This window comes from Benincasa hispida, chromosome 1 (assembly GCF_027475165.1).
Source record: "Benincasa hispida cultivar pf3 chromosome 1, pf3_genome.v1.1, whole genome shotgun sequence".
NCBI classification, from domain to species: domain Eukaryota; kingdom Viridiplantae; phylum Streptophyta; class Magnoliopsida; order Cucurbitales; family Cucurbitaceae; genus Benincasa; species Benincasa hispida.
The window spans coordinates 4003456-4063354 of record NC_143478.1 but is presented as its reverse complement, the minus strand read 5'-3'; the positions used below and the strand labels follow the sequence as shown (position 1 = coordinate 4063354).

The 59899-nt window shown below is 33.9% G+C and overlaps 2 protein-coding genes across 3 annotated transcripts; one reads left to right on the top strand and one right to left on the bottom strand.

Moving 5' to 3' along the window:
- The first annotated feature begins 2431 nt into the window (after positions 1–2431).
- Positions 2432–9835, top strand: DET1 (light-mediated development protein 1 / deetiolated1 (DET1)). The gene is made up of 11 exons (XM_039046000.2): positions 2432–2816; positions 2921–3351; positions 3462–3690; positions 4577–4738; positions 4865–4933; positions 5115–5171; positions 5852–5932; positions 6016–6180; positions 6283–6378; positions 7431–7530; positions 9428–9835. Exons 1-11 carry the CDS (start codon positions 2745–2747, stop codon positions 9565–9567), a joined length of 1602 nt encoding a protein of 533 aa, XP_038901928.1. The 5' UTR covers positions 2432–2744; the 3' UTR covers positions 9568–9835.
- An 18038-nt stretch (positions 9836–27873) lies between these two features.
- Positions 27874–31529, bottom strand: LOC120072005 (TatD related DNase). Of its 2 annotated transcripts, none has more exons than XM_039024436.2 (9): positions 31323–31529; positions 30484–30629; positions 30320–30393; positions 30138–30219; positions 29630–29680; positions 29375–29475; positions 29104–29257; positions 28585–28812; positions 27874–28139 (listed from the first exon to the last, which is right to left on the bottom strand). In XM_039024436.2, the coding sequence occupies exons 2-9, from the start codon at positions 30625–30627 to the stop codon at positions 28029–28031; spliced, it is 945 nt and encodes a 314-aa protein (XP_038880364.1). In that variant the 5' UTR covers positions 30628–30629; positions 31323–31529; the 3' UTR covers positions 27874–28028. The 2 variants fall into 2 exon arrangements, with proteins under 2 accessions (XP_038880364.1, XP_038880361.1); XM_039024433.2 differs by having other exon boundaries at positions 30895–31398.
- Positions 31530–59899: the final 28370 nt, after the last annotated feature.

Sequence of the window (59899 nt, the reverse complement as noted above, 5' to 3'; positions counted from 1 at the left end):
TATGTTTGTGTCTATTAGGACAATGAACTGAAGTATTAAATAAAGATCTAAGTTTTTAATTTTACGTTTGGTAACTTCTTGAGCTTTAAAAGAATTCGGAAGTTTTAATTTGTTATTAAGTCTTCAAACTTTAAAAATGGTCTCCCTTAAAAGTGTTTAATATATTTTTGAACTTTGATGTCTTATCTAATAGTGGATGTCCTTCAATAGATTTGTGAGTTTTGGAAAATGTCAAATAGATTAAGAACTTATTGGATAGAAAACTGAAAGTTCAAGAAAAAGAAAATTGAAAGTTCGAGGCTTATTGAATACTATAGACTACAAGATTGAACAATCATATTCAACACTTTTTAAAATTTAAAATCTTGATGGTTGACACAAATAGGATTGCCAAAAACTATAAAAATGTTTTTCAAAAAACTCATTTTTATTTAAATATTTTTGATAAAAATTTATTAAAATGTACTTGAAAATTTATTTTGAGTGATTATCAAACTTTCTAATTTTTTTTAAATAATTTATTTTTTAAATTAAATACTTGAAAAATGTATTTCAAATATGCTCTAAAAGATACTTTCTAACATTTAGAAATTATATGTGTTCAAGTACGTATTTATGTCAAATTTGTAATTTAACATGTGAATATTTAATCGGTTGGTATTGTAATTCTAATATAAAAAAGAGTAAGGGAAAAAAAAAACACCAATGATACCTCCTACTAGACATTCATCATTGGATATGATATGAGCAAGGCGTTCGGCTGGAATCAACTGCAAATAATCTAAATTGTCCATACTTTTTTATTATTATTTGAAATGATCTAAATTGTCCATGCGTATAAACTTGATTACTTTTAAATTAAATTACAAACGATTGTTTAAGTCTTATTTGGTAATTATTTTATTTTTTATCTTTTAAAATTAAGTTTGCTTCCCTTTCATTTCTTACAATATTTTGTATCTTTCTTAAATTCTTAGTCAAATTCTAAAAACAAAAACAAACTTTTAAAAACTATTTTTTTTTAGTTTTTATAATTTGACTTGATTTTTAAATTATTAGTAAAAACTAGATAACAAATGAAGAAAATTGAAGGTTTGTAGGTTTAATTTTGAGAGCAAAAAACTAAGGCCTCGTTTGACAACTATTTTGTTTTTTAAAATTAAGTCTATAAACACTACTTACACCTTCAAATTTTTTCTTTTGTAATTTATTTTTTTCAAATGGTTAAAAAACCAAAGCTAAATTTTAAGAATTAAAAAAATAGTTTTTTAAAAATTTATTTTTGTTTTTAAAATTTGACTAAAAATTCAAATATTATACTTAATAAATATGTAAAAAGAAAATATATTTGATTTATAAAAAGCAAAATGATTATTAAATGAAAGATAGCCCATTGATCCTTTCATTCTTGAAGTCTTTTCACTTTTACAAATTCCCCTATGAGGTCCCTTCCTAGGAGAGGGAGACATGAAAAGATTGACACATTTTAGAACGTCAATGATTAAAGTAATGTTGCGACTTGTTTTTCTATTTTCTCATTATCTATTTATCTTTATAAATTTGAAAATTAACTATCATTATTATTATATATAGTTTCCCAGTACTTAATTGTTGGTATCATTTGCCCTATTCTGATTTTCCTTTTATATAATTTTTGTTCCAATCCTAAAAAGTAACATAAAAATGACAAAAATAGCGTTTTTTCTTAAGGAAGTTCATAGGCCTAAGTAGACCAATTTTAAAAGTTTAGACACGATATTAACAAACTTATATTTAACATACATCTTTTTTTTAACGACGTTTATCATTTAAACCACAAAAATTTAAGATTAAAGCATAACAAACTTAAAGTTTAGAGACTAAAATGAAATTTAAACGTAGATTCATACATCTTTTTAAAGGACATTTATCATTTGAACGACGATCTTGTTTAAATATGATCATAGTATTAAATTTTTATTGACATATCAATATTTTCACGTTGTCATGAGTTTAATACAACATGAGACATAAATTGATATTTTCATTATATAATAGAAAAATCCACAAAACATTAAAAAAAATATTTATGTTGCTAATGTAGATATAATATAAATAATGGACACGTTAACATGTTTAAAATCATAAAATGTTAATTTACTAATTTAAATATATATATATTTTTTATTTTTTTAATCTTTTCATAAATATTCATTCACGTAAATTTAAGAACTCAAGTACAAATTTAGCTTAATGGTAATAACATAACTTTTTTCTTTAAAAATCGAAGGTAAACAATTCGATATAAAAAGTGAACTCAGGTCAATAATAACTAACCTTAACTTTTCTATTTTAAGATAGAGGATGTGGTAAAAAGAAGAAAAAGTAAATAGCGTGCAAGTAATTTGTTATGTATATGCACATATATATAGAATTGAATGAGCTTAACATCAACGCGTCATCGCTTCTCTCCTTGCCAGTAGTAAAAAGAAGCCCACGTGGATAGTGGATAAGCTGAAAGAGAGAGAGACGGAAGAAAAAGCGAAGAACTGAAGAAGCAAAGAACGAAGAACAAGAAGAAGAGAGAGAGAAAAGAAAAAGGCTGGTTGTGAATATAAAGCCCTTAAACCTTGGCTTTCCCTTAACTGATTCCATTCCTCTCTTTTGCGACTCTAAACCCTCGCCCCCGCATTTCTCCTCCGTCGGATTCCGCATGAAAATCCACAAGAGTTTCTCTTCAATCTGACCTTTATTCCAACAAAGGAATGTATAGAAGCAACAATGTGGCTGCTAGGATCTTCGATCGCCAAATCGCCACTCCTCCTCCTGGAACCACTGTAAGAATTAAGATTGTTCATATGTTTTTTCGTTTTCTTTTTCGATTCTGTTTGTGTTTTGGCTGATTCGCATTCTGCTTAATGTTTGCGGCTTTGTTCTATAGTTTCATTTTGTTAGGCGATTCTATGAGAACATAGTTCCGAATCATACTGTTTACGACGTTGAATGTCCGGACCATTCCTTTCGCAAGTTCACCGTTGACGGTCAATACCTAATTACATTCAGCAGGAATCATCGGGATTTGATTGTTTACCGTCCGAAATGGCTTTCGTTTTCTTACAAAGGAGATGAAATCGATACGTTTCAGGAACTTCCTTCCACTGCTCAGAAGTTTGAGAGCTTCTTCAACTTGATTTATTCCGTCTCCCTTGCTTCCTGCAATGAGCTTATCTGTAAGGACTTCTTTCTTTACATGGAGAGTAACCGATTTGGGCTTTTTGCTACTTCTACTGCTCAAATCCAAGACGCTCCGGCCGTTGGTGGTGCTGTTCCGGGAGTTCCTTCTATAGAGAAAATTACGTTTCACCTACTGAGGTCAACTCTATGATTTTGCTGTTTGTTTTTCTTTTTCTTTGTGTAATTCGTTTATATGCTTTTTATGGAGCTTCGCGCTGTGTGTGTTCTAACATCCAAACCTGTGATAGATTGGAGGATGGAGAAATTCTTGACGTGAAGGTGTTTGTCAATGATTTTGTGAATTTGGCTCACAATACGGGCGTCTTCCTCTACGATGATCTATTGTCTATTGTGTCCCTACGCTACCAGATTGTACACATTCTTCAAATTAGAGATTCCGGCCACCTTGTTGATGTACGAGCCATTGGCGCTTTTTGTCGTGATGATGATGAACTTTTTCTCAATTCTAGCTCTCAGGCGAGTAACATTATGGTTTATGCTTCTTTAGTAGTACAGATTACTTCTTAAAAACCTATCACTATATGAGCATATCTTTTGACTAGATAAAAAACAACATTTAATCTGTAATCCTTCCTTCATGCTTCATGATTTTGGTACCTTTCTTCAAGTAGTACTCGTTTCCGTAGATTAATTCTGTTGGTCAAATTTTCTTCTCATTGATCTGTTCCTTTGACACTTTGCAACTTTGTGGAGGCGCTGAAAATCTGTCTTCCTCTATGCACTCCATATATCTATTCTGAATTGTGCATGTTTGGCTGCTTTTTAGTCTCTTTGCCCTATTTTTATTCCGAAGATGATGAACTACTCTATTTCTAGTGCTCAGGCGAGTTAAATTACGTAGTTGCATTCTGGTTCATGCTTCCTCCGGTTGTGTAGGGGTTGAAATTTCAGTAGAACACAACGCTTGATAAGAACTGCTATGTTTATTTGAGCCTATTCTTTGACTAGATAAAAAATAATGATGATCTGTTTAACTGTCATCCTTCATGCGTCTGTTATTAGCATCTTTTTTTTCGTTCCTTCTTCATTTTTTTTTTTTTTTTTTTTTTTTTTTGGTGTATGAATACTGTTTTTTCTGTCAAATTTTCATCTCAACTGTTTCTTCACTTCTGTAATTTTCCTGCACATCTATGTTCTGAATTGTGCATGTTCGACTGCTTTTTAATATCTTTGCTTTTTTATTTTTCCTTCTTCTTTTGACCTGATATTCATGGTAATTTATGCCTACGACTCAATGGCTCCATTAACTGGGTGCACACTGCCCTTGATGTGTGTATGTTTTTTGACCCTACATTCCATCCATGGAACAATTACCTATGAATTTTCAACTTATTAATGACAGTGTGTGGGGGTACCTGAAAGAAGATTGCTTGCGGGTAATGTTGAGAATGGTTTCCATCATAACCCGCCCAACACTGACAATTCTTTTCTGAGTGGTCTCAAACAACGCTTGCTATCGTTTATATTCCGCAGAATATGGAATGAAGAATCAGATCATCGCTTGGTTGGTTATATGTGACTTCTAATCCCAGTTCAGCCGTCTCTGTCTTGAATTTCTTCGTATTTTATGTATGATTGGAATCGTTTGTTCAGGCATTCATTTGTTTAGTTACTTTGTTTCTTTTTACAGAGGGTTCAGTGTTTGACGAAGAGTTTCTACTTTCATTTTCAAGACTATGTCGACTTGATTATTTGGAAGGTAGATTCTTTACTTTTTGTTGACATACAATCTGTTGTTTGTTTGTTTTTGTTTGTGTTTTGTTGTGTATACTGAGCAAAGATTGAATTGAATTGCATATCATTATCCTTTCCTTCAATCATTATTTCATGTTCTATGCACACATGATGTGTTACTAGTTGTTTACAGAACTCCTGACCAGGTACAATTCTTGGACCGGCAACACTTGCTGCTCAAGCTTGGGAGTGTGGATGGAGGGGTGAGCGCTTTCCTTCTCTGTCAGTCTCCATTTCAAACTACTATCCTACTATCTTTCTCTTTCCAAGACTGGCTCTGGGCAAACCAAAATATTAAAAAGCTGTTATTATCCAAATTGAACCATTGCAACAAAGACAACTTTAAAGAATCCCATATAAGTAGACTTACTTCATAAGTCACACCAGCAAGTGATTATCAATTTTATGAGAATGACAACGTGCCTATGAACCAAATATTTTGAAAGGCGTTTGGCTCCCATGTTAGGTTTGTTTAGCTTGGAATTCAAAGTCATATTTGAGTTTATTTGTCATAGGCTTTACACTACTAGTTTGTTAATTTCCATATGAATTTAAATTGTTGAATCTTATCTCTCAAGTCGCACATTAAATTCTCAAATCTCAAATCCACGAATGAAAATAGAGGATATACAAACTCAAGTTTTTTGAATTCGTTCTTTTACTTTGAGCTTGGACTTCCCAAACTCGTGAGACAAAGGTTATTGCTTCAGTCTACAATGTTCTAAGATGTTCCAGCTATAGAAGCCCTTAAAGCATACTGGCGTTCTGAATTCTTTTATATAGCTTTTATCGGTGAAATAACCCTCGTGTTTCCCTCAGTTGTGATTAGCATAGCGACCTTTCTTGGAAATTCACAGCGATTACATTTTACCTTTACATTTAGGTTTCACGAATGGCTGATCACCACCGGGCATTTTTTGCTGTATATGACATGGAGACCACTGAAATTGTTGCTTTTTATCAGGTGCGTGTTTGTTTCCCAGCTATTTTCATACTTTTTCAATTAACTTTCCCCGTCATTTCTAATTCTTATCATACTTCCTCTAGAATTCAGCAGACGACCTTTACCTTCTATTCGAGCGTTTTTGTAATCACTTCCATGCAGCATCAAGAAATTCACTGTGCATGAATTTCATATCCTCGCACTCCAATAACATTCATGCTCAAGAACAACTAAGAAGCTTGAAAAATAAAGCAGCCAGCTACTCACAGGTGGTGAACCTTATTGACACCATTTTTTTTTTTTTGTGGGTATCCGTTGCCTTCCATATGTTATTTTCACTAAATCTCATTAAATTGACTCAACTTTCCCAGTTTGTGAAGAAGATGCTGGTATCTTTGCCGTTCAATTGCCAATCACAGAGCCCATCTCCCTACTTTGACTTATCTCTTTTTCGTTATGATGAAAAGGTATGCATTTAAACGTGTTCTTTTTTCAGTTTTTTTTTCTACCTAATGTTTAAGTACCTCTGTTTCTATCTGAATTGGTATGTATAAAGACTATTTGCTAGCCTTTTAAGGGGGGTTTAGAGCTTTGAGTTGGTTATTATAGTAAGGATTGGTAGGTTATAATAGTCTGTTTGGGGTGCAGACTATTTAGTCTGGGTAGGAAATAGTAAACATTGTAACAAAGTAACAAAAAGGGATTTGAAATAGTAATACTTTAGTTAATTATATGTTATGATAGTTGAAAACACCAACTATTTTAATTAGATTTAGAACCTCGAACATGGAGTGGCCCGCTCCACCGACTTGAAGTTAGGAGGTCAAAAACCCCTAAAATTGTAGATATGATAGAATTCGTCGGATTACAATCTTCATTCTCAATGGTTGTCGACTTATTGATAGACATAGTTCCCACATTGTTCAAACTCTCGACACCCTCTAATGGCTTTGAGAACATCTTACCAGGGTGAACTATCATAGGTTGGCCTAATGGTAAATAAGGGAACATTCACATTGATAAAGGGCTAAAAGGCCATGAGTTCAATTTATGGTGGCCATCCCGTGAGATTAGTTGAAGTGCACATAAAGCTAGTTCGGATACTCACCGATATTAAAAAAAAAAAAAAAAAAAAAAAAAAATCTTAATGGGGGTGGTCATTAACAATGATTTTTTATTTATTTATTTATGAAAGTACTGTATGTGTATGGCTCATTTATAATCAATATTTACAAATTTGTTTACATGTAATCCTTTGAACCACATATTTATTTATAATTAAAAAGGTGTCTTTCTATCTTTCTATCAAAGTAAGATTGAGCTGGATTCGCAAGTCAGTGCCATGGTTGGGTTGATGTGGAAAGTGTTTTTCGGTTATTTATTCATGTACTTATTTACTTTGTTTTATGGGAGCAAACGTTGATGTGGAAAGTTATGCGTGGTGGATTTTGTTTAGGAGGAAGTAAGGGGATTTTGAAAATGTTGTCAGCATTTAACACGAAATTTTATGAGTTTACAGCTGATATCCGCAACCGACCGGCACAGACAGTCAACGGATCATCCTATAAAATTTATTTTAAGACGGCCACCTTATTCCCTCAGATTCAAAATTAAATCAGGTAACATTTTTACTCCTATTGCATGTCTTCGCCCTTTGCTTCCATTCAATTTTTTGTTGCCTCCAACGTATGGTTTTAACTGAAACGTTTTTTTAAAAGAAAAATCAATTTGGACTTTGAACTTTTAATTTCGTCAAGTTTAAATTTACATAGACGTTGCAATTTTAATTTTAAACTTTAAAATGTGGTACAATTTTAACCATTTAATAGGTTTTCACCTCAAGTATCGCTGTAAAAGTTCTTTTTATTCATTTAATGAAAATATAGAACATATAGATTTTGAAATTGTTATGCAATAGTTAATTTGTGGGAAAATTATTTTAAATGATAAAATTATTTAAAATACTTACAAATATAGCAAAATTTTATTGTTTTTTAGCGATAGACTACTATCACAATTTATCTGCGATAGATTGTGATAGCATGACATAGATAGTTGTTATTGTAGATATAGATAGTAGTTATCGTAGATAGATAATGAAATTTTGCTATATTTGTAAATATTTTGGTTCATTTTTCTATACTTAAAAACAGTCCATTATTATTTTATTTTGTTAAATTAAGTAGTTGAATTAGTTATAATTGAAACTGAGATTTAAAATGCAAACACTTATATAAATTTCATTTAAGATCAAAATGGATGAAATTGAAAGTTCAGCATGTATGCTCAAAATTGATGTTTTCCCAACCTTTTTTTCCTTCAACATATTTGAGAAAGGCATGCCACTAAATTAGCTGCCGCGTAATTGTTTCAGATGATAACTTTGTATTTTTTATCTTTTAGTTTTCATGTTTGGATAATAAGCAAACAATTTCTTTTTAAAAATACAATGAAAATTTTGGTTTCCATTTCAGAAAATAATAATAATAATAATAATTCCTTTAAAATATAATTTAATTCTGAAAAGCCTTTTATAGAGTCGGTTTCAGAGAAAAAGGTGTTCTATATTGCCCCCTTTTATACTCTCTTTCATAGAAAAAGGTACTCTCTTTCAGAGTAAAAGGTTTTCCTTTTATTTATTTATTTTCCAAATTGTTTCATAAATTTATATTTATTGTTTTTCTTCTTCCTGTTGCAATTTTCTATTTTCTCCCGTTTTCCCCGACTTATCTTGCTCTCATTTTTTTTCTCTATGAAACTATTCATTTTCATAAACTTTTTGATCTCCGCTTCTCTCTAAAATTATATATAATTATATATATATATATATATATATATATATATATATACTTTGAGAAGAAATTGTGTTACTATACTTATTAATTGATCTCTCGCTCTAAATTTCTCTCTCTGACATTGATTCTATTTCCAAATCGTTTTCTTTTTCTTGAAACTACCTTCACCTTCTATTCTGCTCTCTGATTAGCATCTCAATATTTTGTCTTAGGTTCGCTTACTTATCTTTTTCCTCTAAAACTTGTTTTTATATTATTCTTCCTTCTCTCATTCTTTAAATTTTTATAAACAAAAACAAAATATTCTTTCAAAAAAAAAAAAAAAAAAAAAAACAAAGATAGTTTTATATAACAATAAAAAGCAAAAGTACCAAAATAAACCAAAAGAAAAAAGTTTATTTATTTATTTATTTTTATCTATATAAAAAAATTATAGCACTGGTGTAAATGCTGACAATGAAGACATTTTACAATGTGAATTCTGAAAGTGCGCTAATGAGTTTTAGAATATGTTCCTTTAAAAAACAAAAGAAATGGTCAAGAAAATTAAATTGTACTATTACAATCTAGAGAACTAGTTGAAATCAATTCTCTTTATAATTTTTTTTTTTTAAAAGAGAGAGAGAGAGAGAAGATATAAAGGTCAAATTAGATTTTAAAATGTTCATTTGAAGGAAAGAAATAAAATTGTAGCTAACGAAGGTTGGGTTTGTTGGAATAGGTCCGGAAGGTGGGATAACAGATGGACGAACAAAAGGGATATCGTCTTTTCTTTTTCATCCATTTTTGCCATTAGCTCTCTCCATCCAACAGACAACATACTTGCATCCTTCTGTTGTCAATATTCACTTCCGGAGATAATAATTAAAAAAAAAATATATCATTTTTCAACACCAAAAATGTACATAAAAACAATATATATTTTCCTAGTTACTATTGTGTTGCGGCTTTTTCAGGTTTTAATTTTTGAAACTGAGTGTTGATTATTCAGGCCTCTCTGGCATGCCAATTGTCCCCAAACTGTACACTTTTGGTCCTTCCCCATTATCTTTTTGCTCCCAAATGAAGGCTATTGTTCTGTATTTTATTATTATTATTATTTTGAATAAAACTCGGTTTAGAGGAAAAACAATAATGGGTAATTGGTTTGGTATAATTTTGTTAATATATTACGAAGAAGCAATTTTATTGACATGGGAGTTGATAGTTCTAATTGAACTTAATATTTGAATTGATTATAATCACACTCAAGTAACATGGTTTTATTACTGTTATTGAAGCTAAAAGTAATGGCACTTATAATTATATTAAACAATCAGTTTGGTCTCTAAATTATCTTCCATCGAATTGTTAATTACTATTATTAAAAGGTTGATAGCTTGTCCGAAAGTTCAAATATTGAACTTATAATTCGATATTATATTTGAGAATTATTTATATCATGAAAATGAAGCCATTCTTTCAAATTTACTTGGAAAGAATCAACATTCTAAATTAAATCTTGGATTGTTATTCTCATCTCACGTCGTAGCCATCAAATCTGTCGGGACTTTCAATTACTGGATGGTCACGAATTTTCTGTCCGAAGTCAAATCCATCAAAAGTATAAATATAAAAAGGATGTAGGGAAAATAAAACTAATCACTGTATTAGAGAGCACATCAATCACTATTGTGTCAAAAAAGAGTACGCATCATTCAATGAAAGACAAACGCCGTCCGCCTGGCTGAATAATTTAAAGGATCAAAACCTTATCTTAAAATTGAGGCCCAGTATCACTACTGTTTTTTTTTTTTTTTTCTTCTTTCTTCTTCTCTCTTTTAAGGGCTAAATGATAAAGAGAAAATGACTCTGAATTTAATACTTTATATCGTTGAAAAGTTTTAAAAATATTCTTAAATTTTTTAAAAAATAATTCAAAATATTTTTGTCGTTAGTTTTGAATGAAAACTATTAAAGTTATATTTCAAAGATATCCCTAAACTTTCAAATGTTTCAAAAATTTCTTTAACTCTAAAAAAAAAAGTTAAAAAGTACCTACATTGTTAATATATGAACAAAAATCGCTAATATGTTATTGTAAAATAATTTTAAAATTAAAAAGAAATAAAAAAAAATGTTCATACCGTTGATATGGTAAAAGATTTGTTTGAAGTTTTTTAAGTTCAAAAAATCAAATTTTAAAATAAATTATAGAGATATCTTCATTTTTTTTCATATAGATATATTTTTTTTAATTTTTTAATTCTTAGTTTACACCAATTTTCTTAGTAACCAAAATATTAAAAGTCATAAGACTCTAGAAAATTCCAAAGTCAAAATCTCTCCTTAAGATAAACAAAAACTATAAATAATAATAATAATAATAATAATAAAGTATTTGGCTATTAACAGACATTCAACTACTAAGCACAACTTTGTTAAAACATTTAAGTCCTAAAATCTTTTGATACTTTCTTTATTCTTTTTTTCCTTATTGTAGTTCATACACATGAATAGAAGTATGCAATTTTATTTATTTACTTATTTGTTTTTTTATTGATAAATGTTTACAAAAGAGGGAGTAAGAGGGTATTGAAAAAGGGATTGGAGAAAAAAGATAAATAGAGAAGTAAGACAATATTGAGGATTTTTGTTCATATGACAGTCTGAGTATTTTTTAACTTTTTTAAAGTTTAAGGATATTTTTTAAACTTTTGAAAGTAGGAGTATTTTTTTTTTTTTTTGCACAAAACACTAACGATTTCCATCCAAAACCAATTGTAAGGGTGTTTTTGAACTCATTTTGGAAGTTTAAAGAGAAACTTTTGAAAGTTAAATGATTTTTTTTACCCAAAATACAGAGTTTAGTGGTATTTTGTATAATTGAGAAAAAAAATACCCCTAGCTTTCAAAATTTGACTAATATTTTGAAAAAGTTCTCAAAACATTGACAATTAAACAAAGAAAGAGGTAAACCTAAAATTATAAGCCATTTGGCAAATAGGGGATATTAGTGTTGGAGTAGATGCCCTAAATCTCGTGAGTCCTATAGTTTGTAATTATAATGTATAAACATATTATTTATTTAATAAAATATGAGATGTTTTATTTGACATTTAGTAGCATTAACCCACAAACCAACAAACTAACATCCAAGGTTATCTTCTGTAGCTTAAACATGTATGTAGAGACATATAGGTGGATCATGTTTAAGTGATAACCTAAATGGTCTGTAGTAGATGAATAAGGTTGGGTACCTTATCCTTGTGACACTACGAATACGACTCGTTTGTAGATGTTACAATTGTTGTAAAGTGTTACAAATGATATAATCCTAATCATTCATGTGAAAACATGTGAGCATGGTATTCTATACAAAGGGGTTTGTATAAGACCAGATCACGAAATGACTAGTCTCATTATATAACACTGTTTATAATAGAGACTTACATTTCACCAGGATAACCATAGGTGACATGACCTGAATCCTGAGTGAGTCGTGAACTTCTACCTATGAAAACAATCCTTTGATTTGTATGGGTGAGAGTGGTCAGATCGCCGACTCAATAAGTCTACCACTTTGAGGATTCGTCTAATCGAGGAGCTGGGAACATAGTCCCACAAGACGAAATTCACTCATTCCTTAATGTTTGGGTAAGTAGATAAATTGTTCCCTTAAGTGTTGGTTTCGGGGCTTGAACAAAGTGGTGCCACACACTCTCTTGGTTCGATAGAGGTTTGGTCATAGTTGGAGTATGTCTTATTATTCATTAGAGAGATCAGTGGTACTTAAAGAATTAGATGTAAATACAAGGGAAAAACAGTAATTTTGGCCGAGCTGTACTTACGAGCAATTTGTGAAGGGTTATGCATTGTTGACTGGTTATATTCAATAGGCACATAAATATATTTGTAGCTCGAAGAGTGCAGCTGTCGGTCTTTAGTGGAGTGACCGTTAGTTATAATTAATTTAAATTAATTATATATGATATAATTAATATAATGTATTCATGACATTATAATATAAACTTTATTTAAAGATGAATTAAATATTTGGATATGATTCAAATACTGAATGAGATTCATATAATTGAATTTAGTATAAATATGATTTATATTAAATACCATGCATTATTGAGAGAATTAAAACTATAAGTTATTTTTGATACAATATAAAAGGTTACGTGTTATATATGATATAACATATAGTTATATACACATATAATAAGTTAGTTATTATATATATATATATATATATATATATATTATTTAAATTAAATTAATTTTAATTAAATTTTCAAATTTCAAAATTAAAGGGACCCTCCCCTTAATTCTCTCAATAACTAACGTGGTGGTTTTGCAGAAAGTTTCTTTTTTCTCTTCTTCTTCTCTTTTGGGTTGATATAGAGAAAAAATAAAACTCTCTGTAATTTTTCAAAAAAAAAAAAAAAAGAAAAGAAAAGAAAAAAGATTACACTAATTTCTTTCTCTCCCTCCATTCCAGAATCTCAGAGTCCACACCTAAGAAATTCTCATCCCAAGAGAATACAAAGGTAATTATTGTGGTGGTGCCCCTTGGATTTACTGTTCCTTGGATCGTAATCGTTCGTGATCGAAGAGGAGCAAATTCGTGAAGATGGTTTCGATATCTTCAAGGTTAAGATTTTTTCCTCCTTCTTTCTTGCATGTTATAAATTAAATATTAATTGCATAAATTGTATTTAGTAATTTTATTGTCTTGTAAAAATTTAAATTGGGACGATCTCCACTTCCGCTGCTGAACTTCACAATTCCTTCAAATGTATTAGAGCATTGATTTTACAGATCTATTGATGGGTTATATTCTATATGTTTTCATAAGATAAATGATTATGAATATTTTCAAATTTTGGATGTTTATGGGATTGGACCTTAGATTTATCGCTTTAATTTTACAAATTTTGGTTTGTAAGAGCCCTTCGTTTTTGGGCATTAATTGTGATAGAGTATGTAATTCTTTAATCTTGAGTTGTTCATGAATTTTTCGGTGGATTTCTGGAGAAAACGAGGCCAAAATCGGAGGACAATCAATGAACGGAAGAATTTTTCGTAGCGTTGTAACGCTTCGAGACAGAAAAGTTTTTTCGGTATGCACGCAGTTCGGTTCGAGTTGAAGCTGGTTCGCATCCGGTTCACTTGGTTCAAGTGGTTCGGGACTGGTTTGAGTGTTGGGCAATCCGGTTCGGGCGGTTCAAGACCCAATTCACCTATTTTGAACCAGTTGGCTATTAATTTGTAATAGTTGGCAATTTTTTTATTAACTAAATCAATATAATTGTTATATTAATTTAGGAGTCCAATCCAAATCAATAATTGTTTTAAATTATGCATATGATGTATGGTTTAATTTATATATTTATATGTCATAATGTATGCCATATAGTAAAATCACATCATAGGTTATGCATTATTCATGCATCATTTATATTATAAATGTTATAATATATAGTTACATGATTTAATTTTATAGCATGCTCATGCATCATATAATATAAATGTTATAATATACATTTGCATGCATTAATAACATAGTCATGCATCATTTATATTATAAGTGTTATAATATATAATTGAATGTATGGATGTATGTATGTTATTAATTATTTCATTATTTTAGCATATAAGTGTCATGTATGTTAAGTAATGAAATGAAATTGCATGAAGCATGTCACTACTTTAGGTTTTTTTATAATTGTTATAATTTACCTAAGTATACTTTAACATGCAATAATTGGTTTTAATTTCTTTCATTTCTTTTATAAAAATTATAATTAAATGAAATTAGAAATTATAATTCAAAATTCAAAACTGCATGCAAGCCTTAAGTTAAAGGAATTTAATTATATGTGACATAATTAATCTAAACTAATTATATATGAATAATCAATATAATGTATTCAATATATTATAATATAACGTTTATTTAAAGAGAGATTAAATATTTGAATATGATTTAAATACTAATTATATAAATGAGATTCATGTAATTGAATTTAGTATAAATGTGATTTATATTAAACATCATGCATTATTGAGAGAATTAAAACTATATGTTATATTGTATTTGATACAATATAAACATTATATAAATGAGAGAATTAAAATTATAGTTATATATGGTCTGTCTTGATTTTTGAGTAAAAAATTGTTGATTCTTTTGTAGGTTTGGCTTCATGTTGTGGGGATAGATGGAAAACCACATTTTTTTGAAGCAACAATGTTGAATTTGTCCCATCACTTGACTCGATATGATCGAGATAGGTGGGAGATGCCATTTGATTCTGTAACTGAATAATTCCAGCAAAAGATCCATGCTAGATGAAAGTAATTTGAAAAACGTAGAGTTAAGTCAAAAGAATTTGAGAAAATATTATTTGAAACGTATTTAAAACTTTCAGGAATTGGGTATGATAGTATAGCCTCATTATGGCTAAATATATCACACCAATCATTAAACCATAATGGAAAATTTTGAATACATGTTTTGTCAAACATTATGAATCAAGAATGATTAAAATTGTTTAACCAAAATATATTGTACCCAACATTTTGATAATCAATGTATGAATAAGTTTGTCGAGAAAATTGATGAGAAAATCTTTTTTCGGTATTAATACTTTGATTTCATTTTGTTAGAGTTAGAATACGAAGAATTCTAATTTTTGAAAAGGCACTTCTATTGGGGTCGTCTTTATTCTTATTATGGATGATTTCAATTGAGTCGGTATCAACAAGAATAAATTCATAGAATAAACAAGTTTTTTGTGGATGGTTTGAAGTAAAATGAAAATTTGACAAAAATATTTTTTGAATTGTTTTAAGCATAGATTTACTTACGAATTCTGGCTCAAGAGTTGTAATAGAGGTCTGGGTTTTATTATGGTAAGAAATAGATGAAGATGATCGATAATTAAAAGTTTTGTTTGAGGGTATAATTTCTGAATTTGGAGAGTTTGAGTTTGTAATAGCTTAGATGTAAGTGGTTGAAGAAATGCATGACTCCTCAATTTTGATAGGGGAAGAGTTGATTGTTAAGGCAGAAGGCCTTGAAGGGATGGAAGATCCCAAAATTTGAAATTTATTTGATAACGACATTGCTTGAGGAGTTTTCCCTTTTCGATCCTCCATTAATGGTGATGATTCTCCTTTGAGAAATTGAAACACCAGAGAGTACGAGGCTTTGGTTTGTGGAGGCGTTGATCGTTGTTGTTGTTCTTGATCATGATCATGCTTTTCTTCTTTCTTGCAAGTAGAATTCATTTGTTCTTTTCTTTCTCTCTTTCTCTCCTTTAGTCTTGCCTTGAAGAAATTCTCGAATGAGGTATTAGGTTCGAAACGAGAAATTATCTTTAAGATTGTAATGTAGGAAACTTTATTGTTGAGGTTCTTCTATAATAAGATCTTTAAGTTTTTCAAAATATTCTCTTTTAATTTTGGGGTTTTCAATTTGGCGAATGACTTCAAAAAGAATCTCTTGGTCTCTTGAAATAACATTTATAGTTTTCTTGCATGTACATGTCTCAATTTGATTATCACTAGAGGATATTGATATTTCAGAATCAAAATTATCAGTATTTTTTTGGATTTAAAAAATTTGATCATATGAGGATTCTTCATTGTCATCCGATGAGGAGGAGTCTGAATGTGTTAACAAATTTAATAATTGAATTTTTAAATCTTTATCTATTTCTAAACTATTAATTTTTCCTTTCATAGGACAATTAGGAACTATGTGTCCCTTTTGTCTACATTTATAACAAGTAATTTCTTTTCTTTTAGTAGTTTTATAATTTTTAAATCTTTTTTTTTTGTTTTGATTTATAAGTTTGTTTGTTTTGGTTATTTTGAAAATATCCTTGGGTTCTATATGGCTTTCTGTAAATTTTTTTTTAAAAATTGCTTGGGTTGTTTTCGTGGCGAGGGAGCTTGTATTTTCTCATAATATGCATAACCATATTGAAGACAAAAAGACCTAAGTTCCTGTTTTTGCTTAAGAAATTTATTTTTCATTTTTGCTCTCAATTTAAGGTCTGTGCATAAAGCTAAACCTTCATTGTTTATAAAGTTAATTAATTCACTGTAGGTTAGATTATTAAAAGAAATTGTACCGTGATAAGTTTGTCTTATTGTTTGGCGCACTTTTTCAAAAAATAATTTTGGCAATCCTGAGAGGAATCTTTCTTTCCAAAATTGATTATTGCAATCTGTGCGGGTGTAGACTTTGCTCAAGAAAACATCTTTATACTATCTAAAATTGAAGTTTTGGACAGGTAAGGTTGGAAAGAATTTCAGAACTTCGTTCTTGGAATTGAACGGGTTCTCCTATAAAGTTTTTGGTAATAATATAAATCAAAGTTGCAACGACATCTTGTGTTTGACTTATTCCTGAACCACTTGGTTCAACTTTAATGGCCGTTAGTATTCTTGTTTTCTCACTTGAAGATACACAATTATCCCACCATCCTTTTAAATTTCCAGTGAAATCGGAAATTAGCATTTGAGCAATTTGGTGGTCTGTATTTTGGTGTATTTTATAAGTAGTGGCTAAGGTCATTTCATGCATTAAATTTAGAATTTGATGTTCAGTCATGCCATCTATATTCCATTCATAGATGTCATTTCTTGTATATTGAGTCTTGGATTAATTGATGTCTCTCTTCGTATTGCATGTCAGGGAGAGATGGTCTGGAATAATAGTTTCTAAATTTTGGATACCTAGAATTTGTTATCTCCTGAAGAGTGAGGTTATGAAATTGTTCTTCCAAGTTATTTTCAAAACTGTCTTCTAATTTATGTAAGTCATCAAGATTGTCTTTTATTTCATGTATGTCAGAATGATTTTTACCAGAAGTTTCATTTATAGTATTAATTTTTTATGTTGAGGTTGATGTGTTAAATTCTTTTGTAGAATTTAAATTCAGGTTTTGTAATTGAAGATTAATTTTGTCTAAAATATTATTAGATTCTTTACTTGAAATATTAATTAATTTTAAATCTTTATCTGATATTTCAAAAGGTTTAAATAATAGTTTTTTCTTATCGATTAGCTGAGATTGTGATTTTATGGGGTAATGTTGAGATTCAAGTTTGGATTCTATTCTTTTGGTTGGATATTTTATGTAAAATTTATTATAATAATGATTCTGTAATTGTATATTTTTAATATCTTTTAATATTGGTACTTTTGTTCCAATTTCAGGTACATTTATTATCTTGAAAGCTGAAGCTATTACTTTTTGATCATTATTATTTTGAAATTTAATTTCTTCTAAGGGAGGATGTGGAGAAGTTATGTGTTCATTATTTCCTTTATTGTGAAATGTTATATTGTACTTATTGTATTATATTTGCTATATTTTATTCTTTCCTTATTTGTAATTATTTTATTCTTTCCCTATTTATAATTGGGTATTTCTTCTATTTAAGAAACTCTTTCCTTCTAAGATTAATAAGAGAAAAGAATAATGGTTTTTAGCATGGTATCAGAGCAACAAAACTTTTGAAACCCTAAAAACAAAAAAAAAACCTATTTTTTTTTCTTTTTGAAACCTAGAAAAAATACCTAGTCTTCTGCTGACCGGTTGCCGCTGTCTGGCAGCTATAATTTTCTTAGTTACTGGTTCATTTAAACCTTTGTGTTGTTTTTTTCCCCAGATATACTGATTTTGTATTCTAGGTTTCCTTTTTTCAACAATATGTCGGACACTAAGGTACCCATCATTCGAGTTTGCAACCATTGTAATAAACCTCGACATACATGTGAAACTTGTTGGAAACTTCATGGAAAACCTACGAATTGGAAAAGTTCTAAGCAACATGCCTTTAATGCTAATGTTATTAATTCCAGCCCGTTTAACAAAGAGCAAATTGATCAAATTCTGAAGCTGCTACAGACCAATTCATCATCTGGTAATCCTAGTATTTTATTGGCACAAGCAGGTACTTGTCCTCAAGCTCTCTCTTGCCTTAATTCATCTCCATGGATTATAGACTCTGGAGCTTTTGATCAAATGACCAGTTCTTCTTGTTTATTTGAATCATATTCTCCTGTGTATTGCAATGAAAAATTCGCATTGCCGATGGTAGCTTCACCTCTATTGCAGGAAAAGGAACTATTCCTTTGACTACAAAACTTATATTACGTTATGTTCTTCATGTTCCAAAATTAGCCGGTAACTTGTTGTCTGTTAGTAAACTCCCTAAGGATGCTAACTACCGTGTTCTCTTTTATGAAACTCATTGTATCTTTTAGGATTAGGAATCAGGGGGGACGATTAGACGTGCTAGGATGATTGATGGTCTCTATTACTTTGATGAAGTTTCTGCTAGTCATAAAAAAGTTCAAGGCTTGAGTAGTGTTTGTTCTCCTTCTATTAAAAAAACTATCATGCTTTGGCATCGTAGATTAGGGCATCCAAATTTCTTTTATTTAAAGTATCTATTTTTTTATTTATTTAAAGGATTTGATTTGTTCAGTTTTTCAATGTGAAAGTTGTATTTTTGCCAAACATCATCGATCCACCTATTTTCCTAAATCGTACAAGGCTTCATCACCTTTTTCCTTAATTCATACTGATGTTTGAGGTTCGTCTAAAGTCTTAACTCATAGTGGTAAGCGTTGGTTTGTTACCTTTATAGATGACCACACTCGTTTAACTTGGCTTTATTTGTTAACAAAAAGGTCAGAGGTAAAAGAGGTTTTTGTTCGGTTTTACAATATGATAGAGACTCAATTTCAAACTAAAATTAAAATTCTTCACTCTGATAACGACACTTAATATTTCAATGAACAATTAACCAATTTTTTGCAAGAAAAGGGCATTTTTCATCAAGCTACGTGTCGTGACACGCCTTAGCAGAATGACATTGTTGAGCGAAAAAATAGACACTTACTTGAAGTTGCTCGTGTCCTTATGTTCTCTATGAATGTTCCAAAATATTTGTGGGGTGATGCCATTCTTACAGCTGCATATCTGATCAATTGCATGTCGTCTAAGGTTTTGAATTTTAAAACTCCTCTTAATCACTTCAATGAGTTTTTTCCTAATAATCGGCTGTCTTCTGATTTACCAATTAAATTGTTTGAGTGTATTGCTTATGTCCATACTTCTCCTCTTTCTCGAACTAAGCTTGATCCTCGAGCCACTAAATACATTTTTGTAGGTTATGTTTCTCATAAGAAAGCTTACAAATGTTTTGATCCTTTGACCCATAAGTATTTTGAGAGTATGGATGTGTCTTTTTTGGAAAATCAACCTTTTTTTGGCCCAAATTTTCTTCAGGGGAGATATCTAACCTTGAAGATAATTTTTGGGATACTTTTTCTCTTCCAAACATCAGTAGTCCTGCCATTATGAGCTCTAGTCCTTCGATACCAAGTATGGAGAGTTCTTTTTCAGGGGGAGAAACACTACAAAATGACTCTACAAGTCAAAATTCTGAACTTCAAGTTTATACTAGAAGAAACTTGACTCAAAGAGTCCGAGATCAGACAATTGACTTATCACAAGACCACTCCGATGAATGATCCTGATGATCCAGGTATTAGACACTCTACTCCTATTTCTCATAGTTCTTCATCTCCTTCTAATCCTTTACCTGATGTCTTTGATCTTGATCTTCCAATTGCCTATAGGAAAGGTACTCATAAATGCACCAAATATCCCAATGAAAACTATCTTTCTTATCCTAGATTGTCCGACTGTCATAAAGCCTTCACATCCAAAATAACCAACCTATTTGTTCCAAGGAATATACAGGAAGCCCCAAATGATTTGAATTGGAAATTAGCAGTGATGGAAGAGTTCAATGCACTGAAACAAAATTGCACATGGGACATAGTTGAACTACCAAAAGATAAGAAGACAGTGGGATGCAAATGAGTGTTCACTATAAAATGTAAAGTTGATGGTAGTATTGAAAGGTACAAGACCAGATTGGTTGCCAAGGGGTTCATTCAGACCTATGGCATTGATTATCAAGAAACATTTGCTCTAGTAGCTAAAATTAATTCTATTAGAATCTTGTTGTTTGTGGCAGTTAATTTTAATTGGCCTCTTTATCAACTTGATGTGAAGAATGTCTTTCTCAATGGGGATCTTGAAGAAGAGGTTTTTATGTACTTGCCACCTGGTTTTGAGGTGGATCTCGGGATTAACAAAGTGTGCAAGTTAAAGAAATCATTATATGGGCTTAAACAATCTCTCAGAGCATGGTTTGAACGGTTTGGAAAGGTAGTCACAAGCTATGGATTCAGTGAAAGTCAAGCTAATCATACTATGTTCTATAAATATACTGGAAGTGGTAAGTTGGTCATTTTGATAGTGTATATTGATGATATCATTCTTACAGGTAATGATGAGACAGGACTGAATATCTTGAAGAAAAACCTTGCTAATAATTTTCAAATCAAGGACCTTGGAACCTTAAAGTATTTCCTAGGAATGGAGTTTTCCAGATCTAAAAATGACATTCTTATCAACCAGAGGAAGTATATTCTTGACATATTGAATGAGACAGGTTTACTTGGTTGCAAGATAGCATAAACTCCTATTGAGAAAAATTTAAAATTGGTTGCTGCAACTGAAAAAGAAATAAAAGAAAAGGAAAAGTACCAGAGGCTTATAGGGAGACTCATATACCTCTCTCACACACGTCCTGACATTACTTTCGCAGTTAGTGTAGTAAGCCAGTTCATGCATGCTCCCGGGTCAGTTCACTTTGAAGCAGTTTATAGAATTTTGAGATATTTGAAAGGTACTCCAGGAAAAGGTATATTATTCACGAAGTATGACCACCTAAACATTGAGGTTTACACGGATGCTGATTGGGCAGGAAGCACGACTAATAGAAGATCTACTTCGAGGTATTGCTCTTTTGTTGGAGGAAATCTGGTTACTTGGCGAAGTAAAAAATAAAGTGTGATTGCAAGAAGTAGTGCTAAAAAGAATAATAGTTTTTAGCATAACAACCCTCAAACTATCTCCACAATGGTATGATATTGTCCACTTTGGGCATAAACTCTCATGGCTTTGTTTTTTGTTCCACCCCAAAAGGCCTCATACCAATGGAGATAGTCATCATTACTTATATACCCATGATCCTCCTCTTATCTAACCAATGTGGACTTTGGTCGCATTCCTAACAATATTATGCATCTTTTAGGATTTGTAGTTTCCCATGTGCGGGAAGAAGTATTAGTATTAATGGTTTGATATGAAGGAGATGTAAGGGTTTGATAATAGGTTCTATATTTCATCCAATGGAAAAAATATATATTTATTTTAAGTTTTTCCATTGTTTTGTAATATTCATCACGAATCTCACTTTGTTTAGTTTCGGTAAATGATTCAAAAAATTTATTCCTTTAAGAGTTTATTTTTGTCAGACCAAAACTCTTTATCTAATTCTATTTTGTTAATTATAAAGGGTTTGGAAATAACATTTAACTGGTTAATATTTTGTTAATTATAAGGTTGATTCCTTATCTTTTGTATAAAAAGGTTGTGGTATTATATTATCAAACCGTACTCCTGGAAGATTTATAGAAGTATTTGGTTGAGGAGGTTTATACATAGTAGAAAATCTAGGAGGTTCATACGTAGTAACAAATCTAAGAGGTTCCAATCTTGAAGATTGAAACTGCATTTCTACACTTCCGTCTTCATTTTCAATCATACAGGTTAATTTTGGATCTTCAATTGAAGGTTTAAAAGCGTCTTCTAAATTCCATCTGGGATTATGAGTAATTTGATCCCAAGATAACATTTTTGGAGTAAAAGTATTTAAGTATTCCGTATTGGCTTCCATTAGGAGGGTTTGGTCTTTGGGAGAAGTCTTAAGAGCTTCGGGGGATAAATTTGTATGCATTAGTTTATAATGTATTCGAAATATTCCTACAATAGATTCAGTTTGTGGTTCCCAATCCATGTTTTGAATTTTAATATCAAGCATTAATGATCTAAGTATATTTCAATTACTTAAAGAAACTGAAAAGTTTGGATAACAATTGAAATAGCTGGTCCTCGTTCTAAATTTGATTCGACTATAGAAAGTATTGAGTTTGAAAATTTTTTGTCTTTTATCACGTAACAGTAATAGAATTGGAGTATCTAATCCTATTCTATAAAGTGGTTTTATGGCAATTTGAACTAATCCTATATGAAGAAATTTATATTTTTCTTGGTATTGAAGAATTGATTGTCTTGAAAATAAACAAAGAATTTCTTAGAGTTTATTGATTGAGACTAATTGTTCTGTGGTTTTGATTCTATAATCTTGAAGAAAATCAAATTTTCCTATTTGATAAATTGTTTTAATATCTACTTTTGGTATATTCCAATTATGGAGGTTTTTCTCTATTTTTGCTATTTGATTTCTTGACTATTCACTATGGAGGGTTGAGAATCATTTGAATAATCTTCCATTAAATTTGAGTTTTTTGTATTATGAGTATTTTTCCATTAAAGTCCTATTATAATTCTAATTATCTATTATGACAAATAATCAGGATGCTGAAAATTCTACGGAACACTGAGCTTACCAACGGTCTTACGATTCTACTGATGAGAACACAAGGCTTACCAAAGAGTTATCCAATAGAATTAACCAGCAAATTTGGTTATTACCACAAAGGATAATTAGAATGTTATTAAGACAAAGACTTAATGACAATTTAATGCTAATGTAATTGGACTAACACACTCTACCAGTAAATGATCATGAAGCATGGAATAAAGCATGGAAGAAATGGAAAAAATGGAAAAAATGGACACGTGATGTGTGTGTAGCATGAAGAATATGGGATAGATGGAGTTGATGGAAGCATGCATGGCTGTCACGTGGCAAAGAGAAAAGTGAAATGATAATTCTTATAATATGGAAAATTATGATGATAGAATGAAATGAGCATGTTGGTATTGATGAGGCAAAGGTTTAATACAATATGTGTGTTTGAAATGATGATGAAAACTTTGTGTAAATTGAAAGTTAATAAAAGAAGACTAAATTATTGTTCAAATTATAAAAATTGGTGAAGAAAATTTGACCTAAATAAAGTAGGTATTGAAAATATTAAAATACTTGGAACTTACTTGAATTGTTTTGGAGAAATGAAGAACTTCTTTATTTTATAACACAAGGTACAAGTTCTCTTGATTTTCTCTCAAGGAAAAAACTCAAAAGATGCGGAAGGAAAAAGTCCCTAGATTCATAATAAGTCTCTTTTATAGAGATAGGAAGCTTAACCATTTACCTTGGGTGGACACGTTATAGGACACATGACACTAAAGTCTAAAAACCAAACATTTGTATAATACATTGAAGCTTAAATTTGACACGCGTACAACATTTTGTCTTCAATTGGATTTTGTCGTCTACTTATTTGGATCTCATTTTCTTCTTGACTGGTAATGGATGGAGATGAAATTTGTTGAAAAAATAATATTGAGCTCTTCTTCATTAATTTAATTTTAATTTAATTTTCAAATTTCAAAATTAAAAGAGGGAATTAACTTTTCTCCACTTAATTCTCTCAATCATTAATGTGCGGTGATTTTGCAGGAAATTTCTTTTTTCTCTTCTTCTCTTTTGGGTTGATACAGGAAAAAAATAAAACTCTCTGTAATTTTTCAAAAAAAAAAAAAACCATGCTAATTCCTCTAAAAAATCTCTCTGTTCTAAAATCTCAGAGCCCACACCTCCTGAGAAATTCTGATCCCAAGAGAATACAGAGGTCATTCTTATGGTGGTGTCCCTTGGATTTACCATTCGTTGGATCGTGATTGTTCGTGATCGAAAAGGAGCAAATTCGTGAAGAAGGTTTCGGCATCTTCAAGGGTAAGATCTTCTTCTCCTTCTTTTTTGCATGTTGTAAATTAAATATTAATTGCATAAAATGTGTTATGTAGTTTTATTGTTATGTAAAAATTAAAATTGGGTCAATCCTCGCTTCCGCCATAGAACTTCACAATTCCTTCAATTAGATTTTTAAAATTAACTCTACTATATAACTTTTGGTAGAAGTTATTTTCTCTTTACAATATGTGAGGTGGAGATCATATCTCAAAATTGGTGATAGTACAAATTCATGTAAAGTTGAGCTATACTCTGTTGATAATGCAAAGTTGAGTTATGTTCATATTGACTAAAATTTATCATCTTGTAGTCATCATGTCACAACAAAAATTTTAAAAAAAAAAAAAATTAAAATATCATTTTAATTTAAACTTTAATTCTGTATCTATAAATGTCCAAATTTAGACTATACTTTCAAGTTTCACTTCAATGAAACTTCAAAACCCATAATGGTATTGAACACAATAATAAATAGTAGTAATAGTCTTTCATCGAAAAAGGGAACAAAAAGGAGTATACAAGAATATAAAATCAACCACATACCTGAAAGTCCAATCGAAACGTGGAACCGATGGTTGAAAATTCCCAGCAAGTGCAAATTCCAACAGAAGAAACAAACCCAATTAAAAGATGAGACGAAGTACTGTGATGGGATGGGGATTATGACTAAAGATGAGAAATGGTGAAGCATTTGCACAAGTAACATTTCTTCCGTTTCCCGTACTGAAGATTCAATATCCGATGAATTTTCTTGATATCAAAATGTTACAAAATTATGCAATAGGTCCTTTGTGATTAGTCAAAGTGCACAAGCAAAGTGCTCAATTGAATGCCACCAAAAACAAAAAACCTACAAGCTATGGCTACTTTAATATTGCATACAATTCATTAAATAAAAAGTACGGAATCAAGAAGATGAAAAGATGGAGAGTATGGTCCGGATTTTAATTATTGGTCATATTCTCTAATTGACGGGATTTCGTTAAAAATTTCCTTCGTTTTGGGAAAATCTGATATGAAATTTCCTTCGTTTTGGGAAAATTTGGTATGAATTATGATGGGATAGTAAAAAAAATGACCTATAGGAAACCACAAGGATCCTAATTGTGGCCGATGAGACAATATTTATGAGAAAAAATTATTTGTCGATCTAGATAAATTATATTAATTTTAACCCTACACATTCAATTTCATCCATCTAATGATTGAACCTAAATTAGGATTCATTTTAGGGGCTGTTTGAGGTGCTGAGATGATATAGGATGTGGAGAGTTCTGATGTCTAGAGAGCTGATGTTTGGAGAGTTCTGATCGAGTATGTTCAAACATTGAGATGATATACAATATACAGAAGGAAGATGACAGTGAGATACAAAACACGTTTCGAAAATAGGCCCACAAACAATTAAAATTGGTGAGATAAAATAATGGACCTCCAAACACTGAGATGATATAGGATGTGGAGATATACCATCTCATGTTGGACCCCCAAACAGTCCCTTAATGTTGTCTTATCTCTTCGTTGTTAGGACTACAGTTGCGGCCACTTTGAGTCAAGATAAGGCTATAAATAACCTAGTTTAATTCATACGTGTTTTAAGGTTTTCCATAAGCCTTATTCCTTGTGCAAAATTTGTGTAAAGGGTTGTAATTACTTTGATTCTTAGCGTTTTAGGTTTGTATTAATGGTTCTTGAAGGCTGAAGTTTTTATCTTTGGTTACTTAGTGAGTTAACATCACAAGTTTATCTCCAAGAGGATGAAGACAATTCAGCCATAAAATAGGATAGTGTGCACTTTCAGGCAGGTGGCTAGTTTTTTATATTTTCTGAATGCTGGACCCTAATGTGTTTTATTTAAAATAAATAAATCCTCTAAAATGTTTTATATTTAACAATGTCACTAAAAATTAGAAGGCGAAATCTTATTTCAAAAAAAAAAAAAAAAAAGAGAAAAAAAACTAAAAACTAAAAGGAAAAACCTACTGAAGAAGTAACTAAATATAAACAGCAATAGTACCAATCAAAAGTTAACAAACAATTATCAAAATGCTTTTTTTGCTCTGCACGGCAATGGAATTACCACGTTGACAGAACAAAGACAGTGAATACACAAACCTCTTTCCTCCATTTTAATTCTAGAGAAAGAATTAGAATTTTTGCACATATATAAGCATATATAAACAGGAGATGAATTTTTGCTCGTTCATACAACAAGCGCTTAGTTCATCTAAATGCATTGTTTTGCTCGTCCATATAACAAGCAAGCATATTCTAAATGCATTTATTTCTTTACCCAAGGATAGCAAATTATGCTTCTAAGGGAGGGAGAGGGAAAAAGAGAGGTAGACTCGCAGCAAATAAATTACCTGGTGTCTGCTCATCTCTTAGTCCATCTTATGACCTTACAGCTCCAGATTGAACTCTGTTTGTGGCAGCATTAATGCTATCACACTCTGACGGCCACTTTCGCACGGCCAATTCCGACGAACAACTCCTGGCTTCCACAATCACCTCCGACGACCAACTCTACCTTCGCACAAACAACTCTGACGACATACTCTGACGACCACCTTTGCATGGCCAACTCCAAGCTCCGGCAACCACATCAGGTAAGTAACTCTAAGACCCAACTCTAGGCTCCAACAACTACCTTCGACGAAGACCACCTTCACACGGTCAACTCCAGGCTCTGGCAACCACATCTAACAAGTAACTCTAATACCCAATTCTAGGCTCCGACAACTACCTTTGACGTCAACTCCGACAAAGACCACCTTCGACAATCAACTCCGGAGACGACCACCTTTGACAACCAATACTAACATTCACCTCAGGTGACCAACTCCGACAAAAACCACCTCTTACTTGTAGGGTCCAAACTAATTGCACAATTCTCTTAATAATTAATTCGAGGTTAATTAGTTTTAAGTTCAGAGTCTACTTTGAATGCAAGAACACTAGGTACCATGGTCTAAGTTTATTGTTGGGGGAAACAGAAGCTTTTGGTTTGGATGCTTTGGTGGGTTCGGATGAAACAGAAAAATCTTACTCCAGGTTAGCACATCTACCTCTGAAATGCCATGCATCTCGGCATTGCCCATCGTATCAATTGTCAACTTGCCTACTATTAGTCATCTATGTCATCCATACATTTGAAATAATTATGAACGAATATTAGGTCAGTGGTCTAACGACCATGTTAATACATAAATCTACCTCTTGAACGCCATTTGTCCTGCACTGCCTGTGTTGTTAGAAAGTTCCCTTTTGTTGTTGATACACAATACCAAATACACGCACCATAAAGGCATCGCCTACGACTTTTATTCCACAAAAGAAGAGTTTATTGCTAGATGGTAAGATACATGTTAGTAAGATGAGAACACGAACAAGAGGGGGCATTATATCAAGTTGTTAAAACATCACCTAAATATTAGGACTCTTCCCTAAGAGGTTTGTAGACCTTTGAAAGAGAATAAATGCTCCGCATTTCTATAACTCAATTCAGCAAGTTCTTCTTTACTGATATCCAATAAAGATGCAACATAATCAAGGACCTGCAAAAGAGAATAAAGCATATGTTAAAAAAAGATGATGGAAAATGAACCAAGTCAAGACTGGAGCCGTAGACTTTTTTAATTTAAGATACAAAACAAGGCCAGCATGTGATTTAATTAAACGAAATGGCGGCTGAAGCCAACTCTACCTCTCTACTCCCGTTCTTGCTGAAGAGTAAGAGAGATTATACTTTTACTAATATTAAAAGTTGATAATCCAGATTATAAAATGCTATCAATGATCAGCAGACAGCTGTTATGCTGGTTTCCTTTAAGCCTTTTTTTTCCATTTCGTTTTTCTAATGTTTCTTAAGCCTGTTAATATAATGTACCATGGGTTGCCAAGTTGTTAAACCAACTATACATGCCTCTTTCACTTTTTAATGATATTAGACGAACATAAATATCCATCAACCAGCTATGAATAAAATATTCAGTGAAGTACATTTTGGATGTTTGCTGGGTGATTGAGAGTCTCTCTCGGCAGTGTTGATGCATCTGTAGAGGAACAAAGCAAAGTACTTTGTTGTGAGCCTGTTGGGGCAGATTGTTCTTGGGTCTTAAGAAATTCAGAAAGGGAAGGATCGCCTTCAACCAAATATAGGGAGTCTGACTTTGACTTGGGAAGTGCATCAGGCGCATCAGTCTCCAACAAAATCCTATCTGAGGGCACCTGGAAAAATTCATAAATCATGATGTTACAGATATAAAGGATTTGGTGGGTTCCATTCTTTCAAATGGTGCACCCTAGAGATAGAAGTTTTTACGACATTTCAGTTACATAATCCAACAGGATGAAATTTCTTTTGACCAACGGACTTTAGGCTGAATATTCCAATCCACCCTCTTTTGTACTCACATATTCTTGTTTTGTATACTTGTATCTTATCTTTTATGTGTATACTACACACACGCACACAAGGATTTTCCAAAAGATGAGAAACATTACAGAAAGGGAACCAACCATTTTCAACATTTTCTTTGCCTTCTTTGCCTCCATGGACATGAGAAAACCAGAAAATGAAAAGTAAGCACCTAGCTTGGAGAACTCCGGAACCATCTGAGCAGATCCTAGATAAGAATGCAGAATGAAACCAGCAGGAAAAGGCCCCATAGATCTGAAGCAATTGCAATGACAGAACACGGCATGCAAACAAATCAACAAATAGGGGACATGACCAAGAATGGCAATTTGAAACTAACAATAAACATATAATTATTAGGAAAAGTCATACTTCATTATCTGAAGCAGGTCACCAAAAGCACGGACACAATGGATGGATGCTGGTCTTTCTAAGGACTTAGCAAGCTCTAGTTGTTGCTGAAAGACCTCAATCTGCAGCACTGTTATATGTCAAGAACAGGCTGAGGATAGTTTTATAAAAAAATCACTGAAGTATTTAAGAAAATCTGTTTCTTACAATCTGAAAATGTATAATAGGCATACATTTTCTTTCATAACCTCATAAGGAAATGTACAATAGCCATACCTGATCTGTAAAATTGATCTCCTTTCCTCGTGAACCTTTGTCCAGACCAATCTGAAAAGGTAAACATTAGTCCTAAATTTAGCAACCTACTAAAAGGATATCTCATGTTGTGGCAACAAATTAATCATAAGAGATCTTTGTGCTATTCTGGATCCTAGCACGTAGTTAAAGGACAAAGATAATAAAATTAAGGGCGCACAATCTAGGAAGCTTTTTTCATAAAAGTTATTGTATGTACAAGAATATCCAAAATCAAGAACAACAGGGCACTAGCAGCATGCATAAGCAAGAAGACCTCAGTATAAGTATCGGTTACTTTGTTTCTCCAAAAGAGAAAAAGAAAAAGAATTATTGAGCAGAAAGAATTCATCTGATTCCAAATTTCTTCCCTCTTTTTTCATATTTTACCTAAAAATGAAATTTAGAACTTTAATTCCTAACAAAGTATCCGAAGCAAAATTTGATTTTCAAGGATGCAGCTTTGCTACAAATGGCTACAAATACCAACCTCTCCAACTGCTGCGCTTGGTACTGCTTCAAAAAATTCCTTAAGTTTTTCAAGCCAGCCACGAGTTCTTTCAGGAACAGACCTAAATACAGCAAAATGGATGAATGTCATACAATATACTTCATAATGGCAATAAAAGAATAAAAGGCGTGTATACGGGGGTGAAAGTGGATAGTGCTTACCAGGGATGAAGACCAAAGGATGGAACTATGCAAGGATACGATTCACTCAATTGCTTGACCAAATGCCAATCTTTCTATGAAATCAACAAGAAGAAAAAAAAATGAGCAGGAGACAGCACATATCAAAAGAACAATACACAACACAAGATGAATAACTATTGTACCTCGGAGATTCCATTAACAGAAAAACGAACAACACCAGAATCCACTGCTGCACTAATTAATTGAGGTGCTTTATCAAATATTCTTGGATCTTGGAGGTGACAATGTGCATCAAATAGTCTCAATGAAGCAGACAATTTAGCCATCCCTGTGTATAAAAGCAGAGGAAGAGTTTCATCTTATGTCAGGAAAACATATCCAAGCCGAAGAGTTCTTCTTATGTCGGCAAAAGAATTGCAACTTAAAAGTTCTTCAAAACGTAGTTAATCTTTCCAAGAAAATGCATAAGAATATTTCCTGTTCAGAGAAATCCTCCAACTTCAATTACAGTTCAATGACAGTAGAAGCTTTTAAAAAAATTTGAGATTCAGCGATAGAGAAAACATAAGTAAATCGCACAGCTAGAGCGGTACCTTCAGTTTCCATTTGTGGATGATTAACTTTAAAGTGTAGAAGCCTATATCCATTCAAATTTAATACTTCATAATGTAATTTACCACGTCGAAACAGTGCGTTAGAACATTTTCTTCTCGCGAAAACCTAATACAATAGCTAATGCAGAAGATTTAAGAAATTGGAGAATTTAGCGAGCGAGAGAGATATACAAAAAATCACATAGCGAGCACAGGACCTTCGTTATCCAACTGCGAAGGATTTCAACTCAAAAGCCTATTATATCCATTTCAGTTCAATTCTTCATGGTGTAATTTATCGTATCGAGAATATACGTAAGAAGATTTCCTACTCAGAGAAAACCTACGACTTCATTTACTGCAGAATTTAAGAAATAGGAGAACGAGTGAGCGGGAGAGAGAGAGAAATCACAAAGCTAACACAGCACCTTCGTCTTCCAATCACGAGAGTCCGCAGAACGAAGCGAATTAGAAACGAAACGGAAACGCGATCAATTTCGAAACGAGAAGAATATTACATACATCAAAGTAGAGATACAATTCAAGCGTCTGAGTTGGTCCCTAAGATTTTAAATTCGCCATATTCATCTTCAAGTTTTGTAATATAAGTTTTGGAAAATTTCACAAAATGATCCAAAAATCAAAATTTTTTCTAACCTCCTCATGTAAACTTTTCTACCACGAACCCATGCAAAATTCCAAAATTACCTCTAGTTTTAAAATAAAATTCTTCCGACCATTTGCGCGCCTTTACGAATACTTTACAACGATAGGTCCCTTCACTTCATTTCTTTCATTTCCTTCTCAAAGCATTTATCTTCGAAGAATTTTCTCTCAAATTTGCTTCTGTTTTCTCTCCGAACTTCAGTCGAGAACTCCTTGCAGGTTTCTCTTCGAACTTCATTACCACCGTCGTCGTGATCTGAAAGATATGAGACTCTTCTCCTTGAAGAATGTAGGTTGATATTTGAGGATTGACTATCTTTTAGGGTTTAATCGCGTATTTGTTCGTAATTGATAGTTGAGAGAATACTAAGCGATCAGATAGAGAATACTAAGTGAACGTTTAGATATTTATTGTGTGATCGTTTAGCTAACTGTTACGTCCGATTGTTTAGATATTTAGGGTTTATATCGTGTGATAGTTTAGCTAACTGTTACGCGATCGTTTAGATATTTATTGCGTGATCGTTTAGGTTTATATCGTGTGATCGTTTAGATATCTGTTGTGTGATTGTTTAGTTTTCATTATGCGATCGTTTAGATTTTTTTATATGATCGTTTAGATTTGCTTGTAATGTGCACGATTGTCAGATTGGTAAGATGGCGATTGTTTACTAATTCTTGTAATGTACACGATTGTTAGATTGTTAAGATAGTCGTCCCTACTGAGAAATATTTCCCTACTCCAGTCGCTTGCCAAGTCCATAAAATTATCCCTATGACTAAGAATAAGTTGACAAAAGAATAGATGAGACTGTATAGGAAAACGCCTTTTAGTCCACTATTGGATATAGATCTTGTTTTTAATGGACACCTTTTGCACCACTTTTTGTTAAGGGAGGTAGCCGATGTGAACCCAGACGTTATATCATTCAACATTCTAGGGAAGAAGGTAACATTCTCCCAATAGAATTTTAACTTGATAACTGGGTTGTGGCTGACCAGGGAAACAGTAGAAAGAGAAACAAGCGGTGAAAGGCAGCGATAACTCATTCTTGGACCGAAGGACCCAAATGGAAAGGATAATTCTTGCAAGGATGTGGAGACCACATTTGAGAACTTATATTTTACAAATGACGAAGATGCTATCAAGGTTGCATTGGCATTATTTATTGAAACGATGATGATTAGGAAAGACAAAAAAACCCAATTCGATGTGAATATATTTGGGATTGTTGATGACCATGACGTCTTTGTACATTACGACCGATTTTCTCTCTTTTACCAACATACATTGAATAGCATGAAGACTATCATGCGCGGGAAGAAGGAGGCATATGATTCAAAGAAAGCAAAAGGTGATCATCGTGCCTCACATTACTGTATAAAGGGATTCGTACTTTCTTTTCAGGTATGTACTTTTGTTTCTAATTCATTTTAATATACATCGAACCTGTGTGTTATGCACATGTAACAAAGTTTCCATATCGTAGGTTTGGGCTTACGAAATTTTATCCACATTAAGTAAGTTCATAGCCACCAAAGTCAATAAGGATGAAATTCCTAGAATTCTTAGATGGACTTGTTTTTGTGCTCCATCTTATAAATCATTTAGCAATAAAGTTTTCCACCCAAAAAAGTAACTGATCATTTCTGACTTGCTCATTTGTTTGTAGTTTCATGCATTCTGACTTGCTCATTTGTTTATGTACAAACTATTGTTGTGTCGAGACTTGTACCTAGCGCAGAGGAGATAAAGTACAAGGTGGACCGACTGAAAGGACTTAATGTGGTTCCTGTTGTTGGAGCAAGAAGGATTGAAGGGGTTGAACACTCAATCGATACTCACGAGTCCTTTGGGGGGCACAAAAGAGCATGAACCCTGTGTAGAAAACTTTGAAAATGTGCAAGGTATAGAGCTAGAACCACATATGCCGGTTCAGGCTAACCCAATAGAGTTGGAACCACGTAGGTAACAAAAGTTATCAAGGCATCGTCATTCTAAATCATACAAAATTCTTAGGGAGGAAATTAAAGAAGCAAAGATTTGGAGAACTTGACTACCATGATCCGTCGGATGGTAGATACATTTACTGTTTAACATCATCTGATGGGCCAACAACTGAACGAAATAAAGATAATGGTCCATCGTCTGAATGAGGTATGCATTTCTAGACGATAAGTTAAATAGTCTTAAACGATCGTTTAGGTTTTGTAGACGATCGTTTAGATTATCATTTACATATTCTTAAATGATCGATTACTTCCCTTAACAGAATAGTTCGTTTGATTTGTTCAGGATAGTAATAGTAATGAGGGTCCTCGTGATGATAATAATGGTGATGGTGACAATAATGAGGAACCTCGTAATAATGATGATCCCCTTCAGACTGATGCATAAGATCCCCCTCATAACTACCAAGAAACCTACAATGTAAATGATCCCCTTCAAACTGATGTAGAAGAACATGTCAATGAACAGCCAGTTGGGACGATCAGTGAAGTCCCCACTCAAGTGTTCAGTCTTAGAGTCCATTTCATTGTGGATTTAGCCAAGGTTGTGGGGACGTCAACTAAAAAGGATGCTACTGAAGTCGAGGTATGACTACTGCATGAATTAGTCTTCTTAATATTATATATCACTAATTTATAATTTAAATATAGGAAAAAAAATGACCGAGAGCGTCAGAAAAGAAAAAAATCAACCAAGCTCTCATCTGAGTTGGTGAAAAGGGGGAAGAAGGGAGATTCTCAGCCCCAATCTTCTTAGTCTCAATCGGTCACAGTCAATCCCAACTCCTTGGTCCCTGTACCTGACTTCCCCATAAGAACCGTTAGTTCCTATGACCCATGCTTCCCAGTACCAGATGTTCTGTGGAATGCATACAAAAGATGGAAAAAGAACCCTAAACCCAAAAACGAGGAGTGAACGGTCTAAGGACCAAGGGTTTCTTCAAAATGCTTGAGCAGAACACATGGGTGCTTGGAGACATGAGTATTTCTGTTTATTCATTAACCAAGATCGATCATTCAGAAGTTTCTTAAGCTATCACACAGATAACTTATATTTTTCTTTGTTGGACCAGACTATGGATCTTCTTTTGATGCACGTGAATTAGAAGTTGTACTCAATATCTGACCTGTGCACATGTCGTTTCATGGTGATTGACTCGAGCTTCACGGTATGAAAATTTCACATGTTTGTTGAAACTACTCTTCACTCAACCATGTATTTACATCTTACCTGTCCCAGGATGCTTTGATGGAGCCAGAGTGTATTACTTGTAAGATCCAGTTAGGAGGTATTGAAATGGAGAGTGGCAAAGTGGCAGGTTGGTTGGATCATTATGAAGGAAAACAATCACGAGGATTTTCATGAGCAGCGGAAGGATCGTTCCAAATTCCATTCGAATTTAACATAAAACAATTACAGTCTAATTGGAGACTAACAGATCATGCACAAAACGAAATTATAGCATTCTTTAAGATGATACAAGGGATAAAGGATGCATACCTTTGAATAACCATTCTTCACGAATCCCTCGATCAATCTACAAGCGTCCACAACAACACAAACGCAATGAACAGATTGCTACCAACAGCACGAACACAACGAACAGCCAATAGCTCCTCGAACCCAATCGAGTCACACTCGATTCACAAACTAAGTGAGGACACCACCACAATGGTTACCTTGGTATTCTCGGTGTGAGAATCTAGGAGTTGTGGGCTCTGTATGATCTTGGCTTGAGGAAGAGACTGGAGGACAACAATCGTGTAAACAATCAAACAAGTGGGAGATAGGATGTTGTTTATCTTATAGACGAAGTGCTCGATCGTGTAGTAAATGACAGCCTATCGCATAGACTTGCCACTATGATCTTTAGCTACGATCAGCTGAATGACTACCGTATAGTCAAAGCTCCACGATTGTTTAGTCTCTACACAGCTATTTCTTAGTGAAACACTTTCACTTGATAGCTTATTGATGCATTATTTTATGCAATGAAATAATAGAGTGGAATGCGTTGGTGGAAAATGCGTTGTGCAAACAAGTTTTCTCAACAGGACCCAAGTATAAATCCTACTGAGTTTCCTGGTAAGCCTAGGGTCGAACTCAGGGACTAAGGAAAATAATATGTGGTAGTAATTTTTAGATCGCGGTAACAATAAATCAAAGAGTTGGTTGGTTTGTTGCTTACTGTATAAAATGTATGTGGCGGAGTTAAGAAAAGAGTTAATACTACGAAAGATGCGATGAATATGTGGAGGAACGGGTTGAGAAGGGGTTCAGCTAACACTTCCTAGGATTGCGTTCATGTTATGCAGTCATATTACATGCATACAATAGCAAATCATCTCTCAATGCAAATGCTACGGCTTCTAGTTTAGAACGCATGCGATATATGCGATGATGTCTATAGGACTTACACATAAGCCTCTATTCTTGTCTATGCAATGACAATGGACACACACACATACAAGACGACTGCATAATACCATACCTAGCTCTAAGGTGTATGCGATGCATGTTGACAAACAAAGCTTATCTCTAAGTCTCTATCTCTTGGTTATGCGGATCTAATCTTGCTCTCTCGAGTCTAGATTCTAATCTAGCTCTCTCAAGTCTTAGGTTCTTTCTTTAGACTCTCTCTTGAGTAGCTCTAAAAGGTGTTGGGCGCAACATAAGACAAGATGATCACATGCAATGAAGATCCTAGGTCATGTTAGCTGAGTTCTTCTCAACCCATTCCATAGATTTAGCTACTCATGTGTGCTTTAAAGAGAGTGAACAGATGTAGATAAGCAAGTTCCATTTTATAGATATATAATCGAAATACAGAATGACAATGAGGAATAAGAATAAAGAGTCTGGTAGCAATTTCTTGCTTCCCAAGGCTTTTACACTATTCTTCTCTATTCGGCTCAAAAGATAATTTTGCTCGCGCAAGAGTCAGCCTTCTCTTTGTTTTTCCACACCTCCTGGTTTCTCTCTTGAGCTGACCAGGGCAATCTTCCGGTGTCTCTTCCCTTCTCTCACTCCACCTTCTAAGTATAAGAAAATATGAACAAGGCTACTTCTATCTATGGAGAAAATTATCGAACTGAACAAACTCCTTTACTGAAGGTGGCCTTCGGTATTTATAGAGCTTCGGGGTGGAAGACTTCTTCTCTCTTATGATTGCACTGATGGGATGGCATTAATTCTCTATCTGATGCGCCGAATATTTGTCACCAAAAAGTTGAGTGTACTTGCTACAGTAGTTCGTTAACAGCTTGTCAATTTAATTCGAAATCGATCATCATTAGCTTTCTGTTCCATTGTGATTTCTTACGCTTTTCACCCAGATGCGCCCACCATGATGCGCCGGCTCTATGTGGTAACCTTCTTGAGCAGATATTCGTGAGTGCAAATGATCGCATAGTCTTGCGTCAACACAATCTCTCAATGCACTCGGACGTTAATTTCTTTGGATCGCATTTCTGCCTTGCGTCAACACATTTTCCTGCACAAAAATACATAAGTCAACTGTTTTAATGCGATGGACGCATGCGATTGCAATATTGTGAACTTAATGCTTTTGGACACAATATTGTATATTTTTATCATCGCAATCCTGCATTGTTTTATGACTTTGCACTGTGATAAAGTGCATTTCTGCCTGTTATCACTTATCCTTGAGTTCTTTCTGAATGAGGCAACTTTATTATTTTAGGAAAACATTTTTCCTTTTTATCTTACGGTTACTGTAAAACCACCGATAACCTCCCACTCAATTGGTTACTAGAGAAAAAGATTTACTTATCACATAATTAATATATTATAAATAAATATGATAACCAACTTACCATATTATATTTTTAACCACCAACTTACCATATTATATTTTTAACCTATAGTTTTAATATTTCATCTCATGAAACATACAAACCATAGTTCTTTTTCTATTTTATCGCACTTAATGTAAATCATATTTACATTAAATCCTCCACTTAATGTATTTCATACATCACACCAATTATATCATATATAATTGAATTTCCTCTTGTTAATTTGAACACTTCAAACTAACCTCAAGAACTGATTCTTAACTTGAATCCATTAAGCTACCAATGGGACTGTATGAACCTGTAGCTTGAAACTTCAACAGTATGTAAATAACTGACTAAACTCTTTAATCATGGGATCCACCATCCGTTAACTACCAAGCACTCCACTAAAGACCAATAGTTGCACTCTTCTCACACATATATATTTTTGTGTCCATATCAACCAACCAACAGTGCGATAACCCTTCAAAGATCACTCTTAAGTATAGCTAAGCCAATTTACCATTTTGCCCCTATAGTTACATCTTACTCCTTAAGTACCACTGATTTCTCTAATGAACAATAAGTCATAGTCCTACTATGACTGGGTCCTCTCTTCCAAAGAAAGGATGTGGCCACTATGTTCAAGACCCGGAATCAGCCCTTAAGGGAGCAATCTATCTACTTACCCCTACTTCGGGGAAGGATTCCATCTTGTGTAACTGAGTTCCCAGCTTCTTAATCAGACAAATCCCCAAAAAGGTAGGCTTGTTGAGTTGGCAATCTGGCCACTCTCACCCATACTAATCAAAGGACCGCCCTCAAAGACAGGAGTTCCCAAAACACTCAGGATTAAGGTCATGTCACCTATGGTCATTTAGGTGAGATGTAAGTCTCAAGTATCAATGGTGTTATATAAAGAGACAAATCATCTCATGGTTCGGTCTTATACAAACTCTTTGTATGGGACACCCCCGCTCGCATATCTCCCCATGAATGGTCAAGATTAGGCTATCGGTAGCAGTTTACAACACTTGCAAATCTCTACAAAGCGGGTCGTATCCGTAGTGTCACCAGGATAAGGTATCCCTCATTTATTCTTGTACTACAGACCTTTTAGGTTATTATTTAAGGCATGATCCACTTGTATATCTCATATACATGCTTAAGTTTACATACAATAACCATGAAGCTTTGTTTATTAAATATGAGTAAATGCAAATAAATAACTCTTATTTTATTAATAACAATGTGTCCAAAATTTACAAACTACGAGACTCTGGGAGAATTAAGACACCAATCCCAACACATGAAGCACACTTGAGGTTTCAGATGGACTTTCACTTCTTTATTGACTTCGTGCTTGGACCGTATGAAGAATACAAGCCAACATGGATGGATGTTGACTTCGTATTTGGGCCAAACAACACCGGCTTATGTTGGCCATCAATTTAGAGAGGTGCACAATTTTTGTATTTGACTCAATGATGAACTACATCAATGGCGACATACTTAATGGTCATCTCAAGCTTGTGGCCAGAGCGATACCTTCAATGTTGATTTCTGTCGGATTTGACAAAGAACATGAGACATTCAAGTACGGGCAATGGGAAGTGAAGAGATTGAAGGGGACCCTCCAAAAGGGCAAATCTCTTGACTGTGGTATTTTTTTGTGCTAAATTTGTAGAATACTGTGTAACCGGTGCTAATAGGGCTAACTTAACACAAGCTAATATGGAATTGTATAGGAAATAGTATGTTGCCTAGTTGTGGGCAAATAAATTTTTGTGGTAATAGAATTGATGTTTGACTATAATATCATTTAAGAATATGTACAAGATCGTTTAAGAATATGTATAGAAAATGTAAACGATCGTTTAATGAAAATTTAAACGATTGTTTGATACTATCTAAACGAAATAATGATTGTTTAACTAAGTGATCGCACGTACTTAGGTGGATCGTTTAGAAAATCGTGCCAAGTGTTATCAATATTTGTCTATACGTTTTCTTGTTATGTCATCTCTGACCACATCGTGTACACCTATGTATTTGTCGTGGCACCTCTCTAATAGAAGGTATCTTGACGGTTTGATGTCAACTTACACTTGTTATCTTTTGTGGTGGTAGAATCGGTTCAAAATCTTCAAAATCTTGTCTTCAGCTGCATTCTTGTCTATGTCCAACTGGGAAGATTGGTTCGGCATAAGCAGCAAGCACACACTCAACTGTAAACCATTTTGCACATAATGTTTGAACCTTAATGTTTCTCAGGGTTGCTGCAGATATTGCATGGGAGCACGGGATCTCGATGCAATTAAACTCCATACAAGTACATGTTCGTGAACGAAGATCAACCAACCCCTCTAAATATCCACCGTCCACATGAATTATATGCATATCCACCGGGGAAACACGATATGTTCTAGACATCAATTTTAATTCCTTAAGAATACTCATTGCATAATCAGTTACGATGTTTATGCATGCATCTTTCAACACTCCATTGAGGCATTCTACTATATTTGTCATCATCTTGTCATACGTACAATGGACTTGATAAACCCTTGCCCACCATTGTAATCCAACCTTCTCAAGATAGATCGTCACACCAGGATACTGATAGAGCTTAGCCCAATACATCTAAAACTCAGACATTCTATAAGCTTTCGCCCCTAGGTAGAAGTGTGGGATTATGTCCTTATTATTGAATTTGTCAACCAAATTGTTCTGAATATGGTATATACATAAAGCATGAAATGCATCAGGGAATATACTTGCAACAACCTTTGCAATTGAGATGTGACGATCTGATATAATCATTAAATTCAGAACGTCTCCTGTCGAAGCCTTCAAATGAGTCATGAACTAAGTCCATGATATATCGTTCTCACCGTCTACAATATTGAAGGCAATAGGATATATGTTATTATTGCCATCGATACACATTGCTATTAACAACACACCTTTGTATTTCTCATGAAAATGAGTCCCATCAACAATGATTACTGAGCTGATATAGTTCAAAAAACCCTTGATACACAGACCAAGTGCCATGAAAACATACTTAAAATATTGTCCATCCTCCACTTCAACCTCAAATATCGTACTTGGATTTGCAAGCTTAAGTGCCTCGCTATATGCCCTAACAATAGCATATGATTCTTCCGGCGACCTTCGTGTGAACACCAATCCGTACTCTCTAGCGCGATAAGCCAGCCCGTAACTTATGTTCGCTTCATAATCTCGTCAGACGTCCTTAACTATATCCCTCGGGCGACATGTTCGACCAACTTGTTCGTATTTGGACTTGATTAAGTGTCCAATAACTCAACTTTTTGCTTGTTGATGATTACCCATTCTCATTTTAAGAGAACTTATATATTCGCTCAGATATTTAATCACTTTGAAAAAATCACTTTCTTTCATTTTTTTCACATGGACCCTCTAATTGCATTCCTCCACCGAACATCAGACAGTTAGCAAGCTCTTTGTTGACTTTTTTACACGGTAGTCAAAGTTCTTTTTTATTGAAAGAATTTAACTGACAAATCAAATTTCGGAAAGAAAATTTGACAAAACTTTATATCCTTGTCATTCAGACAGTCATGAGGTATTGTGATGAGGTTGTCATACAATGGGCCCTCTGATGGTCTGGGTATATCTACATGGTTGGGTTGGAATGGTGGAATTCATTTGAACCGAAGGCATCACAATTGGTGGGACGAGAGCAGGTGGGGTTGGAACATGGATGTAAGGTGTTGGAGAAGTTTATGGTCATGAAGATTGTCCATATCCATGTTCAGTATCGAACTGTGAAATACATATGAGTTCACTGTTGTGACCAAACCAAGCTTCACTTTGGTCATCCCCAAGTTTTGACTGGTTGAAATGGGTTGATCGGTTGTATTGCAATGTTGGTACATATTGTTTGTGTGTACTCCATGACTCTTGCAAGGTATCACCGATACAAATAACAACATCCGAGATGCATCACTGCCTTCTTAAAGAAAGCTAAGGTCTTCATTATGTCGATTGGGGGAGCTAAGACCAATAAATTATAACAACATTTGATGTGTATATCAAACATATCCAGATCGATATTCAGTCGTTAATGCATCATACTCACTAATTCACTAACTGTTATATCATTTCTGACTTTCAGATCTTTCATATGATCTTCAACATAATTCCTTCCGGACTCATCCTAATCCCTACCAAATCGTACAAAGATGTGAAGAATGTCATTGATCTACAATGGGATAAGCAAATCTTAAGCAAATATTGTAATTTATGACTAATCGTTTATATATACACACACAATCGTATACTAAGTTATAAACGATCGAATACTAAGTTATAAACGGTTGTGTAGTAATTTATAAATGATCATGTAGTATTTATAAACGATCGTGTAGTACTGTATAAATGATCGTTCAGAAATTTATATAAGATCGCATATACAATACTAAGTATACGATCGTTTATAAATTACTACACGATCATTTATAAATTACTACATGATCGTTTATAAATTACTACACATCATTTATAAATTACTACATGATCGTTTATAAATGCCTACATGATCGTTTATAAATTATTACACGATCGTTTATAACTTAGTATACGATTGTCTAGTAATGCTAAACTACACTTATATTGTAATGAAAGATTGTGTATAGATTACTATATGATCGTTCATTTAAAGCTAAACGAAACTTATTATGAAAGCGGTCTGGGACAAGAAATATTGTAGAATATCACTTACATTGTCTCTATTTCTAAATTTGACGATGAAAGCGATCAACGAAGATGTTGGACTAAAACTCTGAGAGAACACTTTGAGAGAACGACGGGAGAATTTCGTGGGGAGTTCAATAGAAAGTGAATACTGAGAGTGACCTTCCCTTCTATTAATACCAATGTTATTGAACGATATTGGTAAAATATTAGTTGGAAATAAATGCTTTGGTGGAATGTTGGTGTTGTGTTGAATACACATTGAATGGTTGAAGGAAGAAGTGAAGGAACTCGTGTAATGAGAACTTAGAGCAGAAGCGGATCGACCAAATTCCATAAATTATCGAATGTAAAGTTTACTGTAAACATACAACAGATATGCATTTAAAATTAAATTATAGCATGTTGTTTTAAAAAAAAAAAGTTCAAGAAATATTACCTTTGAAGAATCTTTTCTTCACAAATCCCTTGAACATTCATGAATCCTTTTGAAGACTTTCTTCAAAATAACCTCGAAGAAAATCCAAACACAACCACAATGAAGTCCTCGGTATTCTCATGGTGAGAACCCAGGAGTCGTAAGCTCTGACTATTTTGGTTTGAGGGAAAGTTGGGTGGAGAAGGTGGATTGAAAATTCTCTTAAGAACACAAGAACACAGAACATTTCTGTAAAAAACTCTCTATCGTTCAACAACCTCAATCTCCAGTAGAAGAGAACGAAAAACTATATTTCTTTTATTCTCCTATTTGCCATAAAAAAGCATAACCACCACTTACTAATGTGGGTGAAGAGAAAAAATGGGGAAGGGAGTTGTAACTCCCTCCTTTATTATTCAAATAATAATAATATAATATAAATAAATGTGATAACTAATTTATCATATTATATTTATATTAAATTATATGTTATATCAAATATAAGATATAACCTATAGTTTTAATATTGTATCACATACAATATAAACTATAGTTTCTTTTTTCTATTATATGACATTTAATATAAATCATATTTATATTAAATTTAACAACTATGAATCACATTCATAGAAAATATATTTGAATCTCATTCAAATATTTATTTCCTCCCATTAAGCTATAATGTATCAAATACATTATGACAATTATATCATATATAATTGAAACAATTTAATTATATCATATATTTAAATCCCTCTATTAATTTGAACAATTCAAATTAATCCAAAAACTGATTCTCAACTAAATTCTTTTGAGCTATCAAGGGGACCTCATGGATCTGTAATTTAAAGCTCCAACGGTACTGAATAATTAATTAAACTTTTTAATTACATTATTCACCATCTGTTAACTGTCGGGCACTCCACTAAAGATTGACAGCTGCACTCTTCACACTACATATATATTTGTCCATTGGATATAACCAATTAACAGTACGATGATCCTTCACAAATTGCTCGTAAGTACAACTGGGCCAAATTGTTGTTTTGCCCCTGTAGTTACATCTAACTCCTTAAGTACCAATGATCCCTCTAATGAATAATAGATCATAGTCCCACTATGACTAAACCCTTCTCGGGCCAGGAGAGGGTGTGGTGCCACATGTTCAAGACCCAGAATCAGCCCTTAAGAGAGCAATTTATCTACTTACCCATGCTTTGGGGAAGGAGCGAATTCCATCTTGTGTAGCTGTGTTCCTAGCTCCCCAATCAGACGAATCCCCAAAATGGTAGGCTTGTTGAGTCGGCGATCTGGCCATTCTCACTCATACTAATTAAAGGACCGCTCTCATAGGCAGGAGTTCACAACTCACTCGGGATTCAGGTCGTTACCTATGGTCATCCTGGTGAAATGTGAGTCTCTATTATGAACGGTGTTATATAATGAGACTAAACATTTCGTGGTTCGGTCTTATACAAACTCATTATATTTATCATTTTTTTTACAATTTTTTTATTATTTTAATTCAAACTTGACATTTTAAAATTGTATCAGGTAGCTTTTTCCACATATACCTTAGGATTAATTAGAGAAATGGGGATGTTTTAGAATATGGGTTGTTTTCAAACTATTTAAAGAAAAAGGGTATTTTTGTCTTTATTTGCAAGAAACGCATTCAACATTATTTTATTTTTTTTTTGATCGGTTGTCTTGAATGTCTATCCTTAAAAGACGCATTCAAATAATTAAATAAAAAAAATAATAAAAGTTGGAATGTCAAATCGGTTTGAATGTGTCTGTTCAAAAGACGCATTCAGAGTGTGTCAAACCACCTTGTTGACTGTGATAGAACTTTTTGAATTTCTTCGTTTTCTACGTCACTCTCCCCTTAAATTTTACCCGTTTTCTCCTTGAATTCCATTACCTTCTTCCTCCATTTTCTCCTAACACCCGAGAAGCATTTTTTTTCTTCTATATTGTTCATATTTTCTCCCCAAACAACCATCCTTTTAACGTCTTTTTCATATTTCTCCCCCAAATTCGACAGTCATCTCAATTTCTACCATCTTCCTCACCTGTTCATATTATTATTTTATTTTAGTACAACATTTTTTTTGGTAAGTTGATATATATTTTTTATTTAATAAAAAATTAAGTTTCTCATAACCTTGTACTAATTTTTATTATTATTATTATTTTGTTCACAGTGGATATTATTTCGAAGAAAAATTCTATAAACGATCATTCAAAGGTTTTTTTTTCTTGTAAGGTGCAACATTTTTCTTTTAGTAAGTTGATATATTTTTGTTATTTAATAGAAAATTAAGTTTCTCATAATTTTGTATTGATTTTATTTTAATTTTGTTTACAGTGGATATTATTTCTAAGAAAAAATCTACAAATCATTCAAAGGTTATGTATATAGTTGTTTACTTTTATTTGAAATGATGTATTGAATATTGAATGTTTGAATGTTATTGCTATTGTTGTTGTTGTTGTTACTATGTTTACAGCTGATTTAGTCATTATCATTATTATTATGTCTATATAATGGAATATTTATAATTAATTTCTAAAATGAGGATGCATGTTATTGAGCAAGAAAAGTAAATAAATATTGCTTATTTTATTTATTTATGAAATACATTTATATAGGCAATGAGGAAAGTTACACATATGGGAAGCAAGATATAAACAACCCAACAAAATACATAACAAACCATAACCAACTAATCCTAAAACTCACCCACAAGATGGAAGAGATAAGTCAATAACTTCCATCTTGGACATAAAGGAAAGAAAAGAAGAAGCTAGTAAGGCCTTGGTAAAAACGTTAGCTAGCTACAGTTGTGAATGAATTGGAAGTAACTTGACAGTGCCAAGAACAACATGATCATGAATGAAGTGGCAGTCAATTTCTATGTGTTTAGTTCATTCGTGGAATATTGGAATTTTCAGCAATATAAACAAAAGTTTCATTATCACAGTATATTAAGGAAGGATGAACAATGGAAATAGAAAAATCCTTGAGGATCTGATCAATCCACAATAGGTCACTCGTTGTAGCTACCAATGCTCTATATTTAGCTTCTGCAGAGGATCTTGAAATAGTGGATTGCTTCTTAGCCTTCCAATGTATGATAGACTCTCCCAAGAGTATACAAAAATCAGAATCAGACTTCCTTGAGTCAAGGCAAGATCCCCAATCAGCATTCGAATAAGCTTTCAAGTGGAAGAAGGAAACAGGTTGTAAAAATATGCCTTGACCCGGAGAAGCTTTCAAGTATCTAAGTAATGATAAGGCAACATCAAGATGTTGTTGTCTTGGCTTGACAACAACCTGACTGAGCTTTTGGATAGCAAAAAATATGTCAGGGCGCGAGATAGTTAAGTATGGTAGACGTCCAATAAGTCTTCGATACACCGCAACATCTAATAAAAAGTGCCAACCTCATAACTAAGCTTCAAATTTGGGTCGAGAGGCAATGTAATTGGTTTACAAGCAAGAAGACCATTGTCCTCAAGAAGTTGTAAAACATAATTGCGTGACAAAACAATGTCTTTTGAAGATCTTGCTAACTTCAGACCTAGAAAATATCTAAGAGACCTCAAGTCTTTTAGTTTGAAGGCACTGTGAAGGTGCACTTTCAACTGATTTAACATTGGTAATGAAGCACCAGTAACTATTATATCATCTACATACACTAGCAAGGCGATAGACGAATTTCCAGAACCGTAAACAAACAATGAGTAATCGAATTTAGACTGAGTAAATCCAAGGTGAATTGGAGCACTTGAGAATTTGTCAAACCACTGCCTAGAGGCTTGCTTCAAACCGTAAATAGACTTGTGCAAACGACAAACTAAATGCTCCCCCTGACTGTGAACATTATGTTTATACCCTAATGGCAAGTCCATATAAACCTCTTTAACTAAATCTCCATGCAAAAAGGCATTATTGACATCAAGCTTAATCAAGGGCCAATTCTTAGAGACTGCAAGGGTAAGAAGAACTTTGACAGTTACAAGTTTGGCAACAGGAGAAAAAGCTTCGATGTAATTGAGCCCCTCTTGTTGTGTATATCCTTTAGCTACCAAACGAGCCTTATATCGATCAGTGCTCCCATCTGCCTTATACTTGACTTTTATATATCCACTTGTATCCAATTGAATGTTGTCCACTAGGTAAAGGAACTATAGACCAGATTTTATTAGTTTCTATAGCAAGAAGTTCATCTCTCATGTCCTTGTGCTAATGTTCATGAGGAGCAGGTTGATGGTAAAACGTTGGTTCATAAGTAGCAGACACATTTAACACAAAGTGTCTATAGGAAGGCTGCAACTTGTCATAGGACAAAACATTCTACAGTGGTCTGTGCATGAGGTCTTTGTAACAATAGATTGCAATGAGAATCACGAAGTTATGATGGTTGTTTGGTTGTTCTAGTAGAACGTTTGGAGGGAGGAGGTTCATTCAAAGTGTCATCATTTTGGGCATTAGAGGGATAATGAAGGTTCTCATTTGTAGAATCATCATAATCATTAACATGAGGCTCAAAAACTGCATCATTTGTCTCAAGTGCAACATCAGTAAATGTTGGAGTGATGAGCTGATCATAGGGAATTCCTGAAAAATTGAAAGGAACTAGTAAAACCAAGTAAGGAAAATAATCACTGACTTCTTCTTGAGAGCTAATCTGATGGAAAGGGAAGATGTCTTATGGAAAACAACATCTCTAGATATAAAAAACGTCTTGTTTCTATCAACGGTAGCCTTTCACTCCTATAGGATATCGAAAAAAAAAACAGATACAATAACTCTTGGATGAAACTTTGATATGTGAGATGATAAGGTAGAAGCAAAACATAGACAACCAAAAGTCCGAAGTGAATCATAATCAACATTTTTACCATTTAATCGATAAAAATGAATGGCCAAGATAAAATATTGGATGGGACTCGGTTAATCAAATAGGATGTAGTAAGCACACATTCTCCCCAAAAAGCAATTGGCAATCTGGACTAAAACAAAAGAGCTCGTACAAAATTTAATAAATGTTGATGTTTTCTCTCAACCACCGAGTTCTATTCAAACCTTTCAACACATGAAAATTGATGTAAAACGCCTTTGGAAGAAAAAATACTAAGTGAATGCTAACTCTGGTGCATTATCAGATCTGAAAACTTTAATGGACTGGCCATATTAAGTTTCAACTAGTTGAAAAAATCAAGGAACAATGGAGATAGCATTAGACTTGTTTTTCATTACAAAGACCCAAGTATACCGCAAAAAATCATCAACTATGATTAAGAAATACCGATATCCAGTATGAATAGGAACATGATAAGGCCCCCAAACATCATAGTGTATGAGATCAAAATTGTGATCAGCAAGTTTATTATGACTTTGAAAGGACAAACGCTTTTGTTTAGCTAATGAACATATCAAACACTTATCACAACAAGTATCCAAGAAAGAACCAACATGTAAAATGTCTTTAAATGAACTAAGATGTTTGTAAGAAGGATGTCCAAGATGATTATGCCAAGTAAAAACAGAGTGCTTAGTAGTAGAAGAACAAACAAAATTAGTTGACAGTGTAGAATTCAAAATAGAGAAGTTCAGTGACTTATTGGTCTGAGTTTGTAGTAGATACAAACCTTGCCACTTTTTAGCCTTGCCAATCGTTTTCAAAGAGAACTTGTCCTGAATTTCACAATAATCATCACAAAGTTTAACTGTAACAGGCAGACGAGCAGTCAAAGAACTTATGGAAATCAGGTTGAAACGAAATGTTGGTATTCTTCAATATAGTCTCTGTAGTAACTTGGATATTGCCAACAAAAGCAACAGAAATCTGAGACTGGTTTGGTAAAGAAACACTGTGTAACATCCCAAATTTTTTAGGTAATTTTCATTCAATTATCTTGAAATATTTGAGCGTTATTTTGATATATTTGGATTAAAAGTTTAATTTGTGAGGCAATATAACTAATTTAAAAAATATTTGTAAGGAATTGAAATTTTAATTCAATTTAAGAAAAAAATTGGATTAATTTACTTGGGGGAAAGTGTGATTTTAAATTATTAAATATTTTGAATGATGTAATTTATCTCAACTATTGCATTGTATGTTCCCTTTATTTTGGTTTGGAGCCAAAATTAAGTTAATTAGAGAAGTTAATGAGTTTGAGATTAATTTGAAAAGAGATTTGATTTTTTTTTTATTATTTTGGATAAAGATTTGAAAATTAAAAAAAAAAAAATTGGAAAAGATTTGATAAGAGATTTGGAATTTTTGGATTATTTTGGAGTTTGAATTTATTTATTTTATTTTTTTTGTAGAAGTTTGAGAAATTGAAATTTTGAGAATGAGATATGAGTTTGTGCATATATATTGCATTGAAATCCAAACAGGATTTGGATTTAAGGGTTTTATTTACGTTTTTTTAAGGAGAAGGGAAAAGAGGTTTTTAAAATAAATATATAGATAAAATGAGTAATTTAAGTGAAGGCAGTTGGAGAGAAAGGTCGAGGTAAGGGTTTAGTATGTAGATATTTGTTTTAATTTAAAACTTTCAAGGACGAAAGTTTCTGAAGGAGGGAAGAATGTAGACTACCGAATTTTTCAGGTAATTTTCATAAAATTATTTTGAAATATTTAGGCGTTATTTTGATAAATTGGGACTAAAAGTTTAATTTGGGAGACAAAATAATTAATTTAAAAGATATTTGTAAAAAAATTGAAATTTTAATTCAATTTAAGGAAAAATTGGATTAATTTAATTGGGGGAAAGTGTGATTTTGAATTTACTAAATATTTGGAATGATGTAATTTATCTCAACTATTGGATTGTATATTCCCTCTATTTTTGGTTTGGAGCCAAAATTAAGTTAATTAGAGAAGTTAATAGGTTTGAGATTAATTTGAAAAGAGATTTGAAATTTTTGGATTATTTTGGATAAAGATTTGAAAATTAAAAAAAAAATTAAAAAAGATATGATAAGAGATTTGGAATTTTTGGATTATTTTGGATTTAATTTTAATTAATTAGATTATGGAATTTCTAATTTAGTGAAATTGTGAAATTTCTAATTCATTTAGAATATGAGTTCCCAAATCAATTAGGTTATGAATTTTCTAATTAATTAAAATATGAATTTCCTAATTAGAGAAAATGTCTTATTCAAAAAGGAAATCTTATCTATATACTACTTCAAGTTATGAAATCTCAAATAATTTAGGATTAGATTATTTTTTCTCTATAAATACAACCATCCATTTCATTCTAGTTTGGAATGAATTTGGAGCAAACAAAGCATTCAGAACGTTAATTCAAATTTTAGTTGGAGATTGATTTCTTGGATTAATTTTGGACTTTCAATCCAAGGTAAGTGTCTTTCTACTAGTTCTCCTTCGAACCAAACGTCCCTACCACTTGGATTGTTTACTTAAGACTACTTGGACTGTTTCTTGAGACTGTTAAGATTGATTTGACTGATTATTCTAGACTGTTTGGACGGATACATTATGACTGATTGAACTACATGATTTTAACGGAATTGACTAATTAGATTATAATGTTTTAACCATGATAAATGTACTGTTGATTGAAGATATACTAGAAATTTTACCCCTAAGATAAACAACGGTAAAATATAACACAAGAGTTATAAGAAAACTGATGTATGCTAAGTTATAAGGTTTCTGTTAGCTTTTCTTATCTGGGCAGGTGTACACATATGACTGTATATGTGCACATTATGACTGATTTGTGGACCTTCGGGTTACACAGCATGTTCCTTTGAGTTCATGTCTATGACTGATTTGTAGACCTTCGGGTTACACATTATGACTGATGCATGCTCCTTCGGGTTCATGTTTACGACTGATTTATGTACCTCTGAGATACAAACTATGACTGATCCATGTTCCTTTAGGATCACGTTTATGACTAATACGTGACCCTTCGGGATCACTGTGACTAATATGATGGATGTACACCGATGCCTAGATAAACTACTTAATAGGCTACCTATAGGGCTCAGTAGCGGGTCATTGAGTATTTTATACTCACCCTTTCTTCCTTTATGTTTTTTAGGCAATGACACAAATAGATTGGCAAGTGATAGATGAGATTCGTGATAGAGTCAAATGGGGACAAAAGAAATCGCTTCCGCTCAGTTTATGTTTTTGGTCATTTGATTATTTTGAAACTAGAATTTAATGTCAGACAGAATATTTTAATATTTGAATGTTTTCTTAGTAAATATTTTAGGGGCTCGAACAAAGTTTTTACTTATTTGTTATTTATTGACTTTCTAGTTTATTTTGGAAAACCATCTTTATTGTTTTAATGAATTTTACTTCAATGATCAAAATGTTTTGGGTTTTAAATTTGTAATTATGAGTAACAGCTCATGTCAGTATACAAAAAAGGTCGGGTCATTACATACTGGCTCTTTTAAAGGGCCGTAAGGTAGTAAACAAGGACTTATTATAGCAAATGTGAGTAGAAGCACCTGGATCAATAATCCATTGCTTAGAAAATAGATCAGTAGAAGAACAAATACATGATACATGAGCATTAGTATTGGATGATCCTGACATAGTGTTGGATGACTTTGTCTTGTTTAGGTGGGATTGAATTATGGCTAATAAGCCTTGGCATTACTCAGCAATAAGAGAAGACAAAGAATCAGTAGGTTCTGTCTTTTCTGGTGTATCAAGAGATTTATAAAGTCTATGACTAGAAGGATATTTGTGGAGTTTGTAGCAACGATCCATAATATGTCCCTGAAAATTGCAGTGAGTACAGATTGGTTTCTCTTTCTTTCTGTGTTGATTATTCCTTCGAGAATTATTCGAGGTATTAGAAGGTGAAGTGACGGAGGGATTATTTTTCACAAGAAGAGCAGCAACAAAAGTTGTTGATGGCAGATTGAGATTGAGAGATGAGTAAAGTGCCTTTTGATCAACTTCTTGTACAACCAGGGAGAACGCACGGTTGATAGTAGGTTCTGGCCCCATTAGCAACAATTAAGACCGAATTGGAGCAGAGAATTCATTCAATCCCATGAAAAATGTCATAACATGTTCGGTTTGAAAATAAGTTTGCAAATTTTTAACTCCTCCATAAGTACACTTGCCAATAGAACAAGAAGGATGATATGAAATCAATTCGTTCCACAAAGTCTTCAATTTCGCATAATATGTAGCGACAGAGTCTTAGTTTTAGGTTAAGTTCGACAGTTCACGCTTGATCTGAAAAACACGCGGTCGATTCTTAGGTTGATATCTTTCTTGAAGATCATACTAGATCTCTTTAGCAGAATCAGAAAAATTGATACTCGCAGAAATTTCAATAGAGAGTGAATTAAGAATCCAGGTTGTAAGAACTCCATTACAAATGATCCATGAACTTAGTAACTCACTAGAGGGACGAGGAATATTTCCATTGATGAACCTAAGATTATTCTTGACAGTAAGTCCGATTTTCATCGCCTGACTCCAGGAATTGTAGTTCGATTCCATAAGAAGATTGGAAACGAGAACAAGGTGTTGGGGTTGATGCCCTAAAGTCTCGAAGTCTTGTAGTCTGTAAACAGTTTGTACGAATTCTTGTGATGTATAATATATGATATTTACTTCACTTCTTGATTTTGCTCATTTGGATGTTTTATTTGCTTTACCACAAACCAATAAACTAAAATCCCTAGTTGTCTTAGTTAACTTAAGCATGTATGTGGTGATATACAAGTGGATCATGTCTTAAGTGATAACCAAAATGGTCTGTAGTATATGGATATAGGAGGGAAACCTTATCCTGATAATGCTACGGATGCGGCCCGCTTTGTGGAATAGTTACAAAAGTTGTGACTTGTCACAGATGGTCTGATCCTGATCATTCATGTAGGGGACATGCGAGTAGGGGCGTCCTATATAAAGAGTTTGTATAAGACCTGACCATGAAGTATTAACGTCTCGTTATATAACACCGTCCATGACAGAGACTTCACTTCACTAGGATGACCATAGGTAACATGACCTCAATTCTGAGTGAGTTGGGAACTCTTGCCATTGAGGGCGGTCTTTTGATTTGCATGGGTGCGAGTGGCTAGGCCGCCGACTCAAACCTACCACTTTGGGGATTCGTCTGATTTAGGAGCTGGGAACTCAGTTACACAAGATGGAATTCACTCCTTCCCCGAAGTAGGGGTAAGTAGATAGATAGCTCCCTTAAGGGCTGATTCTAGGGCTTGAATGATGTGGTGCCACATACCTTCTCATGGCCCGAGAGGTGTTTACACATTGTTGGACTATGTTGTATTGTTCATTAAAAGGATCAGTGGTACTTAAGAAGTGAGATATAACTACAGGGGCAAAATGGTAAATTGACTCAGCTATACTTACGAGCATCTGTGAAGGGTTATCGTATTCATGATTGGTTATACCCGATGGACACAGAAATATATCTGTGGTAAGAAGAGTTCACCTGTCAGTCTTTAGTGGAATGCCTGATAGTTAACGGATGGTGGATCTCGTGGCTAAAGAGTTTAGTCAGCTATTCACATACCGTTGGAGCTTCGAGCCATAGGTCCATAAGGTACCTTTGGTAGCTTGGATACAAGTTGAGAATAAGTTTTTGGGTCAGTTTGAAATGCTTGAATTGACAAGAGGGAATTCGATTATATATGATATAATTGGACTGGTTTATTATATATGATATGATTGACTAAATGTATGAGGTACATTATTTTAGAAAAAATTGGATATAAATATTATTTATATCAAGTAGAGTAGAAAATACCATAGTTGATATATGATATCAAACTATAAGTTATGAATATAATATGATTATATTTATTATTTTATTAATTAGACGGTTATGAGATAATTGGCCACGGTTTTCTCCGAATTCGTATGTTAGTGGGAAGTTCAATTCCGTTCTAATAACTGAAGAATAAAATGAAAATTGTTTTCATTTTGCAATAGACACGCATAGCTCACGGTGTTTTAGCATTTGATCGCTTAGTGTTTGAGAGCCTATATGGTAGCGCCCGCTTACTAAAAGATCGCATACCCACGCCTGCGCTTTCCTAAACGATCGCCCACGCTTTTTTAAATGATTGCTTACCTTTTCATAAACGATCTCTTAGCGCCTTAGCGTAACTAAATGATCATATAAACGATCGCTTAGCTTTTATTACACGATCGTGCACCTCGCACTAAACGATCAAGCACCCGACTATATGATAGTCTTTCACTTCTCCCACTTGCTTGATCGTAGTACACGATAGCCTTTCCTCCTCACATCTACCAATTCCATCAAAGCCCACCCTTTGGATTCTCACTCCAAAAATACCGAGGGCTCCGAGTGGTGGTGTCGTCCCCATTGCCTATTGTTCGTGTAAACGACCGAGGTGTTGTTGGGCGATTACTTGCTGGACTAGCAAGAGCGAGAGGAGTTCGTTCACGTAGAGAGCGAGTTTGCGAGTTTTGTGAAGAAAAGTCTTCAACTGGTATGTTCTCTCATTCTCTTGTTTTTATCCTTTAAGAATGCTAGTAATTTAGCATTATCAATGCATATCTGTATGTTCGAATGTATATGTAAAAATTCTGTCACAATGAATTGGAAAGATCCGCTTCGACCGTCATCAGCTTTTTGTCCCATCGTGATTTATTAAGCTTTCACTCAGATATGCCCACCTTGATGTGCCGACTCTATGCGACCACCTTCTCGAGCGGAATTTTGCGAGCGCAAATGGTCGCATAGCCTTGCGGCCGTAATCTCTTAATGCGCTCAGATGGTGATTTCTTCGGGATCGCATTTCTGCCTTGCGTCAACACATTTTCCTGTATAAAATACATAAGTTAGCTGTTTTCATGCGATGGACTCATGTGATCACAATGTTGTAAACTTAATGCTTGTGGACGCAATATTGTATATTTTTATCATCCCAATCCTGCATTGTTTTATAACTTTGCGTTGTAATAACGTATATTTCTGCCCGTTATCACACCCCCAAATTTAAACAATGCTTGTTCTCAAGCATAAGCTAAAGATTTCCTTTAGAAAGTCGACCGCCTTCTCTTTCCTAGATTTCTCAAGGATGCCTTATTCAAATCCTATGCACCAAAATCTCCTTAATTTTTATCCTGGTCTCTTCTTAAAATATTTCTAAAAGTTAGTGACCACAAGTTTAACCTTCAAAAAGACTTTTCCAAATTCTAGGGCATCGCATGATTTATTTCAAAAAAACTTTTTCACTGGGGTATTTTCAAATGATTTTTATCCTTGCGCATTTTAGACATACATATACTTTTATTATTTTTTAATTTATTCTATGACCTTGCACTGATCCAAGTGCCTAGCCTTTGTTTTGGCTTGCTCCCACGTGTGTCATGCGGACATCCAACTACGAGCACGACGTTCTTTCTCAGTCTAAACTCATGTTATTTGGCAGCGGAGTTTCGATCATTTATTTATGCATTGATCACGATTCTTACCTTCATTTTGGCTTGCCTCCACGGGTGTCATGCTGACATCCAACTACGAGTAGGATCCGATCGCAATGTAATAATAAATTTTTTTTGGCAAAAAAATAGCAAGGTCGAAAATGAATATTGCATCCCCAAATTTAAAATGCGGCAATGTCCTCATTGCTAAAAGATTGAAAGAATTCATACGATGCTCTTGGAAAGTTTCGTAAAAAGTCAATTTGAAAGAAAGCTAGCAGACCACTAACTTCTAGAAATATTTCATGAGTTGACTATCCTAAAATTAAGTTGACTTTAGTGTATACGAAAAAATAGAGGCATGCATTTCATCATTGAACTCATACTTGGCAAAGAGAAATAATGCAGTGACTTACTAAATTAATCAATGTTAGATGATTGCGCCGACCAAAGAGGATGCGATGCTAAAATGATCAAATTAAAATGCAATGCGATAGTGCAAAATTTGGAATAAATAAAGTAAGGGAAAGATACAACCCCCAAATTTGCGTTGTCGCCCGCATTATTTGTGAATGCATCCTGCTTTGCGGCGAACTGCTTTCTTCGATTGCGGTGACGGAATAAAGTAATTCGTCTTTCTTTTAGCGCCTCCGCAATCGTTCACCTCACTCGTTGCAAAGAAAACATTGAGAGGGTCAAATAACAAAACAAAGTTAACAAAATCATTTACTACGATCGTTCACCACGATCTCATTTTTTTATATATAAAGATATGATAACAAATAAAAGCAAGGTAATGAAAGTTCATGAAGCATTTATAGGAAGAAAAATATTCCAAAGGATTGCATCCCTGATGAGTTTGAGTTGCATTGTAACGTAGGGACTGCTTATTTCAGTTTGGACTTTTTACGTCTATGGCGACTTTCTCTTCTTTTCTCGATCTTCTGGGATCTTGATTGCCTTAATCTAGAGCTTTTCCCCATTGACGTTCATCATGATCTCCCCCTTGTGCACATCAATTTGAGCGCGACCAGTCGAGAGGAATGGTCGCCCCAATATGATGGACGCATCTTCGTCCGCTTTATAATCCAGAATGATGAAGTCTTCTAGCAAGATGAATTTGTCAATTGAGATTGCGGAATCTTTCAACTCTCCCCCAGGATGTATTTGGGATCTTTCTGCAAGTAAGAGAGTCTCCGTCGTAGGCGTGGGTTTGCCCATATTCAATCGTTTGAAGATTGATAGCGGCATTATGTTTATACTCGCCCCAAGATTGCATAGTGCTTGACTAATGTTGACCTCTCCAATTGAGCATGATATCGTGAAGATTCCTGGGTCGCACATTTCTTGTGGGATCGTCGTATTTTGCGTTACTGCTATTGTAGTGATCTTTCCTTCATCATTCTATTTATTTTTCAATCTTTGCGACAATGGTGGTTGCTAGATTTCTTCTATCTCGTGTTCTAGAGGCTTGAAGGTGGACTCAACTTCCAGGTTCATCTTCTCGGCCTCTTTGGAATCATATTGCAATAGGTCCTCAGTAGTCACTACATTCGAGTTGGTCATGATGGGTTCCTCCCCTACTTCCGCTATCAGTTTTTCGCTCAGCAAAGATACTACTAAGCATTGTTCCTTTCCCATACCCCTAGAGTTGTGAGGGAGCTCAGTTGAGCTCGGCAATGCTCCTTGCGGTCTATTTTTGAGTTGGCCCGCAATCTGTCCTAGCTAAATTTCGAGATATTGGATGGACGTTGCTTGATTCTGAAGCACTGATTCATTCTTTTCAATATACTGCTTCAACAAGCTCTCTATGGGTGAAGATTGCGGTGCCTGCGAACTACTGGCTTGGTTATGCGTTTGACCATTTGTTCGCGAGAAAAATCCTGGTGGCCCTTCCTTTTGTGCCACTGGTTGAAAATTGGGTTGCTGATTTTTCCATGCGAATTTGGGGTGGTTTCTCCATCTGAGGTTGTACGTATTGGAATAGGGGTTATTCTTTATGAAGCATACTGACTGCGGATTTCCTGGGCATTCTTCCATCAGGTGTGCTTCTCCACAGATGACACAACTTGTGGTCGTTTGAGCAACTGTGTTGACCTGCCTTTTTTGCGTTCCCATGCTATTTATTATGATGCCTTGTATCAAACTCATCATCGCAGTCATTTGGTTCTGAAAGGATGCGATGGCCCCATTGTTTGCGTCACTGTCTTTAATTCTTAACCTTTGATCGCTTTCTCTCCAGTCCTCATAATTTTTTGAAATGCGATCAAGTATATTTTTCGCCTCACCATAAGTTTTATGAAGCAGACTACCAGCTGCTGCCGTATTGGCAGCCGTTTGAGAAGCAAGGTTTAATCCTTGGTAGAAAATCTCCATCTGTAAGCAGTCTGGTAAGCCGTTATACAAGCAATCTCTTACCAGCCTCTTAAACCTCGTCAAAGCGTCGTTGAGCGGTTCGTCATCATCTTGTTCAAAATTCGTAATTAACTTCCTTCTTCATGCGTTCTCCGTTGGAAGGAAGTATTTCTTCACGAACTTTTCCACCACTTGTTCCCACGATGTTATCTCCCCGGGTTCGAGAGAATAAGCCCACTTCCTTGCTTGATTGCATAAGGAAAATGGGAACAACATTAGTCGAACCTCCTCGGTAAAGCTCTGGAGATGGGCGTACGGATCCTCGCCACGCCTTCCACCAAATTGTCCGGTCGTTTTGATCATCTGCAACATAACCGGTTTCATTTCAAACCTCGATCTGTTCAGCGCCAGCCTCATGATTCCTAGGGAGAAATCATATAGGTTGGGCGACGCATGTCTCGAATGGGTCTATTGCGGTCATTCGCCAGGAGGATGGGGTTGGCCATTATATTATTTGCGTTTGCGACCCTATCTTCCGGTTGTTCAGCCATTCTTAGAGTTCTGTCTGGTTGTTGTTGGCCGTTGGTTCTCAATCTTCGTCAGAACGTTCTTTCAATCTCTGGGTCGTAATTCACCAGAGATTGAAAGCTGCAAAGAAAATAAAAAAAAATATCATTAGCACAATGTATTGCCGAAGTCCCCGACAACGGTGCCAAAAACTTGATGAGTGTTGTTATGCGATGAAATAATGGAGTAGAATGCGGTGGTGGAATATGCGTTGTGCAAACAAGTTTTCTCAGTAAGACCCAAGTATAAATCCTACTAAGTTGCCTAATAAGCCCAGGGTCGAACATAGGGACTAAGGAAGACAATATGCGATGATAATTTCCAATCACTTTGCGGTAACAATTAAATTAATGGTTTGGTTGGTTTGTTGTTTAAGGTATAAAAAGTATGCGACGGATTATAGAAAGGAGTAATTATGCGACAGATACACTGAGTATGCGGCGGAAGGGTTGAGAAGGTCTTTAGCTAGCGTTTCCAGAGAATGCGTTCAAGCTATGCGATCATGCTACACTCATGCGACCGAATTCATTTTCCAATGCAAATGCGATGACTCCTATTTTTAGGACGCATGCGATGAATGCAATAATGTCTATAGAGCTTATTCCTAACTCTATACTTCTTGTCTATGCGATGACGAAAGATGTATACAAGGACAAGGCGACTGCATACAATCATATCCTATCTCTAAGGTGCATGTGATGCGTTAATAGCAAACAGAACTTATTCCTAAGCTTCTATCTCTTGATTATGCGATTCTAATCTGACTCTCCCGAGCCTAGATTCTAATATGACTTTTCCGAGCCTAGATTCTATCCTTGGACTATCCTCCCGAGTATCTCTAATGGACGAATGAGGCATACATAATATAAGATAATCGCATAGAATGAAGATCCCGAGTTATGCTAGTTAAGTTCTTCTCAACCCATTCGACAGATTTAGCTACTAATGCGTAATGTACAGAGAGTGAACAGATATAAAGATACAATTTTCATTTCTATAAATAAGTTCAGAGTACAAAATGACAATGGAAAATAAGGGTAGAGAGCCTGGTAGCAATTCCTTGCTTCCCAAGGCTTTTACACTATTATCTCCATTCTACTCAAAAGATGTTCTGGCTTCTGCAAGAGTTGGCCCCCTCTCTGATTTCAACGCTCCCGACACTCTCCCGAGTTCACCAGGACGATCTCTCGCTGTAATCTCCCTTCACTCGCCTTCGCCTTCTAAGTAAAAGAAAAACTATAAACAATGTTACTACTGTCTATATGGTGAATTATGTAAAACTGAGCGAACCCCTTTACTGAAGGTGGCCTTCGGTATTTATATAGCTTCAGGGTGAAAGGCTTCTTCTCTCTTATGATTGCACTGATGGGATGACATTAATTCTCTGTTTGATGTGTCGAGTATTTGTCACCGAAAAGGTGAGTGTACTTGCTACAGTAGGTCATTGATGGCTTATCAACTTAATTCGGAATCGACCGTCATCAGCTTTCTGTCCCATCATGATTTATTAAGCTTTCACCCAGATGCGCCCACCTTGATGTGCCGGCTCTATGCGGCCACCTTCTCGAGCAACATTTCGTGAGCACAAATGATCGCATAGCCTTGGGCCGCAATCTCTTAATGCGCTTGAACGGTGATTTCTTGGGGATCGCATTTCCACCTTGCGTCAACGCATTTTCCTGTATAAAATACATAAGTTAGCTGTTTTAATGCGATAGACGCATGCGATCACAATGTTGTGAACTTAATGCTTGTGGACGCAATATTGTATATTTTTATCATCGCAATCCTGCATTGTTTTATAACTTTGCGCTATAATAACGTGCATTTCTGCCCGTTATCAGTACTCTTGTATAAGAGTTCCTTCACAAGGTTGGTACTGTCAGAAGAATGAAGATAATATGGATTATTGTACTACTCAAGAACGGAAGAATTTGTAGGTTGGGGGTTTCCCATGGAGTTGTTCGAGTTTGAAGTTTCTGAAGAA

Excerpts from the sequence above, each read along its gene's own strand:
- DET1 (XM_039046000.2), top strand. The coding sequence starts at position 2,745 with ATGTATAGAAGCAACAATGTGGCTGCTAGGATCTTCGATCGCCAAATC. Across the intron at positions 2,817-2,920 it reads CTCCTCCTCCTGGAACCACT|TTTCATTTTGTTAGGCGATT; the intron begins GTAAGAATTAAG and ends TTTGTTCTATAG. Across the intron at positions 4,739-4,864 it reads AAGAATCAGATCATCGCTTG|AGGGTTCAGTGTTTGACGAA; the intron begins GTTGGTTATATG and ends TTCTTTTTACAG.
- LOC120072005 (XM_039024433.2), bottom strand. Across the intron at positions 29,258-29,374 it reads GACCTGCTTCAGATAATGAA|ATCTATGGGGCCTTTTCCTG; the intron begins GTATGACTTTTC and ends CAATTGCTTCAG. Across the intron at positions 28,813-29,103 it reads CAAAGAAAATGTTGAAAATG|GTGCCCTCAGATAGGATTTT; the intron begins GTTGGTTCCCTT and ends GAATTTTTCCAG.